This window comes from Cannabis sativa, chromosome 4 (assembly GCF_029168945.1).
Source record: "Cannabis sativa cultivar Pink pepper isolate KNU-18-1 chromosome 4, ASM2916894v1, whole genome shotgun sequence".
Taxonomy (NCBI): domain Eukaryota; kingdom Viridiplantae; phylum Streptophyta; class Magnoliopsida; order Rosales; family Cannabaceae; genus Cannabis; species Cannabis sativa.
In genome coordinates, this window is record NC_083604.1 from 13,944,587 (window position 1) to 14,016,675 (window position 72,089).

Genomic DNA, 72,089 nt, shown 5'->3' on the forward strand with positions numbered 1-72,089 from the left:
TGGATTAGATAACTTGGAAAGATTTGCTAAGTCTTTTTATGCCACCAGGAAGCGCTATTAGCATGGGTCCCGGAGGAGACATCCGGAGTACAAGGTACTCCAGGAAGCTAGTATAGCATGAAGGCTCTCCGGGATGTGTCAGGTCTCTCCCGAGAGATCAAGTCGCATTTAATGCTGCATGGGAGGAAGCGTGTTAGGACTGTAACACGCAATAAAGTCTGACGACACAACCCCCGAACAGCAGCGCTACAGTAATGATCATTTAAGTCTAGCGACGGCTACTCTGCGAAGAGTCACGTCAATCACAAGACAAAAAGGACATTCTCCATAAAGACCCTACAGCACCTAGGGATTTGACCATGCATCACCCATGGTATATTCATCGGAAATGCCCAACTTTATGGATACTTACAGACGCATGTGTAAGAACAATTCTAGGGATTACCCCACCAAAACACTATAAATACCCCCTCAAAGCTCATTCAATGGGGTCGGAGAATCTTGGTTGCAAAAGAGTAAGAAGAGAAAAAACTCACCAAGAACATTCTCTGTATTTAAGAGAAAAACATTCTCTCAAGTGTAGAATCTGTATTAAATACATCCATTAATAGCAGTGGCTCGTGGACTAAGGCTCATTAACGCCCCAACCACGTAAAAAGTCTTCATCTCACTTTCTTACAGCTCCTTATTATAATTATATTTTAATAGTTGCCGAAAACCTTGGTCAACATTTTGGTGCTTTCATTGAGAGCCGAGGAAAGCTGCTTCACAACAAGCATTTAACTTCACGACAATGGTGGAGACAAGAGCTACACGTCATCCTCGCCCTCTAGAAGACGCTCAAGATCCCAATGAGGAAGATGTAGCCTCAAGGGCAGCAGAGGAGTCCGAGGAAGAAGAAGTAGAAATAGTTCCCGATGAAAACTACGAGGAACACCTCGGCGAGTATGCCGATGACGGAGGAAGCTACCAAGAGCTGGTGCTCCTCAGACAAAAAGCTATCGATCATGAAGCTGAGATCGAAGCTCAGAAAGTGCAAAATCAAAAAATGCAGGAAGTGATGCTAGCCATGCAGAAAGCCATGGAGGCAGCTGGTATTCACGTGCATCCCAAGGCGATGGCTGCTGGACTCGACGGGGAGCCAGCAACGTCTTCGCCTAATTCCCAGCAGCAAAGGCCTAGGGAACCTAGCCCTATAAGGCACCCTGCTGAGGAAAACCAAACAAAAAACCCTACTTCTGCCCCTGGTCGAAAGAAAAAGGCGCAGGATCCGCGAAAGGTCCGCTCGGATTTCCCTAAAGGGAAAGGTCCGCAGAGGGGCAAGCCCCAAAGAGGGAGTCTTGGCCCTCAGGATCGAGGGGACTGGAAAAGCGTTTCCGTGCACCAGGAACCAGGGGGTAGAGGAAGAGGAGGACAGAGATGTCCACCCATTGATCTGAGGAATCAAATCAATGGGAATCAAGGTGACCTCCGAGATCACCTTGACCAAAAAAGATACAGGCCCGTAGCCTCCTCGGGTACTGTAAACGAAGGGATTATGGCAGAACTTGCCATACTTCAAAAAGATATTGCCCGAGTCTCTTGGAGGCAGAAGGGAGATGACTCCGACTCGGACAGTGAGGATCGGGAGCCTTGTGCCAAACATATCCTGGAGGCGGAGCTCCCTAAAAACTTCAAAATGCCCGAAATGGCAGCATATACTGGGAACTCCGACCCCAGTAATCACTTGTCACGGTTCAACCGGGTCATGACAGTCATGCGGGTCAGCAATGACGCCAAATGCTTATGCTTCCCCCTCACTCTGAGCGGATCAGCAGAGGAATGGTTCAAGAAATTGGAACCAGGATCGCCGGGGTTCTTTGGAACAAACTCCAAACCAACTTCCGGAGACAGTTTGTCGCTGCCAGGAAGGTCAACTTGGAGGTTAGTGCCTTGACCAACATCAAGCAACTGCCCACCGAGACCTTGAAGAATTACATCAAGAGGTTCCGAGAGGAAGCCTCGAAGACCAAGAAGGTTGACGACGGACAACAGCTTGCGCTTTTCCAAGCAGGAATCCGCACTGGGACTCCCTTCTGGAACGAATTACAGCAAGAAGGCACTGCCAGCCTTCAGGACTTCCAGAAGCGAGTCCAAAAATATATTAACCTCGAAGAAGCCCAAATCGTGGCTTACGGAGGCTATTATCCCACCGGGATAGCAGGATACATGCCAGGAGTATCGCCCCTGCATCGTCCCGACCGCGACCCCTCCGTAAGTGGCATACGAGTTCTGCTACTCCGGATACGCCGGGGCCAAGCTTTGGCCCCGGCATCTTCCCATTACGGCAACCCGTCCGGGGTGAATGGACGGACCCCTTGACAGCCGCCCCGATCGCTAGCTTAACAGTGCCCTACCTGTGGGTCGAGGAGCAAAAGGTCCTCCAAGGGCAGCACCCGAACGGGAGAGAAGCGCCAAAAGAAGGGGTACACACCCCAATACACCCAGTACACAGAGCTCACGGACTCTCAGGAACGTGTATATTTTGCCACAAGGCAGAATACGCACTACCGGAGACCACAACCATTATACAGAGACAGCTCCCGGAGAGATCCGAGTAAAAGGTGCGAGTACCACAACGACATTGGTCACAGCACCAATGAGTGTAAAAATATCAAAGACGAGATTGAGAATTTGATCCGTTTGGGCCACCTCTATGAGTGGATCAAAAATAGGTTGCCCCACCTTAATCCAGGGCAGGTGGCAGGGGGTATGCCTCCGGAACACCGTGGGGTACGGCAGAGTATTGCCTCCTGCTCCCGCAGGTGATACCCAGCATATACCCGGACTACCGCCCCGGCCTAATGGACGGGTAGCCATGATCTCCGGAGGTCCCCACATCGGAGGAAACACTCGCAAGGAGCGAAAGAGATATGCCGAGGCCGCAAGACACAGTGAGGTGTGGGAGGTCACTCAACTCCCGGCTCAAAGGCCTCGGCTAATGGACCAACCCATAACGTTCACGGAAGAAGACACCAAGACGGTGCGTTTTCCTCACCACGACCCGCTGGTCATAGAGACCCCCATCGCAAATAAAGTGGTGGCTAGGGTCCTGATTGACAATGGGAGTTCCGTGAACTTGCTCTTCAAAGAAGCCTTCATTGCGATAGGGTTGACCGACCGGGACCTCTCTCCTAGTGGATCGCAGCTCACAGGGTTTAACGGGACGACGCTAATCCCGATGGGAAAAGTCAGACTCCCAGTTACCCTGTGCCCGGATACCCCCCAAAGCACATTCAAGTATTGCACCTTCGTGGTGGTAGACTGTCCAACAGCCTACAACGCAATCTTAGGCCGACCGGCCCTCGTCGACTTTGGTGCAATTACTTCAATCCGATACCTAGGCCTAAAATTCCCTACCCAGGAAGCCGGAGTCGGAACGGTGAGGGGAAATCAAGGAGAGGCCAGGCAATGTTACAATGTTGCCACCCACTTGCCAGTACTCATGGTCCGGGGGCCCCCTGAGATAGAGAAGGCTGAAGAGGACGAGTTGGATCCTCGCATAGGGTCCGAAAGGGTCGTAGAACCAATGGAGGACGTCGAAGAAGTACCAGTGTGCGACGACGACTCCACCAAAGTACTCCGGATAGGGAGAAGCCTGGATCCGGAGGAAAAAGATAAAATAATAAAAACACTGAAGGGCGCCATCGACATTTTTGCATGGCGCCAAGAAGACATGACCGGCATCAGCCCTCATGTCATCACCCATGTACTCAATGTCAACCCGGACATGCCCCCTGTACAGCAAAAGAGACGCCCGCTCGACTCGGTGAAAGCCGAGGCCTTAGAGAAAGAGGTGGATAAACTTTTGTCCAATGGCATGATCCGTGATGTATACTATCCGGAATGGCTGGCCAATCCGGTCTTGGTGCCCAAGCCGAACGGGACCTGGCGGGTTTGTATAGATTTCACAGATCTAAATAAAGCTTGCCCAAAGGACTGCTTTCCGCTGCCCAGGATCGACCAGATGGTGGACGCCACGTCCGGATTTAAGCTACTGTCTTTCATGGATGCCTATGCTGGGTACAACCAAATAAAAATGCATACGGCAGACCAGGAGTGTACTAGCTTCAGGACCGATAAGGGGGTATACTGTTACCTAGTCATGCCTTTCGGACTGAAAAACGCCGGAGCAACCTATCAAAGAATGGTTAACCGGATGTTTAAAAGCCTCCTGGGACGAAACATGGAGGTATATGTAGACGACATGCTCGTCAAATCCAAAGCGTGCAAAAGCCATGCAAACGACTTAGAGGAATGCTTCGAAGTCGTCCGGAGATACGGCATGAAGCTCAATCCGAAAAAATGCACCTTCGGGGTCAAGTCGGGAAAATTCCTGGGCTTCATAGTCAGCCAAAGGGGGATCGAGGCGAACCCGGAGAAAATCAAAGCTCTCCTGGACATGCCATCCCCCAAGAAACATAAGGACGTGCAGAGTTTGACCGGAAAGGTAGCCGCACTGAGCCGCTTTATCTCACGGTCCACGGACAAGTGCATACCCTTATTCAACATACTGAAGAAATGCCAAAAGTTCGAATGGACAGATGAATGCGAGGAGGCATTCAAAAGGTTAAAAGACCACATGGCCAAACCTCCTATCCTATCAAAACCCGTCCTTGGAGAAGACTTGTTCCTTTACTTGGCCGTCTCCGAGCATGCGGTCAGTGCTGCACTGGTCCGGGAGGAAGAAAAAATTCAGCACCCCGTATACTATGTTAGTAAGCGCATGGTAGGGGCCGAGACAAGGTACCCGGTTATTGAAAAATTAGTATTCTGCCTCCTGATGGCATCAAGGAAGTTAAGACCATACTTCCAAGCCCATCCGATCAGAATCTTGACCAATCATCCACTCCGGCAAGTTCTCCAGAAGCCTGAAGCATCCGGAAGGCTCCTCAAGTGGGCGATGGAGCTGACTCGCCCGACTTACATTACGTGCCCGGATTTCCATAAAAGGCCAAGCCTTGGCGGACTTCATCACCGAATGTAATGAAGCCGAGGCAACAGCCAATACACCGAGCCACCCATCCCCACTTGGAGAGTATTTGTGGATGGAGCTTCTAATGAGAACGGCTTCAGAGCCGGAGTGGCTATGATATCACCTATCGGATTGCGGCTCCAGGCAGCACTCCGATTCAACTTCACAGCTTCGAATAATGAAGCCGAATATGAGGCCCTGATAGCAGGGCTAAAATTGGCTAAAGCTGTAGGAGCCAAGAGGGTGGAAGTCTACAGCGATTCTCAGCTGGTCGTAAACAAAGTTTCCGGAGAATACCAAACTCGCGGCGAAAGGATGGCCGCGTACGTAACAATAGTCCGAGAACTACTCCACGAGTTCACGGACTATAAAGTAGAAAGAATCCCCCGAGAAAAGAACGCTCACGCGGACTGTCTGGCTAAGTTAGCCTCGGACAGCGAAATCGAAGAGCTGGGGGTAGTACTAGTGGAACGCTTGGCAGAGCCAAGCATCAAAATAAAAGAGACCACACAAACGGTTGGGCAAGAACCCAGCTGGATGGTCCCCATCATAAAGTACATAACCACAGGTGAGTTGCCCCAAGAAAGGGCACTATCTCGAAAGATTCAGTATCAGGCTCATCGTTATGTAATGATGGATCAAATTCTCTACCGGAGAGGACTCAGCATGCCTTATTTAAGGTGTGTATCGGACCCTGAAGCTAGACAAATCATGCTGGAGGTCCATGAAGGGTTCTGTGGAGATCATACGGGAGGACCCAGCCTCTCAAAGAAAATATTGAGGCAGGGGTACTTCTGGCCAACAATGAAAAAAGATTGTATAGACTATGTCCAAAAGTGTGACTCGTGCCAAAGGTACGCGAACATACCGAGAGCTCCTCCAAATGAGATCACTTTGATGACCAGCCCCTGGCCCTTCGCGGTCTGGGGAATAGATCTCATCGGGTCTCTACCTACGGGAAAAGGAGGGGTAAAGTATGCAATAGTAGCAGGAGACTACTTCACCAAGTGGACAGAGGCTGAGCCTATGAAGACAATAACTGCTAAGAAGGCGTTGGACTTTGTTATCAAAAACATAGTGTGTCGATACGGCTTGCCTCACAAGATAGTCTCAGACAATGGAAAGCAATTTGATTGCGAGGAATTTACTGACTTTTGCAACCAACACGGAGTGGTAAAAAGCTTCTCCGCGGTAGCCCGGCCTCAAACAAGTGGCCAGACGGAAGCAGTCAATAAAATCCTAAAGGTCACCTTGAAAAAGAAGCTGCTGGCCTGTAAAAATAACTGGCCTGAAGAATTGCCAAGGGTATTGTGGGCCTACCGGACGACCCCGTAACCACAACCGGTCACTCGCCGTTCTCAATGGCGTACGGTTGTGAAGCAATGGTCCCGGTGGAAACATTATTCCCATCCCACAGGAGGACGACTTATGATCCGGCCACCAATCAGGCTCTGCTACAAGAGGCTCTGGATCAAGTCGAAGAACTCCGGGATGAGTCCCAAATACGGATGGCTGCTTATCAAAAGAAGGTGACCAAATATTTTAACTCCAAGGTTAAAAATAGAAAATTCGCTATTGGGGATATGGTCCTAAGAAGGGTTTTCCCAGCCACCCAAGAACCCGGAGTGGGGGTACTTGGACCGAATTGGGAAGGACCATATGAAATCGAGGACGAAATCGGTTCTGGCACTTACAAACTGAAAAGAATGGACGGAACTACTATCCCAAGAGCCTGGAATGCCGATCACCTCAGAAAATATTACCAGTAGCGAATTAAACTTAGATTTTGTTCAAAGGGTTTGTACCGTCCAAATGTATGCCTCCTCTATATTAAATAAAACTGAGTGCCTTAAAAACAAAGTTTCTATGCCACTCAGGGGGGTACTAGGGTATACCGCACGGACAAACAAAAAACAAACTAAGTAAAATATCCTGACCCAAAGGGCAGGTCAATCTAAGTAAAATATCCTGACCCAAAGGGCAGGTCAAAAAATATGCGCAAAAATAAAGAGCATAAGTATAAAAACCCTGAGCCAAAGGACAGGTTAAAATACCTAAGTGTGACAAATAAAGATCGCATATATATAAGAAAAAAAATATCCTAGCCCGAAGGGTAGGTCATACACATGTAAATGGCCCGGGGACAGGCCTTAAGATATAATTGTCTCCCCTTCAAATAAAAGCTGCCGCCTATATGTAAATTGTTCTAAGGCAGCAGCAAATATGTACAAATAAAAAAAAAAAGAGTTATAAGAAGAACGGGTAGAATCTGGGTCAATAATACGGCAGCTCAGTCAGCCCGCGGAGGAAGACGAGGTCCAATCCGTGCCTCAAGCGCAGCATCAAGCTTCTTCTTCTTTTCCCGGAATTTGGCAATCATGTCCTCGGGTTTGGGATAGAAAGTAAGCTTGATACTCTGATCATTGGTGGCCCAAGCCATGTAGACACCATCATCGAAGCGCTTCGGGCACCGGGCGCAGGAAACAGGAGAAAGGAGCTCGGCCCTCTTGGCCTTCCTGGTAGACTGATCTTTGTAATCCCTAAGCTCCTTCAACTCCACAGCTAGAGCGGCCTTGGATTCGATATCCGACTGATGAGTCTCCTCTAGAGACCTCACCTTGGCGGCCATTTCATCCAAAGCCTCCCTGGCCTCCCGAAGATCTCGCCTGGCCTTCTCGACAGCCTCGGTTTGAGCCCTTAGTTCCTCCTGATGATGGGCCTCCATCCTGTCTCTCCGCTAGGCCTCGGCCTGGATCATGGCCTCCGCCTGAGCCTCCCTCCGGGTGGCCTCCTCTTCCTTGGCCTTGGCCTTCTCTTCCTTAGCCTTGGCCGCTGCCTCCTGGCGCTCGGCAGCCTCCTGGTAGATCTGCCTCTCCGCTGTGAGGTCTTGGAGGACCTTCCTGATGTCGTTCATGTCCCCAAAGTCGGACAGAGCGAAGCCATGGTTTATGATGTTCCTGGAGAGGCGACTGGCCTCACAGCAAGCTGAACCATAACGAGGTATAAGGAAAAATTTCTCAAAGGAAGAAAACAAAATACAAACAACAAAAAGGAAACGCAAAAAATTGCAAAGTACTTACCACTGTGAGGGAATGGCTGAGGTCCTGGACCTGGAAGACAGAGTTCAGGGAAGCACAAGTGGCAAACCGCTTGGGCGCACAACGTGTAAGCTGAGAAGCGAACTCACCGGTCATCTCCGCGGCAAAGGGAGCCAAAGTGGGCCCTAGGAGGGGACGGAACCAGTCCGTTAAGGGGTCCAGGTTGAGGTTCCACGGATCATGATAGTCCGGGTGGTTGATGCTCGCCTCAACCTCAGCTCGCAGAATCCTCCTAAGGGCCTCCACCTCGGCATACCCCCGGGAGTACTCGTCCATAGCATAGTTGTGTTTGGCTATGCGAAGCTCCTGCCTCACCTCATCCCCCGGAATCGGGGTAAGATCAATGTGAGGAGGAGCAGGATTTTCCTCCATCGGGGAAACCCCGCCGTCTAGGCCATGAGCAGGAGTGTCGGCCCTCCGAGGCCTCTTCGGCTCGTCCTGGGCAATCATCTTGCCCTTACGCTTGCGAATCAGAGCCACTTCAGGCTCCTCCTCGTCCTCCTCTGCTACCACTGGAGGGGCTTCGAGGCTCTCCAAGACCCCTCAACGGCTTCCTCCGAGAAGTCCCACCCTTTCCCTTGGCCTTCTTCCGGAAGCACCTCCTCGTCATCCACTAAGTCAATGGTTTCGGGGGGAGCGCCGGAAGGAACCTTCAAGGAAAAAAGCCGGGGGAGAGGGGGTGAAAGCCGGAGGAGCCACGGGAGTATGAACCCCGGCAAGCTGGTCCAGGATGGCATCCATGGAGGTACCTGTTCCAATCAAATAAGCAAGTGTTAGAAGTTCGTGAGGAACCGCTTATAAAAGATGCAGCAAATAAACTACTCCTACCCGAACTTCCTAATTCGGCCCTAGCAAAGTCCCGAACTTTAATGCTGGGCAAGATCATCTCCAAGATAACTGTCCGAGGGCCGAAACCAGCTGGACGCTATGTAAGCCGACGGACCTAAGGGAATAGGTTCCGGAGGGCCGGAGCCCATCCGGGACCGACCTAGGTAATCTCCTAAGTTCGTAAAATAAAATTCCTTCAAATGATCCCCCCACCGGGTCGACGGCATCTTAAACCTACGGAGACGCTCGTCGAACCCTATGGGCCTATGATTGGTATATTCATCAACGGAAGGAACATAGCGAATTATCAAGGGAGACTTACCACCGGCACCGGAAGTGCTAGCACCGGGAGCACCCGAGTTTGGTTCGGGGGCTGAAGGCTGAGGCCGGGAAGTCTGATTCTCAGAAGAACCTTCAAGACGAAGGGGCCTCCCGGCGGAAGGACCCCCAATCTCTTCTTGAAGTATATTGTCAAAAAATTTAGCTTCGGACTTCCCGCCAATGGCTTGGCTCCTTCGCACCACCGGACTCCCCACGCGAAGCCCTCTCCTAGAGGCAGCCTGGGCCTTAGAATACGCCTTCTCCTGGGCCTTCCGGTAGAGATAATCTTGGTACTTCTTCTCTGCCGTAGCAATGAGCTCATCCCGGAAGGCCTTCTCCGCAACCGGCGCCCTCACATTGGGGCAGATGACCTTGGAGAGGTTGGAGTCATCCACGGATTGATGAGAAAGGATAAGTTTAGCCTTCCTACAATTCTCCGTGGTGACCAGGCCCCCGACATCAAGATCGGCATGGTCGTAGGAGGCGAAGGCTTGGGCCCTTCGAAGGAAAGCCTGAGTGGGAAGCGTCCGCTGGTAAGGTGGGATCCGCACCCACTCCGTGAGAAGCTCCGGGTGGTCCACGGCTCTGAACCCGGACGAGAAGAAAAAGCGGTGGCGGTACTCCTTAACATGAGTCTGCCTATTATATGGAACCATCCCCTCGTTAGCAGGGTCGATCCGGAACCCATAAAAACCATCCTTAAGTTTGTCCCCTTTCTTGGGGACGGATACAAGTTCATAAAAATATAAAATTTCCGCCGGGCTGGGAGACCCCCAGCCACGGGCGGTGTAAAAAATGAATAAGCCTGAGAGCAGGCGGTAAGCTTGAGGAATAAGTTGGTATGGCGCAAGGCCGACAAATACAAGAAAATTCACAAAGTAATCTTGGAGCGGGAGCATGGCACCGGCCATCAAATGGGTCTGACTCCAAGCCCCGAAGCCGTCATAGTTGTGATTAGGCGTCTCCGAGTCACGAGGAGGCCGGTGGAAGGTCCCTGAGGTAGAGGGTTTGATCCCTGCCACGTTAATAATGTTCTCCAGCTGGTGAGGACAAGTCAGGGTCGACCGAAGCTTGGCCGCTTCCCAGCCAGTTGCACGGGACTTGTACCCCTCCTGGGCAACGGGTCCTAGAGAAACCTCCTCCAGGGTGGCCATGTTTTTCCCTTTCTTCTTCGAAGATTTCGAGCCAGAAGCAGACATTTTATGTTCTGAGAAAAACAAAAGAAAAAAAAAAGGAAAAACCCAGCAGTTAGGTCCCATACCAAACCCTAAATCAAGAAAAAGGGAGTGGGGGTCCCCTAACCGCTGGAAAGAGGCCCCCTCCGGACATGTGTCACCTGGGAAACTCTGGAGAGAATCCCTGAACAAGTGTCGGGTGCAGTAAAATCACAGAAAGTGGTTTTGCAAAAGGAAAAAGAAAAAAGAAAAGCCTTCTTATGCCCTAAGCAACTGTTAAACGAAGAACACATGGCCTTCTTCAAACAAAGCTGTATGCCTACAACAGGGGCGTGATAATGGCGATTCTACAACTAACACAGTAAACACTCACACACCCAGAAGCCTCTAAGTACGAACCCAGAAAACGAGCAATGTAAATATAAGCATGTTATTATCTAAAGATGCAAGAAACTTACAGTAGATCGTCGAACTGGGGGTATTGAATGAGGATGAGTGAAAGTTGAGAAGAACTGGCGAAGTCAAACGCTGGAAGGCTGAAAGAAGTGTTTAAGTATTAAAGCAGTTTGTGCTACTTTGAGGAATTTTCTCTCTGGGAAATTCGAGCAGAAATGGCAAGGAATGGAAAGTAACCGAAATGAAGGAAAGGTGGTGGCTTTTATAGGCAAAAACGCATGAGGAACAGGCGTCATAACCTACCAATCGCACGGTGGGGGAGACGCACGATTCGAATTCCTGAAAAATCAACGGATCAGATCGATCTACCATTAAGGCGGTGGAAACGTTTGAGTATCCGTCTGACACCATCAATGCGCCGCATCAATCATGGGGCGTGAAACGAATCGACCTCTGCAAAAGCGAATCGTTGCATTTAATGCCATTATCAGACACACCTCCACGCGCCCCCAAGTCATATCAGAAGGCCGAGGAGGCGGCTGGAAACATTCCTGCAAAAAGCATACCGCTGCATTAAATGACATCGTTTAATTTGCCCCCACGCGCTCGAGACTCGAGCTAGGGAAACGAGGGGTCAACCGGAGACACTTGAACAAGCCTTGGTTTATTTTTACTAAGTAAACAAGGCTTGGGGGATAAATGTTGCTCCAAAATTCGCCCAAAATACGTGGACCAGTCGAGAGGGGACACGTGGATTAGATAACTTGGAAAGATTTGCTAAGTCTTTTTATGCCACCAGGAAGCGCTATTAGCATGGGTCCCGGAGGAGACATCCGGAGTACAAGGTACTCCAGGAAGCTAGTATAGCATGAAGGCTCTCCGGGATGTGTCAGGTCTCTCCCGAGAGATCAAGTCGCATTTAATGCTGCATGGGAGGAAGCGTGTTGGGACTGTAACACGCAATAAAGTCTGACGGCACAACCCCCGAACAGCAGCGCTACAGTAATGATCATTTAAGTCTAGCGACGGCTACTCTGCGAAGAGTCACGTCAATCACAAGACAAAAAGGACATTCTCCATAAAGACCCTACAGCACCTAGGGATTTGACCATGCATCACCCATGGTATATTCATCGGAAATGCCCAACTTTATGGATACTTACAGACGCATGTGTAAGAACAATTCTAGGGATTACCCCACCAAAACACTATAAATACCCCCTCAAAGCTCATTCAATGGGGTCGGAGAATCTTGGTTGCAAAAGAGTAAGAAGAGAAAAAACTCACCAAGAACATTCTCTGTATTTAAGAGAAAAACATTCTCTCAAGTGTAGAATCTGTATTAAATACATCCATTAATAGCAGTGGCTCGTGGACTAAGGCTTATTAACGCCCCAACCACGTAAAAAGTCTTCATCTCACTTTCTTACAGCTCCTTATTATAATTATATTTTAATAGTTGCCGAAAACCTCGGTCAACATAATAAATTACCAAATTAAAACAAATTTCCACTTTCAATTTATACTAAATAACATATTAATTCCGAATATATGTATTAAATAAAAATAGAAAATTGAATAAATACAATTTATTGACTAAATTGACAAAAAATAGGAAAATAATTAATATTCCAAATAAATAAAAAAATTTATGAAAATTCGGAATTTTCCTTTTTTTTTTTTTTTGAAAATGACATTGCTAGAAACAACATGTCACATACGGAAAAAACAACACGTCGTTTTCAAATGAAGGCTACCTCACACATAGAAAAACGACACGTCGTTTTGGATCGTCTTCTTCAGCCAACCAGGTCGTTTTGACCCATTTTTCTGCACGCGAGTCCTTGTGGACTCGACCCGAACCCGATCGGAACTGTCCATTCTGACGACCAAAAAGACCTAAATCTATTCCAAATGAATTTAAATGTAAAAATTAAGACATCCATATAGATTTCATGCATTGAAAACAAGTAAAACAAAGACTTTAAAATCACCAAAAAAATTTAGGGTCCGAAGAAATTTTTTTTAGATTTCTTTGTTTTTTTAAATGAGTTTTCATGCTTAGAACAATCTATATTACTATATGAATGTATTGATGTATAAAATATTTAAAATAAAAATCGAAAGTGAAGACGAAAAATTTACAAGGCACGAACCGAAAAACTAAAATTTTCATTTTTATATATATACACATATAATGTATATATAACATAAAAATATTATAAATATATGAAAGAGAGAATTATAAATATTATTATACAATAAAATCATATATTCAACGTATAATATATAAGAACATGAAATATATAAATATACAACAATACATATATATAAACCAATAATATAATATTATGGGTAAATGACGGCAAAACTCCTAAAACTTTTATTTTAGTTTCACTTAACCTCCAAAACCCAAATTTGGGCGGTAAAACCCCAAATACTCGTATTCTGTTAGCAATTTACCATTTTCGTTCATTTTAAGTGTTAAGTGTCATGTTAGACTAGACATAGTGTACACGTGGCACAATTTTATTGGTCCACGTAAAAAATTATTTAAAAATTAAAAAATTAAAATAAAATTAATTTAAAATTAAAAAAAAAATTATAAATAAAAAAATAACTTTCTTTTTTTCTTCCTTTTTCTTTATTTTTTTTTTCTTTTCTTTCTTTTATCGTCTTCTTAGTCGATATGACCATCAAGCTAAAGCACGAGCTTATAATCAACAGCTTCAAGACCATCGACGGTCGTGGCGCCAATGTCCACATCGTCGAAAACGGTTGCATAACCCTCTAGTCGGTCTCCAATGTCATCATCCATAACATCCATATCCACCACTGCAAACCCTCAGGACACGCAGACATTGCCTCGAGTCCCACCCACGTCGGATGGAGAGGTGTATCCGACGGTGATGGTATCTCCATCTACAGCGCACGCAAAATCTGGATCGACCACTACACGCTGTCTTACTGTATGGACAGTTTGATCGACGCAATAATGGGTTCAACGGGGATTACGACCACTGCACTGCTGTTGAGTACTACAGTGGATGAAAATCCCATCTTCGCAGACCCAAAATCACACAACTTCACATTCAGATTATGGTCTAGAAGGACATTGTAAGATTTTTAGGATTTAAGGATCTATAACCGAGTGGCTGCCCAAGGGTTTTGAAAATCCTAAATCAGGACTAAAGGGAGAGAGAGAGAGAGAGAGAGAGAGAGAGAGAGAGAGAGAGAGAGAGAGAGAGAGAGAGAGAGAGAGAGAGAGAGAGAGAGAGAGAGAGAGAGAGAGAGAGAGAGAGAGAGAGAGAGAGAGAGAGAGAGAGAGACTTAGGGTGGTTAGAAAACTGCTGGGGTGAAAACCCTAGATTGGGACTGAGAGAGACCGAGAGAGGAGATCGAGAGAGAGAGAGAGAGAGAAGTTTCAGACAAAAAGAAAAAGAAAGAAAAGAGCAAAAAGAAAGAAAAAGAAAAAGAAAGAAAGGAAAATAAGAAAGAAAAAAAAAGGAAATTAATTTTTTATTTATAATTTTTTTAAATTTTAAATTAATTTTATTTTAATTTTTTAATTTTTTTTAAATAATTTTTTACGTGGACCAATAAAATTGTGCCACGTGTACAGTGTGTCCAGTCCAACATGGCACTTAATACCTAAAATGGACGAAAAGGGTAAATTGCTAATAGAATACGAGTATTGGGGGTTTTACCGCCCAAATTTGGGTTCCGGGGGTTAAGTGAAACTAAAATGAATGTTTTGGGGATTTTGTCGCCATTTACCCTAATATTATTAATCATAATATGAATATATATATGTGTATGGAACATTTTTATATGTAGATTAAATTAAATGTGTATATAATCGGAATTATAATGGGTATTACCTATTTATGGGTAATATTCTAAAAATTTGAGTTTTTATGCTTAGTTTTTCTATCTACTTAAAAAAAATCTCTTATTTTTATATTATATGAGTTGGGGTAGAAGAGAAAGCTGCAAAAGTGCAGCTGTTAATTTGTGAAAAACTCAGCTCAAGAAATGAGGCTGAGGGGTCCATTGATATTTATAGATAAGCAGTAGTACAAGAGGAAAAGGTTAGAGGGACACTCGTCACCTCATTACAAACATTTGGGACCACACCAGAAAACAAGGCATAACAGAAAAGAGAGAGAGTGATTGAGACTACACACTTAACACTAATTACATCATTAGCTAACTAATCATTTCTTAACACCACCCCTCAAGCGAGAGGGTGATTGTGTCACTCCGAGCTTGTCAACTAAAAATTGAAACCTTGAATGAGAGAGTCCTTTGGTCAGGCAGTCAGCGATTTGGTCTGAAGAGGGCACATATCTGATGTCGAGATGCTTTTGAAGAACCTTGTCTCTAACATAGTGAATGTCTAATTCTATATGTTTTGTTCTTGCGTGATAAACGGGAGTTCAGCCAAGGCACTCGCACTCATGTTGTCACACCACACAACTGAGATAGAGTTCAGAGGGAATTTCATTTCTTTGAGTAGAGACTCAAGCCAGGTTATCTCAGCTGTGACATGAGCTAAGGCTCTGTATTCTGATTCAGTACTCGAACGAGATACCACATATTGTTTCTTTGATGACCATGACACCAGTGTTTCCCCAAAGTAGACACAATAACCTCCAATTGATTTTCTGTCATCGGGGCAGCAAGCCCAATCAGCATCAGAAAATCCTGTCAAGCTTAAGTTGTCACTATGCTGAATATGAATACCATGATGTTGTGTCCCTTTCAAGTATCTCAGTATTCTCTTTGCACCACTGTAGTGAACTGTGGTAGGACTCTTGAGAAACTGACTTAATTTGTTAACAGAGAAGGCTATGTCAGGACAAGTATGAACCAGATATTAGAGAGCTCCAATAATACTTCTGTAGTGTGAAGGATTCTCAAGTGGTGTTCCATCATGTATGGACATTGGTTTCCCTGCAGTCATAGGTGTAGGACACGGCTTGATGTTCTTCATTTTCAGTTTGTCAAGAAGTTCAGCAATGTATTTCCCTTGTGTCAAGTACATCCCTGTTGAGTCTCTATGAACCTCAATTCCTAGGAAGTAGTTCAGTTGCCCCAGATCCTTAAGAGAGAAAACCTTGTTGAGTTTCGTAACAAAGGACTGAATTTCAGTGGCATTATTTCCAGTGATGATTATATCATCAACGTAGATGAGTGTCATGATGACGATGTTTGGATTCTGTAACATAAACAGAGAACTGTCTGCCTTGGATTGCAGTGTAATGCCCCGATATTTTGCCTTATTTTACAAAAATACTATTTTCATGCATAATTTGAAAAGATAAAAAAAAATAATTTAAATACAATAGTGGATTTTAAAAAAAATCAAAATGCAACAGAGAAGGATCCTTCATTTGTAAAACAAGATACAGTAAGTAAATAATTTTAAATAATGCATTTCCACTGTGTTAGATTTATCAACTGCTTAAAATAAAACTAAGGCACCACCGGCGTTCTAGATTGTTTGTCCGCCCGTAGCCGCTCACAGTATACGTACCAGAACTGACCCTGCTCACTATACATACTTCCCTGTCTAATACCTGTAGGGGGAAAGTAAGGGGGGTGAGCTAAAAGCTCAGTAAGGAAATGCTTATCAAACAATACCATATAATATCACACATACCATTAATTTATTTATTAAGTTTTAGCAATATCATACATGCTCTTTTATAACTATAACCAAATAACTGTACATATGGAAACCTTTATCATACAAGTCTATACTATTTGTTCACACCGTACACATATACAGAGATCATAACTCCAATATCATACTCATAACATAATCATATCAATACTATAAATAATAATAACATTATCACAACATTGGCATATCATAGCCATTACTTACATAACCCGGGCCTAGCCTGACCCTACAATATCCTGGGCCTAATCTGCCCATATAATAACATGGGCCTATGCAACCCTACCATTGTTATAGGATAGGGTATCTCTATATTCAACAGTAACATCACTGTATCATACCCACCATAACAATCTCATACACGACTCAGTAAAATGTAGGGTAGGGTATCTCTACATTCAACGGCCTTATCCTGTATCATACCCCACCATGGTCCCTCACTTTACCTGAGACGTTAGCATACAACATATAACATTCTACCCTCCTTAAAAAAATTTCGTCCTCGAAATTTAACATATAACAAATATATAAGATAATTATCCTCACACAATTAATATCCCAAGGAGAGAAAAAAAATTAAATACTATTTTAATCTGGATATTACATTCTACCCTCCTTAAAAAAATTTCGTCCTCGAAATTTAACTTACCAACACTCGGGGTGTTGAGTCTTCATGTCTTTCACCACTTACTGCATTACCTCATTATCTACCATATATATGGACCCAATAAACATGCATTTAACCTATGTCTTATCGGTCAATCCATAACACATAAAATATACACAACTTAATTAAGTATTATTATTTCTCTATACATTACTTAAATACCAAAATGTACTCTATTACAATAACGTACATATACATGCTTTAAATACATAAGTTTTGCAATAACTTGCTCGTAATTTTATAAAAATTTCTTCTCTTATGAACATCCTTACATGTCATTAAGAGTTAAACTATTTATTCTCTAATGAACATCCTTACATGCCATCAAGAGTAAAACTATTCATTCTCTCATGAACATCCTTACATGTCACTTGAGAACACATTATATAATACAAAAATAACAAACACAAAGAGTAGGGTAAAAGATCTTATGCAAACTTCTCTTTAATTATTCCCATTCTCTCATTGAATGTTATTATAGACTAAAATCTCTCTCTCTCTCTCTCTCTCTCTCTCTCTCTCTCTCTCTCTCTCTCTCTCTCTCTCTCTCTCTCTCTCTCTCTCTCTCTTTTTATTCCACTGTAAAGCTACGGTGTCATTCTTGCAGTTTCATAGTTGTTACTCATCGATAGACACTTTTTCCATGGCACTTGGAAATAAACATGGAATCTCTTTAAAAGGTCTTCTATGTATAAATATTTAACTATCTATCCGACTACCTTTTTGTCTAACGTTCACTTCTTAATTTCCTTTATCCATGCATTCGTTGCACTTGTCATGACTTCCCATTTTCTAAGATAATAGTCTTTGATTCCTTTTGTTGTCTGATTTTTGTATCACTCTATTGTATTTTCTTTGCTAATCTCTCTTATGTGCTTGGTCCTCCATTACTCCCTTCAATCAAGTTGACTTGATTATGAGATTAGCTAGTTTTCTATACTAACTTTTATCTACTTTGGTATTATCTTGCTATAGTGGTGAAGTTTGAATCTGTAATGCCGATAGATTCTGATAGTTATGTTTAATGATTGCTTCTTCTAATATACTAGCCATCTGAGGTATCACATAACTTCATACTTATCATAGCATTGATTATTCCAGCCATATTCATGCCCTCAATATTGTAGCCGTCTTTAATTCACCAAAAAAAATATCTCAACTTCTTAATTGTACTTCTAAAACTTTTTAATCTCTTAAACATACATTCCAATACTAATTATTTACTTAAGACTATACCATCTATGCATTAAAACATAGAAAGCACACTAATAACCCCTTTTAAAATAAGTTCAATCCTACCATAGCTTATCGTAGCCCAACTATTTATTATTTGTTGACTTTTAACAATAAGTCAACCATACCAATCTCATAATGTATTGATCATCCAAGTTATCAGGGTAAGGATACTATATATATAATTTGCAAACTATGCCGAACAGACCTTACTCTGTCCATCACTATTATACCTCCTATACCCCTACTTGTATTTGATTTATTACTGGAGACTCACTATTTATAATTCCTTAGTCAGGAATTTTTTATTCTTACTTCCCATACTACCTTTAAGCACAAGTCAATAATTCGTTCAAGCGTCTCATTTTACATCCAAACGCCACCAAATTATCAATACCTATCTTGTTTTTTTTTCTTCTTCTAACTTTGCACTTTCAATTGGACAAGACTTAGTAGTGTGCAATAAGTTAGTTATTGTCAGCTTGAGAGAGTCCTTCCAAAGATCTCTATTACTGGCTTTTTAGATTGAGAGATATTTTTCCTTTTTTTTTTTTTGCTCTTAACAATTTTAGCTTTTGACAAATCCATAGTCATTTTCTTCTCGGGCACTATAGGGCCTAGAAACACCATCTCTTTTCAGCAGGGCTGGACTTTGTGAGTTTTCCTCTTAGTTTCTCATTAGATGACACTCCAACATACTTATACTATTGCCCATAATATAAGTCGTAATTGGATTGTAGTATCCTTTGCTTACGTTGTGCCTTGAATTCCTTTATGTTGCATGAGTGTATTTTCTAATCCCAACACTTATCAAAAACTTGTATAGTCCTTGACATGCCATGACATTCTTCAATATATGTTACTTTGGTCCTAATTGTGTCTTACTTTTCTCCTGTCTCTAAGTGAGGCTTTCCTAACATTTTCTCATTGAGCTATACTCCACACCATTGTTGTTGTATCAGTGAGTATTTGGAATCTAGGGATGTCACCCTTGAATGCTAATTCCTCCTCTTTCTCAAGTTTTGAATTTGCGATCTACTCTCTATAGTTGTTTGTTGTACACCCGCCACAAAGCTGCATCCACAATCTCTTAGTTGTGTAGTTATGATCAATTCCGAGTAGTCACCCTCTTAGTTGTCTCTCATTCATGTTGTACCCAAATTGTTAGCCGTGCCTGGACCTTTTTTTTTGTCTTTCTCCTTTGAAAATGTCTCTGTCGAAACCATACACATTTTTCTCTATTATCTCCTCCACCAAGTAGATGACCTTGAGTTTAAAGTTTACAACTTTCCTTCGATAATCTAATATTTGTTGATGCTCTGCTTATCTCTTAGTGTTTAAGATACCTTCATAAGTTATTACCTCTAGTAATTTTATCATGTCTCTTTCTAACTTCTCATTTTGGATTCTATTCAGCACACTACACTCCTTTCTATATGATGGCATCGTCCTCTCCTGACTCATTTCTATAACATACTTATCTCCAATGTCTTTGCATACAGTACTCATACTTCTTACCATCTAACTTAGGAGTGTGTAACTTATAGAATATCCAACAAGATAGTACCTTCTCCTTAAAGATCTATTATTTCATCCTTCTTAATAAGTAGGTTTCGTAAATTATACTGTCCTGGCCCGGTATAACGTCTACTATTCTAAGTCATCCCTACTTCCTATATGTTGGGCTTCCATTCATGGCTAGGTGTAGAGACCGCTTCTTCAACCATTCATAGATAGGTGAAAATATATGCGTCGGTACTTAGTTGGCTATTGGTACATTTCATTATGTGCTTCAAGTTCCACTACTAGTGTTGGTGATATTTTGCTGAGCCTGTGAAAACTCTTCAACAAAATGTCTTAGTCATGCTCGTAGTCCTTCCAATACCTCTATTAGATCGTTAGCCTTAACTATTATTGGGTTTTCTAGAACATCAACCATCTGTGGGTCAGCAGAACACACATCCTTAGCCCCCACCTCTATTGGTCGTTCTTTTCACATTGATTCTAACTGATCTTCTAGTTTCATGTGTGAGCTCTTACAAGAAAGGTTAATTTAATAGAAACAAAAGAGTTCAATTATAGGGAGAGAAGATTCCATGAATATATCTAAACTTAATGTTGTCAAGCTTAACTAGCAATATTCTATTTATCAAACAAAGTCTTATGAATTCCTAATATAATTTATTCTAAATTTTCAAGAAAGGAACACTGTCCTTCCTAGTTTCAATTCAAGACAATAAAGAAAAATAAAACCTATTCATATTCTTCATAAAAAGTGTAATCAATCATAACAGGTAATATACTCTTAATTTCTCTAAGCGCCCACTACAGATGAGGCACTAATTCTAGGAAACATATTTTAACAAAAATCTATGTATCACATATAAAACTATTAATGGCAATACCAAGAAAATTAAAACTAACACTTACATAATAGTGAGAGGGATCTTTTTCGCCTTACGTATGTATACCGTGAGTATCCTTCGGGCTAACGGACGATCGGCTCTGATACCAACTGTAATGCCCCGATATTTTGCCTTATTTTACAAAAATACTATTTTCATGCATCATTTGAAAAGATAAAAAAAAATAATTTAAATACAACAGTGGATTTTAAAAAAAATCAAAATGCAACAGAGAAGGATCCTTCATTTGTAAAACAAGATACAGTAAGTAAATAATTTTAAATAATGCATTTCCACTGTGTTAGATTTATCAACTGCTTAAAATAAAACTAAGGCACCACCGGCGTTCTAGATCGTTTGTCCGCCCGTAGCCGCTCACAGTATACGTACCGAACCGACCTCGCTCACTATACATACTTCCCCGTCTAATACCTGTAGGGGGAAAGTAAGGGGGTGAGCTAAAAGCTCAGTAAGGAAATGCTTATCAAACAATACCATATAATATCACACATACCATTAATGTATTTATTAAGTTTTAGCAATATCATACATGCTCTTTTATAACTATAACCAAATAACTGTACATATGGAAACCTTTATCATACAAGTCTATACTATTTGTTCACATCGTACACATATACAGAGATCATAACTCCAATATCATACTCATAACATAATCATATCAATACTATAAATAATAATAACATTATCACAACATTGGCATATCATAGCCATTACTTACATAACCCGGGCCTAGCCTGACCCTACAATATCCTGGGCCTAATCTGCCCATATAATAACATGGGCCTATGCAGCCCTACCATTGTTATAGGATAGGGTATCTCTATATTCAACAGTAACATCACTGTATCATACCCACCATAACAATCTCATACACGACTCAGTAAAATGTAGGGTAGGGTATCTCTACATTCAACGGCCTTATCCCGTATCATACCCCACCATGGTCCCTCACTTTACCTGAGACGTTAGCATACAACATATAACATACAACATAAACCATACACCATACAACATAAAATACATAACATACAACATACAACATATACAAGTCATACAACCATAATCTATGTATCAATTCACAAACTCATATTGTGTCCATACCACACATTCTCAGTACCATATACATATTCATAAAAACAAATCATAAGTCATATTTCAATACATAAAGAATTTAAATTTATGCAGATAAAAAAACATACAAAACTATCTAATTTCCTTACCTCAAATCCCGCTGCTTAAGAGTTGTTATCTCGTCACTACTACCTATAATAAGACATGGGTCAAGGCCCTAATATTAAAATTCGTACTCTTACAGTACAGCAGAAAGATTACTATTTTTGACCAACAACTACACTAATTCAGTAAAAGTTGTCTTCATAAAAATTATAGAAAATTTCATTATCTTTCCAATGATATAAAGATCATTAAAAATGGATTAAAACTGAGAGAGTTATGATTGTTTTACTGAAACTATTTCTGAGAAGGAATATGGAGTAACGAATTATACGACTTAGCAAAAATACAAACTTTTTGCATTGAAAGGTTCAGAACTAGAAGATAACATCTTCATGAAAGTTTTAGGAAATTAAATTCCCTTTCCAATGATACCAAAATCTCTGAAATTGGAATTATATTCAAAGAGATATTACAATTTTACCAAAACAGTTTTGGAAGAACAAGATTCAAGAAACGAATTACATGATACGAAAACTAACTTTTCAACATAGTATAACTCCGAATTCACGAAATGTTTCTTCATGAAACTTATGGAAAATTGAATAAGCTTTGAAACCATATATAGATCATTAAAAATGGACAAGAATTGAGAGAGTTATGGTATTTTAAGTGAAAGTACTTTTTCTGGGAATATGAAAAAAAACGATTTACAATAATATCAGAAAGATGATAATTTTCGACATAGAATATCACCGAAATGGTGAATAGTTTCTTCATAAAAATTTTAGATCATCGAATAAGCTTTCTAACGATATAAAAATCGCTGGAAACGGATCAATATTGAGAGAGATATGACTATTTTACTAAGACAATAATTTTCAGAAAAAAAATAAAAAACGAGATTTCATAGTTTAACCTAAAAGTTCACAAAGTTTAACCTAAAAGTTCACAACAATAAGTGGAAGAACTCTCTTACCTCTTGGTGACTCTTCTTAATCAGTGCTAGATCTTGAAATCTCAAATTATTAGAATGGTGATGATGATCTCAATGTTATGTTGATGAAAATCATGAGTTGTTTGGCGAAGAGAATGAAACAAGAAGGAAAATTATAAATCTTTGATAGCTAGCGAGATGGATAACTTGTAGGGTATAGGATTTTATGAGTGTCTTCTCTAAGAATTGTATTCAGGCTGAAAGAAAGAGATTGAGATTGAGTTTTATTTTTCTCAGGGTTAGAGGCTCTGCATATTACGTATCAAGAATGTGATAGATTTAGGTTTTATAATCTAATTAAACCCATAAAAGAAAATAATAAAATAACCCCTGTAATCTAATACTAATTTAACTCTAAATAGAATAATTAAATAAAAATCTTATTTGTTAGATATAAGTTTTAAATTTGAATTTTAAAACTTAGGGTTTCTATACTAAACTTAACAGGTCGTCACTTTGTACCTTAATTTTGACCCCAATAAAGTTAAAATTACGATAAATCTATTTCTACATAATTGATAGATCTTTGAATTATCTTTCCAATGCCACTGAAATCACCTCAATCCGAGCTCTAGAACTCCAGATATGATCGTTTTAGTAAAACAGTTTTTAATCCTGCGAATTTATCCAAACCTACGAATTTTTAACATTAATTCTATAATAATGTTATTTAATATCACTTATACCATTAATTAAAATCCACTAAATAATTTATAAAACCCTAATAAACTTTCATATTGGGCTTTAATTAAATGATCACCTACCTTGTAAAAATACCATAATATTTTACTTTCGTAGTTAATATAACTTTAACTCTCTCTAGAAAATTGGTACAATAATCTAAGCAACAATCTCAACTCACTAACAACACAAATATATAAGATAATTATCCTCACACAATTAATATCCCAAGGAGAGAGAAAAAATTAAATACTATTTTAATCTGGATATTACATGCAGGAAACCCCAGCTTGTTAAAGTCTGTTTGAATCGATTAAACCAAGCTCGAGGAGCTTGCTTCAGGCCGTATAATGATTTTTCCAACTTGCACACGTGGTCTGGTCTGTCCTTGTCAACAAAACCCTCTGGTTGTGTCATGTACACTGCCTCTTCAAGCTATCCATTTAGGAAAGCATTATTAATGTTAAGTTGTCTAACTTCCCAACCTTTAGACACTGCAATTGTTAGCACTGCTCTGACTGTTGGAGCCTTTATAACTGGACTGAAAGTTTCTCCAAAGTCCAAACCTGGTCTTTGGTGGAAACCCTTGGCTACTAATCTTGCTTTGAGTCTTTAGAGGCTCCCATCTGCATTATACTTCTTTTTGTACACCCACTTGTTTCCAACAACATTATAATCTGGTGAAGGTGGAACCAGAACATAAGTTTTATTTCTGAGTAAGGCCAGGTGTTCAGTGGACATTGCTTTGTTCCATCCTTTATGTTTCAAAGCCTCAGCAACAGAGCTTGGTTCATCATCATTTTCTTCCCATTTTGTCTTGCTGAGATACATCTTAGGCTTGTAAACTCCAGCCTTTGAACGAGTAACCATAGGATGAGTTGATCTCGGTTCAATTGTTTGTCTGTTGTCTTCTGGTGTAGGTTGTTGTTGCTGTAAAGAACAACCTGGTGACTCAGTGGTAGGTGAACCATTTGAGTCAAAGTTCAGGTCCACAAATAAATGACCAGTCAGATCCATCTGAGGTTGTGAGAATTGATCATGAGACTTTTCTAATGGTGATGTTGCAGGTGAAACTTCATTTGGTTCTGTATCAACTGACTGGGTGCTGTTTGACTCTCTTTGAGGCACACTGGGAATGTTTTGTTCTTGATAAGTTGGTAAAGGAAACTAGGTGTTGGGTGTAGACACACTGACAGTTTGTTCAAGTTGGTGTGTGTTGAGAAAACCAAACTTGAATGGAAACTCTTTCTCATTAAAAACAACATTTCTGGATATATATAATCTTCCAGTGGAACTCAGGCATTTATAGCCTTCGTGGGATTCACTGTATCCTAGATTTACACATCTAGTTGAGTGAAACTGGAACTTGTGGTTCTGGTAGGGTCTCAGGCAAGGGTAACAGGTTGTGCCAAAGGTCTTTAGGAAGGTATAGTCTGGTTTTCTAGAGTACAAGACTTCACATGGTGTTTTTCCCTCTAAGACAGGTGTAGGCAGTCTGTTTATAAGATAAACAGCTGTCTGAAAAGCATCAACCCAATACTTGAGAGGCATTGAGGCTTGAGCTAAGAGAGTCAATCCCATCTCCACAATGTGTCTGTGCTTTCTCTCAGCACGACCATTCTGTGCAGAGGTGTGAGGACAGGGATGATCAAAGGCTATTCCACATTCTTTGACAAGTGTGGAAAAGGCTTGGTACTCACCACCCCAGTCAGTTCTAAGACCTTTGATTTAGTGTCAAATTGATTTTCAACTAAGGTTTTAAATTGAGTGAAAGCATTAAGAGCATCAGCTTTGGATTTCAGTGGATAAATCCAAGTGTATCTGCTGAAATCATCAATAAAATGAATGTAGAATCTCAGATTTGTATTTGACATAATAGGGGCAGGACCCCATATGTCTGTATGAATCAATTCAAGTGGAGATTTAGCTCTAGAATCAGACAATTTAAAGGGTAAGGAATGAGACTTGCCAAACTGGCATGCTTCACAAAAATGCTGATGTTCATTCATTGAAATTTTTACATGTGCATTGTTCAACACTTGATTTAAAACCTTAGAAGAAGGATGGCCTAGTCTCCTATGCCATAGATCCTTTTCAGAAATACATAAACCAGAAGAGATAGGTTCAACAGTAGTAGTATTGACACTAGACACTAAATTAACACACTTAGAACTAGACTGAGATGAAGTGGCTGCGACACTGTAGGCTCTAGGAATGACAGAAGTGTTTGGTAATTGAAGTTGATACAGTCCATCTTTAAGTTTCCCCTGCAGCATTACCTGTTTTGTTTCCATATCCTTCACAAAACAAGAGTCAGAGAAGAATTCAACAAAGGCTTTATTATCAGAGGTAAGTTTGGAAACACTAATCAAGTTTTTTGTAATCTCAGGGACATGCAACAGATCTTTGAGAATTAAAGTACTCCCATTATGAGATTTCAAGCTTCCTGTACCAGTATGTGAAATAACAAGCTGTGTTCCATCACCAACAACAAGTTTTTCCTTACCTCCATAGCTGGATTTGTTGCTCAGGTTGTCAGAATCTGTGGTTATGTGGCTACTTGCTCCACTATCAGCATACCAACCTTCGTGATTAACAGTTTCTGGTGTAGCAACAAAAGCAGATGGATCCTTCTTTTCTTGATTTGTTCCTGACCCTGTAGTAGATCCAGGGGTTGTTCCCATGAAATTCTCATCATATCTGTTATAGCAATATGCTACAGAATGCCTATATCGACCACAGACTTAACATGTTGGTTTGCTATTTCTTCCTCCTCTGCCTCTGCCGCCTCTACCATTGTTGCCTCCTCTTGAGTTGAAACCTCTGCCACCAGAATTAGACGAGTAGTTGCCTCTGCCTCTACCTCCATTGTTGTTGTTGTTGTGATTCTGGTTTTGTTTGTGAGCAACATTAGCAGATGGCATTAAGTTGTTTCCTGAGTTTTGACCTATTTTGTTGCCAGGAATTAGACCACCAAGTCTTTCGAGTTTGCTGTCAAAACTCAGAAGAGTCTCTTGAAGTTCTTGCCAGGTGATTGGTGATATGTTGTTCTTTGCTTCAAGAAGAGCAACAATAGTGATGTACTCCACATCCAGACCACTGAGCACATTGGACACAAGATGTGGCTCAGGATATGGATCTCCAGCTAATGCAAGTTGATCAGACCAGGACCGTTTTTGTCTGAGATATTCAGACATTGGTGTAGATCCTTTTTGAGTTGTTTGAAGGAATGTCCTCAGATCATCCATCTTTGCTCTAGAATGAGCACCATACAGGTTTTCAAGAGAAACCCAAAGAGATCTAGCAGTAGTACAACCCATAACCTCAGTGGCTATGGCTTCTGTCATAGATCCATAGAGCCACCCCATGAGCAATTGGTCACAAACAACCCAATGCTCATATTCTGGGTTCATTTTCAGACCAAAACCAGGCAAGCCATCACCAGTTGCAACACCTGTAGGGATTAACTTTGGTGGAGCTTGCCTCACACCATTTATAAAACCATCTAGTCTATGACCACGTATTATAGTAGATACCATAGTTTTCCACAGTACATAATTGTTTCTATCAAGTTTTAAGGCAAAGGGCTGAGACAGAGTATTACCAAAAGGAGAACTCGAGAATCCACTAGATCCAATGGCAAAACCTGATGGGGAGCTGGTTTGTGCTTGATTCTGGTGTGGTGTTGTTCCCTTAACACCGACAGCATCTTCTTCTTGTTGTACTGCTCCTGTAGCCTGCTGAGCAGTGGAGTGATGGCTGGACCCATTGGACATTTTGCGTGAGCATAGTGGCTCTGATACCAAGAAGAGAAAGCTGCAAAAGTGCAGCTGTGAATTTGTGAAAAACTCAGCTCAAGAAATGAGGCTGAGGGGTCCATTGATATTTATAGATAAGCAGTAGTACAAGAGGAAAAGGTTAGAGGGACACTTGTCACCTCATTACAAACATTTGGGACCACACCAGAAAACAAGGCATAACAGAAAAGAGAGAGAGTGATTGAGACTACACACTTAACACTAATTACATCATTAGCTAACTAATCATTTCTTAACAGGGGTTATTCCATCAGCTGAAAAAAAAAATAAAGAAAAAAAGTTTTTCGACAAAAAAAAAATTTGAATTTGGCTTAACTATTTTGTATGTAAATATATTTTTGATATAGTGTAAAATTAGTGATATTTTCTTTTTTTTTTTAATAGCTAAATTAAGTATAGAAATTCAAATTTCTCTTTCATTATTTGTCATTGGATCAAAATCTAATAATTTAATATTTATAGTTAAATTGTTTAGTAACTATCAATTGATAACACCCATTCAGAAATGTATATAAAATATATAAACGAAAACACCGTGTGTATATTTATATATATAGAATAATTCTATGGTACATACCCTTATTTTGTTCTCATAGTATAGGAACATTTTTTTAATCATTGATATGTATGACTTTTGAGTGTGCACATTAATTAATATAGACTTACATATACCCAATAAAAATATTAAATTTTTAAAATAGTATTGAGCCTAGGGAAAAAATTCTTACACCTATAACCTATTATTTATAGGTATCTGATAATATATTTTAAAATAATGTTAAATCAATTAATATTAAACATATTGTATCTTTCTTTTTGTTTATTATATTTTATTTTTTTATTATATAAATACTAATTTATATGTAATTAATTAACTATAATTAAACTAAGAGAAAAAAAAAAATTTGTCCTTTTAAAATAGAAATAAATTTATAACATCATACTACTAATAAATTTTATATTTAATAATATAAATAAAAACTGAGATTTCTTTTTTTAAAAAAATACAACTAATAAGATTAATCAAATAATACAACTATTTCAAATAACAACTAATAATTAAGAGATTAGTATTATTATTTCAAAATAAGATAACCATTTTTTTTAATTCATTCAATTTTTTACTTATGAAATTCTCTTAAATAGATTTTTTTTTCACTAAATTCATTTAAAAAAATTAATTGAAAAAATAACTATCACTATTATTAAAGCTAAAATAAAATTCTAAAATATGATCTATAATAAACTACAAGAAAACATAGTCACGAACAATACAAAAAAATAAAAAAATGAGATTAAAAAACTATAGATTGTGTAGTTTTTCATTTCTTTTTAAAATTATCATATTTTATCTATTGATAAAATCCTGTCAAAGAACTTTGCATTTAAAAAAAGTCATTAAAACTTTGTCAAAGAAAATAGTTTCTTTTCTAATACTTTTTTTTAAAAAAAAAAAACTTTGCATTTAAAAAAAAAATCATTAAAACTCTGTCAAAGAAAATAGTTTTTTTTTTTTTTTTTTTTTCTAATTGCATTCCATATAGGGATCATAGAAGCTCTGAATCTCTTATACCTACCCTATTTTTTTATATATATTTTTCAGATGTAAATCATCTATATAGGATCTTTAATTATTGAGATTAAAACGATGGTTAAATTTTCATAGCGTATCTATATCGTGGAACATATAGAGCGTTCTATATAATTGAGAGTGCAATTCTAAATCTATAGTGGTGCAATAAGAAATTAATAAGTTAGGGAATTTACTTGATAAATTCTAGATCTGCTTATTGGAAGCTCGGTTATATAGGCTCATGGTCCCCATACTAGTTGAGACAATACTGCTTGTAAGACTCAGTTAATTGATTTTAATTAATCAATTATAATTCTAAAATTAGACTATGTCTTATTTATGAATTTTCACTAAGTTAGGGCTTAATTGTGAAGAAAAGAGATTTAAGGGTTTATTTGTTAATTAAGAGACTTTATTAAGTCTAATTAATAAATAAATTAAATGGTACGACGACACGAAAATTTTGCTACTTGTATTTGTGTGTTTATCATTTTTTTATGTTACGGGTCATGTTCATGTCTACCATCTAAAATAAATTTCAAAATTCAACATAACACGAACATGACATGATGACATTAAAATCAACAATTTAGTTTACAACCTGCCAACACATATGCGATTTTGTGGGTTCCACACGACATGAACTTATTCGAGTCGTGTTCGTGTCTGTGTTTTTTAATTTCTTCGTGTCACGTGTCGTGTTCGTGTCAGCAACTTTTAGTAAATTTAAGTCCTCAGCACAACACGAACACGACACACCAACACTAATGGCCACTCCAACTGTAAAGCATGACGAGCACAAGAAAGTTCAATCCCAATCCAAATGGCACATGTAACATTATTTACATTGCATGATTCGCTACAGTATGTGCTACTTGATTAGCATCCCTACAAATAAATTTCAAACCAATTACACAATCATGTGTAATATTAATTTATTTTAATATAGATTAAAAAGATGTTTATTAATTTATTTTTGAGTAATGTATAGCGTAAATACTTAAGTTTAACTCTTTATTGTAGATAAATACCTAAGTTTAATTTTTTACGGTAATAATACCTAAGTTATATTTTTAGAACTTTTCTAGTTACCTGTCCATTAAGTGTCAAGTTATTATACACGTGTTATTTTTTTATTGGTATATTTAAATTAATTTTTAAATAAAAAATAAAAATTAATGATCTAGACTAATTAGGGTTTGCCATGTGGCCATTAACTTAACACTTAATGGCCAGGTACCTAGGGAAGTTCCAGAATTTTAACTTAGGTACGTATTTTTACTGTCAAAAAGTAAACTTAAATATTTATTTGCAATCGAAAGTTAAACTTAGATATTTATACCGTAAATTACTCATTTATTTTAATATGAGTTACTTGATTATATACTTATTTAAATATATGTTGATGTATACATATTAATTTATATTTTATTATAAATTATTGTACTTATTAGATTTTTTTTATGAGCAAGAAAGTTGTATTGCTCAAAAACTGATTTTATTATAAAGAAAACAAATCTAAGAAATACATAAAATATAATTTTTAGAAAGTAAGTTTTAAAAAGAGTCATCAACAAGCTTATTAAAATTAATAATTTTTGAAAGTAACATATTAAAAAAATATTTTTAGAAGAATATAAAAAAAATAAAAAAAATACTAATTAAGTAATTTAAGTGTACTAAAAAATAAAATAAAATAACTATTAAATTAAGTTTTTTTAAAAAAATATATATATAAAAAAAAAAGAAGAAGAAGAAGAAAAAGACAATAGTGTAAAGACAAAAAAAAGTGTAAAAATACTATAAGGTATGTTCCATTATTACTATCATGTTTCCTTAACTTTATTACCATTAGATAATAATCAAGGGCTAGAAAAGTATCCCTACCATAGGGACAAAACCAAGGTCTCCACTATAGACATTTCCTATAAATATATATATATGTGAAAAACAAAATTTGAAAATTCAAGACAGAGATAAAAACTGCTCTCATACTAACTATTAGACTTTAATATAATATGAAAGATAAAGTATTTATAAACAATATGTGATATGGAATAAACTGTAAACATATCGAAAATGTTTATGTAATGAAAGGTTCGAAATACCTTCAGCCATTAATGTTTGAGCTTCAATCCCTGCGATATCTTCAGTATTGGATTTCGGGCTTCCTCGTTCTCTCAACTCTCTTTAGATGTGTTGCTCCAAAATTCGCCAAAAATACGTGGACCAGTCGAGAGGGGACACGTGGATCAGATAACTTGGAAAGATTTGCTAAGTCTTTTTATGCCACCAGGAAGCGCTATTAGCATGGGTCCCGGAGGAGACACCCGGAGTACAAGGTACTCCAGGAAGCTAGTATAGCATGAAGGCTCTCCGGGATGTGTCAGGTCTCTCCCGAGAAATCAAGTCGCATTTAATGCTGCATGGGAGGAAGCGTGTTGGGACTGTAACACGCAATAAAGTCTGACGGCACAACCCCCGAACAGCAGCGCTACAGTAATGATCATTTAAGTCTAGCGACGGCTACTCTGCGAAGAGTCACGTCAATCACAAGACAAAAATGACATTCTCCATAAAAACCCTACAGCACCTAGGGATTTGACCATGCATCACCCATGGTATATTCATCGGAAATGCCCAACTTTATGGATACTTACAGACACATGTGTAAGAACAATTCTAGGGATTACCCCGCCAAAACACTATAAATACCCCCTCAAAGCTCATTTAATGGGGTCGAGAGTCTTGGTTGCAAAAGAGCAAGAAGAGAAAAAACTCACCAAGAACATTCTCTGTATTTAAGAGAAAAACATTCTCTCAAGTGTAGAATCTGTATTAAATACATCCATTAATAGCAGTGGCTCGTGGACTAAGGCTCATTAACGCCCCAACCACGTAAAAAGTCTTCATCTCACTTTCTTACAGCTCCTTATTATAATTATATTTTAATAGTTGCCGAAAACCTCGGTCAACATTTTGGTGCTTTCATTGAGAGCTGAGGAAAGCTGCTTCACAACAAGCATTTAACTTCACGATAATGGTGGAGACAAGAGCTACACGTCATCCTCGCCCTCTAGAAGACGCTCAAGATCCCAATGAGGAAGATGTAGCCTCAAGGGCAGCAGAGGAGTCCGAGGAAGAAGAAGAAGAAATAGTTCCCGATGAAAACTACGAGGAACACCTCGACGAGTATGCCTATGACGGAGGAAGCTACTCGGAGCTGGTGCTCCTTAGACAAAAAGCTATCGATCATGAAGCTGAGATCGAAGCTCAGAAAGCGCAAAATCAAAAAATGCAGGAAGTGATGCTAGCCATGCAGAAAGCCATGGAGGCAGCTGGTATTCACGTGCATCCCAAGGCGATGGCCGCTGGACTCGACGGGGAGCCAGCAACGTCTTCGCCTAATTCCCAGCAGCAAAGGCCTAGGGAACCTAGCCCTATAAGGCACCCTGCTGAGGAAAACCAAACAAAAAACCCTACTTCTGCCCCTGGTCGAAAGAAAAAGGCGCAGGATCCGCGAAAGGTCCGCTCGGATTTCCCTAAAGGGAAAGGTTCGCAGAGGGGCAAGCCCCAAAGAGGGAGTCTTGGCCCTCAGGATCGAGGGGACCGGAAAAGCGTTTCCGTGCACAAGGAACCAGAGGGTAGAGGAAGAAGAGGACAGAGATGTCCACCCATTGATCTGAGAAATCAAATCAATGGGAATCAAGGTGACCTCCGGGATCACCTTGACCAAAAAAGATACAGGCCCGTAGTCTCCTCGGGTACTGTAAACGAAGGGATTATGGCAGAACTTGCCATACTTCGAAAAGATATTGCTCGAGTCTCCCGGAGGCAGAAGGGAGATGACTCCGACTCGGACAGTGAGGATCGGGAGCCTTGTGCCAAACATATCCTGGAGGCGGAGCTCCCTAAAAACTTCAAAATGCCCGAAATGGCAGCATATACTGGGAACTCCGACCCCAGTGATCACTTGTCACGGTTCAACCGGGTCATGACAGTCATGCGGGTCAGCAATGACGCCAAATGCTTATGCTTCCCCCTCACTCTGAGCGGATCGGCAGAGGAATGGTTCAAGAAATTGGAACCAGGATCGGTGGGTTGTTGGAACAAACTCCAAACCAACTTCCGGAGACAGTTTGTCGCTGCCAGGAAGGTCAACTTGGAGGTTAGTGCCTTGACCAACATCAAGCAACTGCCCACCGAGACCTTGAAGAATTACATCAAGAGGTTCCGAGAGGAAGCCTCGAAGACCAAGAAGGTCGACGACGGACAACAGCTTGCGCTTCTCCAAGCAGGAATCCGCACTGGGACTCCCTTCTGTAACGAATTACAGCAAGAAGGCGCTGCTAGCCTTCAGGACTTCCAGAAGCGAGTCCAAAAATATATTAACCTCGAAGAAGCCCAGATCGTGGCTTACGGAGGCTATTATCCCACCGGGATAGCGGGATACATGCCAGGAGTATCGCCCTCGGGTACTGTCCCGACCGCGACCCCTCCGGTAAGTGGCATACAGTTCTCTGCTACTCCCGGATACAACCAGGGCCAAGCTTTGGCCGCGGCATCTTCCCATTACGGCCACCCGTCCGGGGTGAATGGACGGACCCCTTCACAGGCTGCCCCGACTGCTAGCTTAACAGGCCCTACCCAGGGGTCGAGGAGCAAAAGGTCCTCCAAGGGCAGCACCCGAACGGGAGAGAAGCGCCAAAAGAAGGGGTACACACCCCAATACACCCAGTACACAGAGCTCACGGACTCTCAGGAACGTGTATATTTTGCCACAAGGCAGAATACGCACTACCGGAGACCACAGCCATTGTACAAAGACAGCTCCCGGAGAGATCCGAGTAAAAGGTGCGAGTACCATAACGACATTGGTCACAGCACCAATGAGTGTAAAAATCTCAAAGACGAGATTGAGAATTTGATCCGTTTGGGCCACCTCTATGAGTGGATCAAAAATAGGTTGCCCCACCTTAATCCAGGGCAGGTGGCAGGGGGTATGCCTCCGGGAACACCAGGGGGTACAGCAGGAGTATTGCCTCCAGCTGCTCCCGCAGGTGACACCCAGCATATACCCGGACTACCGCCCCGGCCTAATGGACGGGTAGCCATGATCTCCGGAGGTCCCCATATCGGAGGAAACACTCGCAAGGAGCGAAAGAGATATGCCGAGGCCGCAAGACACAGTGAGGTGTGGGAGGTCACTCAACTCCCGGCTCAAAGGCCTCGGCTAATGGACCAACCCATAACGTTCACGGAAGAAGACGCCAAGGCGGTGCGTTTTCCTCATCACGACCCGCTGGTCATAGAGACCCCCATCGCAAATAAGGTGGTGGCTAGGGTCCTGATTGACAACGGGAGTTCCGTGAACTTGCTCTTCAAAGAAGCCTTCACTGTGATAGGGTTGACCGACCGGGACCTCTCGCCTAGTGGATCGCAGCTCACAGGGTTTAACGGGACGACGCTAATCCCGATGGGAAAAGTCAGGCTCCCGGTTACCCTGTGCCCCGATACCCCCCAAAGCACATTCAAGTATTGCACCTTCGTGGTGGTAGACTGTCCAACAGCCTACAACGCAATCTTAGGCCGACCGGCCCTCGTCGACTTTGGTGCAATAACCTCAATCCGACATCTATGCCTAAAATTCCCTACCCAGGAAGCCGGAGTCGGAACGGTGAGGGGAAATCAAGGAGAGGCCAGGCAATGTTACAATGTTGCCACCCACTTGCCAATACTCATGGTCCGGGGGCCCCCTGAGATAGAGAAGGCTGAAGAGGACGAATTGGATCCTCGCATAGGGTCCGAAAGGGTCGTAGAACCAATAGAGGACGTCGAAGAAATACCATTGTGCGACGACGACTCCACCAAAGTACTCTGGATAGGGAGAAGCCTGGATCCGGAGGAAAAAGATAAAATAATAAAAACACTGAAGGGCGCCATCGACATTTTCGCATGGCGCCAAGAAGACATGACCGGCATCAGCCCTCATGTCATCACCCATGTACTCAACGTCAACCCGGACATGCCCCCTGTACAGCAAAAGAGACGCCCGCTCGACTCGGTGAAAGCCGAGGCCTTGGAGAAAGAGGTGGACAAACTTTTGTCCAATAGCATGATCCGCGACGTATACTATCCGGAATGGCTGGCCAATCCGGTCCTGGTGCCCAAGCCGAACGGGACTTGGCGGGTTTGTATAGATTTCACAGATCTAAACAAAGCCTGCCCAAAGGACTGCTTTCCGCTGCCCAGGATCGACCAGATGGTAGACGCCACGTCCGGATTTAAGCTGCTATCTTTCATGGATGCCTATGCTGGGTACAACCAAATAAAGATGCATACGGCAGACCAGGAGTGCACTAGCTTCAGGACCGATAAGGGGGTATACTGTTACCTAGTCATGCCTTTCGGTCTGAAAAACGCCGGAGCAACCTATCAAAGAATGGTTAACCGGATGTTTAAAAGCCTTCTGGGATGAAACATGGAGGTATATGTAGACGACATGCTCGTCAAATCCAAAGCATGCAACAGCCATGCAAACGACTTAGAGGAATGTTTCGAAGTCGTCCGGAGATACGGCATGAAGCTCAATCCGAAAAAATGCACCTTCGGGGTCAAGTCGGGAAAATTCCTGGGCTTCATAGTCAGCCAAAGGGGGATCGAGGCGAACCCGGAGAAAATCCAAGCTCTCCTGGACATGCCATCCCCCAAGAAACATAAGGACGTGCAGAGTTTGACCGGAAAGGTAGCCGCACTGAGCCGCTTTATCTCACGGTCCACGGACAAGTGTATACCCTTCTTCAACATACTAAAGAAATGCCAAAAGTTCGAATGGACAGATGAATGCGAGGAGGCATTCAAAAGGTTAAAAGACCACATGGCCAAACCTCCTATCCTATCAAAACCCGTCCTTGGAGAAGACTTGTTCCTTTACTTGGCCGTCTCCGAGCATGCGGTCAGTGCTGCACTGGTCCGGGAGGAAGAAAAAATTCAGCACCCCGTGTACTATGTTAGTAAGCGCATGGTAGGGGCCGAGACAAGGTACCCGGTTATTGAAAAATTAGTATTCTGCCTCCTGATGGCATCAAGGAAGTTAAGACCATACTTCCAAGCCCATCCGATCAGAATCTTGACCAATCATCCACTCTAGCAAGTTCTCCAGAAGCCTGAAGCATCCGGAAGGCTCCTCAAGTGGGCGATGGAGCTGAGTCAGTTCGACTTACATTACGTGCCCCGGATTTCCATAAAAGGCCAAGCCTTGGCGGACTTCATCACCGAATGTAATGAAGCCGAGGCAACAGCCAATACACCGGAGCCACCCATCCCCACTTGGAGAGTATTTGTGGATGGAGCTTCTAATGAGAATGGTTCAGGAGCCGGAGTGGCTATGATATCACCTACTGGATTGCGGCTCCAGGCAGCACTCCGATTCAACTTCACAGCTTCGAATAATGAAGCCGAATATGAGGCCCTGATAGCAGGGCTAAAATTGGCTAAAGCTGTAGGAGCCAAGAGGGTGGAAGTCTACAGCGATTCTCAGCTGGTCGTAAACCAAGTTTCTGGAGAATACCAAACTCGCGGCGAAAGGATGGCCGCGTACGTAACAATAGTCCGAGAACTACTCCACGAGTTCACGGACTATAAAATAGAAAGAATCCCCCGAGAAAAGAACGCTCACGCGGACTGTCTGGCTAAGTTAGCCTCGGACAGCGAAATCGAAGAGCTGGGGGTAGTACTGTTGGAACGCTTGGCGTAGCCAAGCATCAAAATAAAAGAGACCACACAAACGGTTGGGCAAGAACCCACTGGATGGTCCCCATCATAAAGTACATAACCACGGGTGAGTTGCCCCAAGAGAGGGCACCGTCTCGAAAGATTCAAGATCGTGGCTCATCGTTATGTAATGATGGATCAAATTCTCTACGGAGAGGACTCGCATGCCTTATTTAAGGTGTGTATCGGACCACGAAGCTAGACAAATCATGCCGGAGGTCCATGAAGGGTTCCGTGGAGATCATACGGGAGGACCCACCTCTCAAAGAAAATATTGCGGCAGGGGTACTTCTGGCCAACAATGAAAAAAGATTGTATAGACTATGTCCAAAAGTGTGACTCGTGCCAAAGGTACGCGAACATACCGAGAGCTCCTCCAAATGAGATCACTTTGATGACCAGCCCCCGGCCCTTCGCGGTCCTGGGGAATAGATCTCATCGGGTCTCTACCTACGGGAAAAGGAGGGGTAAAGTATGCAATAGTAGCAGTGGACTTCTTCACCAAGTGGACAAGAGGCCGAGCCTATGAAGACAATAAGCTAAGAAGGCGTTGGACTTTGTTATCAAAAACATAGTGTGTCGATACGGCTTGCCTCACAAGATAGTCTCGTACAATGGAAAGCAATTTGATTGCGAGGAATTTACCGACTTTTGCAACCAACACGGAGTGGTAAAAAGCTTCTCCGCGGTAGCCGGCCTCAAACAAACGGCCGGGCGGAAGCGGTCAATAAAATCCTAAAGGTCACCTTGAAAAAGAAGCCGCCGTCCGTAAAAATAACTGGCTCGAAGAATTGCCAAGGGTATTGTGGGCCTACGGACGACCCCCGTAACCACAACCGGTCACTCGTCGTTCTCAATGGCGTACGGTTGTGAAGCAATGGTCCCGTGAAAACATTATTCCCATCCCACGGGAGGACGACTTATGATCCGCCACCAATCGTGCCCCGCTCCAAGAAGCTGCGGATCAAGTCGAAGAACTCCGGGATGAGTCCCAAATACGGATGGCCGCTTATCAAAAGAAGGTGACCAAGTATTTTAACTCCAAGGTTAAAAATAGAAAATTCGCTATTGGGGATATGGTCCTAAGAAGGGTTTTCCCAGCCACCCAAGAACCCGGAGTGGGGGTACTTGGACCAAATTGGGAAGGACCATATGAAATCGAGGACGAAATCGGTTCTGGCACTTACAAACTGAAAAGAATGGACGGAACTACTGTCCCAAGAGCCTGGAATGCCGATCACCTCAGAAAATATTACCAGTAGCGAATTAAACTTAGATTTTGTTCAAAGGGTTTGTACCGTCCAAATGTATGCCTCCTCTATATTAAATAAAACTGAGTGCCTTAAAAACAAAGTTTCTATGCCACTCAGGGGGGTACTAGGGTATACCGCACGGACAAACAAAAACAAACTAAGTAAAATATCCTGACCCAAAGGGCAGGTCAATCTAAGTAAAATATCCTGACCCAAAGGGCAGGTCAATCTAAGTAAAATATCCTGACCCAAAGGGCAGGTCAAAAAATATGCGCAAAAATAAAGAGCATAAGTATAAAAACCCTGAGCCAAAGGACAGGTTAAAATACCTAAGTGTGACAAATAAAGATCGCATATATATAAGAAAAAATATCCTAGCCCGAAGGGTAGGTCGTACACATGTAAATGGCCCGGGGACAGGCCTTAAGATATAATTGTCTCCCCTTCAAATAAAAGCTGCCGCCTATATATAAATTGTTCTAAGGCAGCAGCAAATATGTACAAACAAAAAAAAAAAAAGAGTTATAAGAAGAACGGGTAGAATCTGGGTCTCGGCCCGGATCATGGCCTCCGCCTGAGCCTCCCTCCGGGTGGCCTCCTCTTCCTTGGCCTTGGCCGCTGCCTCCTGGCGCTCGGCAGCCTCCTGGTAGATTTGCCTTTCCGCTGTGAGGTCTTGGAGGACCTTCCTGACGTCGTTCATGTCCCCAAAGTCGGACAGAGCGAAGCCATGGTTTATGATATTCCTGGAGAGGCGACCAGCCTCAGCAGCAAGCTGAACCATAACGAGGTATAAGGAAAAATTTCTCAAAGGAAGAAAACAAAATACAAACAACAAAAAGGAAACGCAAAAAATTGCAAAGTACTTACCACTGTGAGGGAATGGCTGAGGTCCTGGACCTGGAAGATAGAGTTCAGGGAAGCACAAGTGGCAAACCGCTTGGGCGCACAACGTGTAAGCTGAGAAGCGAACTCACCGGTCATCTCCGCGGCAAAGGGAGCCAAAGTGGGCCCTAGGAGGGGACGGAACCAGTCCGTTAAGGGGTCCAGATTGAGGTTCCACGGATCATGATAGTCCGGGTGGTTGATGCTCGCCTCAACCTCAGCTCGCAGAATCCTCCTAAGGGCCTCCACCTCGGCATACCCCCGGGAGTACTCGTCCATAGCATAGTTGTGTTTGGCTATGCGAAGCTCCTGCCTCACCTCATCCCCCGGAATCGGGGTAAGATCAATGTGGGGAGGAGCAGGATTTTCCTCCATCGGGGAAGCCCCGCCGTCTAGGCCATGAGCAGGAGTGTCGGCCCTCCGAGGCCTCTTCGGCTCGTCCTGGGCAATCATCTTGCCCTTACGCTTGCGAACCAGAGCCACTTCAGGCTCCTCCTCGTCCTCCTCTGCTACCACTGGAGGGGCTTGAGGCTCTCCAGTACCCTCAACGGCTTCCTCCGAGAAGTCCCACCCTTTCCCTTGGCCTTCTCCCGGAAGCACCTCCTCGTCATCCACTAAGTCAATGGTTTCGGGGGGAGCGCCGGAAGGAACCTTCAAGGAAGGAGCCGGGGGAGAGGGGGTGAAAGCCGGAGGAGCCACGGGAGTATGAACCCCGGCAAGCTGTTCCAGGATGGCATCCATGGAGGTACCTGTTCCAATAAAATAAGCAAGTGTTAGAAGTTCGTGAGGAACCGCTTATAAAAGATGCAGCAAATAAGCTACTCCTACCCGAACTTCCTAATTCGGCCCTAGCAAAGTCCCGAACTTTAATGCTGGAAGCATCATCTCCAAGATAACTGTCCGAGGGCCGAAACCAGCTGGACGCTATGTAAGCCGACGGACCTAAGGGAATAGGTTCCGGAGGGCCGGAGCCCATCCGGGACCGACCTAGGTAATCTCCTAAGTTCGTAAAATAAAATTCTTTCAAATGATCCCCCCACCGGGTCGACGGCATCTTAAACCTACGGAGACGCTCGTCAAACCCTATGGGCCTATGACTGGTATATTCATCAACGGAAGGAACATAGCGAATTATCAAGGGAGACTTACCACTGGCACCGGAAGTGCTAGCACCGGGAGCACCCGAGTTTGGTTCGGGGGCTGAAGGCTGAGGCCGGGAAGTCTGATTCTCAGAAGAACCTTCAAGACGAAGGGGCCTCCCGGCGGAAGGACCCCCAATCTCTTCTTGAAGTATCTTGTCAAAAAATTTAGCCTCGGACTTCTCGCCAATGGCTTGGCTCCTTCGCACCACCGGACTCCCCACGCGAAGCCCTCTCCCAGAGGCAGCCTGGGCCTTAGAATACGCCTTCTCCTGGGCCTTCCGGTAGAGATAATCTTGGTACTTCTTCTCTGCCGTAGCAATAAGCTCATCCCGGAAGGCCTTCTCCGCAACCGGCGCCCTCACATTGGGGCAGGTGACCCGTGAGAGGTTGGAGTCATCCACGGATTGATGAGAAAGGATAAGTTTGGCCTTCCTACAATTCTCCGTGGTGACCAGACCCCCGACATCAAGATCGGCTTGGTCGTAGGAGGCAAAGGCTTGGGCCCTTCGAAGGAAAGCCTGAGTGGGAAGCGTCCGCTGGTAAGGTGGGATCCGCACCCACTCCGTGAGAAGCTCCGGATGGTCCACGGCCCTGAACCCGGACGAGAAGAAAAAGCGGTGGCGGTACTCCTTAACATGAGTCTGCCTATTATATGGAACCACCCCCTCGTTAGCAGGGTGGATCCGGAACCCATAAAAACCATCCTTAAGTTTGTCCCCTTTCTTGGGGACGGATACAAGTTCATAAAAATATAAAATTTCCGCCGGGCTGGGAGACCCCCAGCCACGGGCGGTATAAAAAATGAATAAGCCTGAGAGCAGGCGGTAAGCTTGAGGAATAAGTTGGTATGGCGCAAGGCCGACAAATACAAGAAAATTCACAAAGTAATCTTGGAGCGGGAGCATGGCACCGGTCATCAAATGGGTCTGACTCCAAGCCCCGAAGCCCTCATAGTTGTGGTTAGGCGTCTCCGAGTCGCGAGGAGGCCGGTGGAAGGTCCCCGAGGTGGAGGGTTTGATCCCAGCCACATTAATAATGTTCTCCAGCTGGTGAGGACAAGTCAGGGTCGATCGAAGCTCGGCCGCTTCCCAACCAGTTGCACGGGACTTGTACCCCTCCTGGGCAACGGGTCCCAGAGAAACCTCCTCCAGGGTGGCCATGTTTTTCCCTTTCTTCTTCGAAGATTTCGAGCCAGAAGCAGACATTTTATGTTCTGAGAAAAACAAAAGGAAAAAAGAAAAAACCCAGCAGTTAGGTCCCATACCAAACCCTAAATCAAGAAAAAGGGAGTGGGGGTCCCCTAACCGCTGGAAAGAGGCCCCCTCCGGACACGTGTCACCTGGGAAACTCTGGAGAGAATCCCTGAACAAGTGTCGGGTGCAGTGAAATCGCAGAAAGTGGTTTTGCAAAAAGAAAAAGAAAAGAGAAAAGCCTTCCTATGCCCTAAGCAACTGTTAAACGAAGAACACATGGCCTTCTTCAAACAAAGCTGTATGCCTACAACAGGGGCATGATAATGGCGATTCTACAACTAACACAGTAAACATAAAGCAGAACTCGAAGAACTTAAACACTCACACACCCAGAAGCCTCTAAGTACGAACCCAGAAAACGAACGAAGTAAATATAAGCATGTTATTATCTAAGGATGCAAGAAACTTACAGTAGATCGTTGAACTGGGGGTACTGAATGTGGATGAGTGAAAGTTGAGAAGAACTGGCGAAGTCAAACGCTGGAAGGCTGAAAGAAGTGTTTAAGTATTAAAGCAGTTTGTGCTACTTTGGGGAATTTTCTCTCTGGGAAATTCGAGCAGAAATGGCAAGGAATGGAAAGTAACCGAAATGAAGGAAAGGTGGTGGCTTTTATAGGCAAAAACGCATGAGGAACAGGCGTCATCACCTACCAATCGCACGGTGGGGGAGACGCACGATTCGAATTCCTGAAAATCAACGGATCAGATCAATCTACCATTAAGGCGGTGGAAACGTTTGAGTATCCGTCTGACACCATCAATGCGCCGCATCAATCATGGGGCGTGAAACGAATCGACCTCTGCAAAAGCGAATCGCTGCATTTAATGCCATTATCAGACACCTCCACGCGCCCCCAAGTCGTATCAGAAGACCGAGGAGGCGGCTGGAAACATTCCTGCAAAAAGCATATCGCTGCATTAAATGACATCATTTAATTTGCCTCCACGCGCTCGAGGCTCGAGCTAGGAAAACGAGGGGTCAACCGGAGACACTTGAACAAGCCTTGGTTTATTTTTACTAAGTAAACAAGGCTTGGGGGGTAAATGTTGCTCCAAAATTCACCAAAAATACGTGGACCAGTCGAGAGGGGACACGTGGATCAGATAACTTGGAAAGATTTGCTAAGTCTTTTTATGCCACCAGGAAGCGCTATTAGCATGGGTCCCGGAGGAGACACCCGGAGTACAAGGTACTCCAGGAAGCTAGTATAGCATGAAGGCTCTCCGGGATGTGTCAGGTCTCTCCCGAGAAATCAAGTCGCATTTAATGCTGCATGGGAGGAAGCGTGTTGGGACTGTAACACGCAATAAAGTCTGACGGCACAACCCCCGAACAAAGAAGGCGCTACAAGAATGATCATTTAAGTCTAGCGACGGCTACTCTGCGAAGAGTCACGTCAATCACAAGACAAAAAGGACATTCTCCATAAAAACCCTACAGCACCTAGGGATTTGACCATGCATCACCCATGGTATATTCATCGGAAATGCCCAACTTTATGGATACTTACAGACACATGTGTAAGAACAATTCTAGGGATTACCCCGCCAAAACACTATAAATACCCCCTCAAAGCTCATTTAATGGGGTCGAGAGTCTTGGTTGCAAAAGAGCAAGAAGAGAAAAAACTCACCAAGAACATTCTCTGTATTTAAGAGAAAAACATTCTCTCAAGTGTAGAATCTGTATTAAATACATCCATTAATAGCAGTGGCTCGTGGACTAAGGCTCATTAACGCCCCAACCACGTAAAAAGTCTTCATCTCACTTTCTTACAGCTCCTTATTATAATTATATTTTAATAGTTGCCGAAAACCTCGGTCAACAAGATGGAATTTTGTTGTTTTGAACAAAATGAGTGAAGAACTCAGGGACTGAGACCTTATATTTATAGGTGAGATACTCTATCAGTATCGGTGCTATATTAATTGTCAGGATTAGGGATGCACATTTTTCTCATGGGGATGGTGCCCCGCGGGGACCCGCCCCTAATGGTTGGGGATGCCCCGTCTAAACGGGAAACGGGGCGAGGACGAGATCAAATTTTGTCCCCGAATGTTAAACGGGGCGGGGACAGGGATGACACTCCCCGCCCCGACGGGGAGCCGTTTAATTTATTAATTATTTTTTATTAATATTTTATATCTTATAAATGTATTTGTATTTTTTTTAGTATATTAATATTATTTTTACAATTTTTGAAGTTGTGTTTTTGTATAATAATTACTGTATATTGAATAGTAAATAATATATAACATTTTATTTTTTATGTAATTTAATAATTTTATACATTTAATTTTTTCAAATAAATTTTATTTTTACAATAGGGGATTCCCCGCCCCGTCCCCGCCCTATTAGGGGATTCCCCATCCCGTTCCCGATGGGGAATAAGTGGGGATGGGGATTAAAATTCTTAACGGGGATGGGAACAGGGAGAGCACTCCCCGCGAATTCCCTGCCCCGTGTGCATCCCTAGTCAGGATATTTTGACAATTAATTTAAGAAATTTAATCAGGTAATAAATATTAAAATCTGATCATATATAGAATATTACGTAATTAATTTTGTCCATATTCAATGAATATAAAATATTCATTTATTACAAAATCAATTCTTTATTTTATTCTAAATTAGAAATATTCTGATAAGTAGGGTCGGTCCTGGGTATAGGCGAGCTAGGCCCGCGCCTAAAACCCACTTATTTTAGGAGCCTAAATAAAAAAATTATCTTTTAAAAAATATACATATTTTTTAATAATTTTTAAAAATACTATTTATCTTTATAGTAAAGACTAAAAATATTTTTTTTTACTTATAGCCCATTTAAACTCAAAGCCACCCTGCTAATAGGTAACCCTTAAAATGCAGCCTAACTGACCGACCTATACCCTATAGGTGAAGTATTCCTCGGGACATCTCCCCCATCCTCCTCATCTGGTTATTTTCTCTTACGTATATAATATCTAATTTTTTGAGACACCAGTTTTGCTGGAGATGAACTTCGAACAGAAATATAAAAATCTCAGAACGACACACGTGTCTCCCCACACAGAGCAGGCACCAGCTTTCAAAATCGCACGCCACGCGTCGTACGCACCCTCGTCCACTACTTCCAGCTCATAAACCCACGTGTCACTTAGTTTTCTTACTAGCCAAACAGATTAGCACAAAACGGAAAAAAAAAAAAAAAAAGAACGAATATCTTTCTAGTTTCTACCCTATATATGAAACAAACCCTCCCACAAATTTCTCCATTATACAATCATTGTCGTTTTCCCTCTCAGTCGATATGGATTCACAAAACCTCAAACAGCGAACTACAACCCCAACCGCCATTGACAGCGGTGATACCAAGAAACCCAATAAACGCGACACTCGGAGAAGTTCAATGGCCAAACGCGGCCTTAGGTCTCTAGCCATTGGGATTATGATCCCCGTTTCTCTAACCCTCTTGGTGATCTACTTGGTCTCCGGTAAAGGGTATCGGACTAAAACGGTGCCGTTTTGGTTCCCACCTCTTTGGGTCCTGCACTCTACTTCCGTGGCTTCCAGCTCCTTGATGGGTGTCTCAGCTTGGCTAGTTTGGGCCGAAGGTGGGTTCCACAGAAGATCAGACGTTGTTTATCATTACTGGGCTCAGCTGGGCTTAAGCCTGCTTTGGGATCTGTTTGTGTTCTGGGCTGGGCTAAGTTGGCCCGGATTGGTTTTGGTCATGGCAATGTTTGGGTCTCAGGTGGGCTGTTACAAGGCCTTTAAGGAGGTTAATCCAGTAGCTAGTCAAGTGTTAAAACCGTGTCTTGTGTGGACTGCTTTTTTAACAATACTGAATCTGAAGTTAGTGTTCCTTTGAAGTTTTACTTTAAGACACTTATGGTTCGTTACATATTGTGTTTTTTTGTATAAATAGTAAATCATACCATGTTTTTTTTTTTTTGGTTTGGATTGCAATGCATTGTAAAGAAGAAAAAAAAAAACAAATATACAGAGAGGTAATAGTAGATTTTGTTTGTTTATATTTACTCACTTGAGCTATCCCATAAGTTGTAAAATAAAGAGGAAGTGCTCTTGAAACAAAACAAGTTTTAAGCTAACGAATACGTCTCCATGCTTGATGCATAATATCATCTTCTATAAAAGGGCGTAGAGACCACATTAGGGAGTAACTTTCTAGTTCCTCTGAAGAGGATTTCAGGCTTAGAGCTGAAATAATTTTTTCCTGCACAAGTTGGATGACACTTCAGTTCTTAGCATTGAATAGTTCTACATGTAATGTTTTGCTCCCAAATGACTGAAATAATAAGAAAGAAAGTAGGTGATTAGACTAACCTGCATTGAGTATTCTTGCTTAAACATGCTGAGGATTATAGCCATGAGGACAGCCAAGTCAGTGTCTTCGAGTTTTCTAGACAATGCAATTCCCTGAAATTAAAATAATTTGTTCAGCCCCAAATCCAAAATTTGGTTCAAGCCACAAATTTATCGAGTAGGAAGGGAAATCAATACATGATAAGAAAAAAGCATGAGGAAACGATATTGGCATACATAATATAAACATATAATGGATAGAAACTGCCACTTGTCCATAAAGCGTGGAGATTTGAATGAGACATAAGAATATTAACGTTCGAAAGGTAGTTACAAATAAGAACAAAGTATTCATTAGAAAAGGATGAATGCAAGAAAATACTTGCCTCATTATCCTTGGTCGCTTCTTCTTCAGCCCCATTAGCCAAAGCCAGAGTATTATCCCAATTGGGTTGCAAGTTTCCACCAGTAGTTTCCAATACACAAATAGCATCCTTCATGAGTTCATCTAGCTGAATAAGTATGTTTTCCCCTGTTGTTTCCATTATATAAAAGATCAATACAATGTCTTAAACTAATACTTGCAAGCACACATACGAAATGAACACCAAACATCAGGGAACAGAGATACAAAAAGAGAAGTTACTACTCTTGTGCCTATCACCATCCACACTAGTTCTTTTTGATAGAGATAGTATTAAAGTAACTGTAAAGGTTAAAGAAAATGTTACCTTCACTTGTATAGCCGTGAAGCTCAACATGGAGACTATGCACTTCTGCATGCAAATTTTCGCAATATAGTCAGCCGAAGGTAGTTAGAGCAGCGATAACACAAGGACAAACAAAAAGCAGAGTAAAGATACCAAAATGGAAATGACTTCAAGAGAATTGTAGACAAATTAAGCCCCAAAAAGCACATCATGTAAAATGGAGAAATATCTGTAAGTGTTACAATTTTAATTTTTAGAAGAAAAAAGAGAGCCTGACAAAAAAAAAAAAGAAGAAGAAGAAGAAGAAAGAAGAGAGGAAAAGAAACAGAGCATGTATAATATACTAACATAAACGTGGACAAGAAATCCACACCAAAAACAAGATTATAGCAAAAAAACTCCAATCCGTGTTAAGAAAACAAGAGACTGATTGTCTTTGCTATTCTCAAATATTTTCTTGTTCGTACAAGAAGTCCTACAGCCCTTTGCAAAAAGTTGGGATTGTTTGGAATGGGAATATAAATTATTAAGTTAAGCAACCAAGAATTATAAGGACAAAAAGAGTTTTGCACTTACACTTGCTAATATTTTGAAATCCATCAAATGTTTTTACGCATCCAGCTTCAAGGTATGACTGCAACCTCTTTGTTTCATCAATATTAATTATGTTTTTAACCAACTCTGATGTCCTGCCAAATGGGGGCCGTCGAAGAAACTCTATCAAAGACGGCGTAAAAAAAAGGACTGTTACTCAAACATGGCAAAAAATTTCATCGTAAAACAAGTATCCACACATGATAGACATAATCTTACCCAGTTCTTGTTGAAAGTCTTTTAATAATCTGCTTCCAACATCCACTAGTTCCTCAAACTCTGTGATCCTACAAAGAGGTTATGTAAAAAATGTGAACAAGTTATCCAATAAGTAGTTGTTTTGTATCTCAAATACAATATTTCAGTTTTCCAAATTCAAGTAGACATGGCTGACACAAATACACGATAGCATAATTCATAACCAGCATATTTGACATATCATACTTCTTCACAATATTCCATTTTTATTTTATTTTTGGTCCTTTTGCTTAATGAATTTGCTTTAATGGCATAACTCTACCTCTTTGCAACAAATTTAATTCAAACTTTAAGTGAAAAATTATATGGTTTTTATGAGTCGTTTCCTCAAAATCTTAAAGCTTCAGCGTCCATGATTTAATTTATTTTTTTTAAAAAAAGATCATTTGAATTCTAAACAAACACCTTATGAGATTACAGCAACGATTAGGAAAGTGATGATCGTTGATTAAGATGGTGTTATACAAAATTATGCCGAATTCCCAATGAAAAATCAGCAAATTTGATAATTAAGGACAAACATGAAAATGCATGGGAATGCTGTAACAAACAAACTCCACCATTAAAGTTCAAGTCTCCCAGCAAACTTGAAAAGCACAAACATTGAGAAAATAAATATGGTTAGATCAAAGTACCTAGTCATAAAATCCTTGAAAATATTGAACAATTTGTCGTTCATTTCAGTATTCAATTTGCCCTCTGCATTTTCCATTCTGTGAAATACCACAGGCAAAAGCAACATAAGTAAGAATAAAAGAGGAGCCTAAAAACAGCAACAAAAAGTAAACCAGCTCCAATAGCATCCATAATAACACAAGCAAACAAGCCACTAGGTTGGTCTAGTGTTGAGGGGGTGAGACCCAGGTTCCAACCTGGGAATCTCTTGATCTTGAGGCTAATTAGCCACTAATGATCAAAATAATAATACAATCCAAATATAATGACAATTTTTTTAAAAAGTATCTTTCTTTGAAGCAGTTCTTCAAGTGGTATTCACAGAATTCGCACAGCCAGACATAGACCAACACATTAACAATCATCACTTTGTTGTTTGATAAAATAAATCGATGTAGAGATAATTCTTTACAATGCTCTATAAATTCACATCTTTTATTTTTTATAGTTTTAAGAAAATGCCCAACAATTCATAATCTTGGAAGCAAATATAATTGTCGCTTGATAACAAATAAATAATATTACCATTCATCATGAAAGCAACATTTGGGAAACCATATGGAGTTCTCCTAGAGAGAATTCTAACCAAGATTTCACTTTCACTTGTTACAGTCTAAGCTCACTGCATTTCTAAATTTCTGGGAACCATCCAGATTAGAACAAAATCTCATATGATTACTAACACATATTCATATTATAACGTTTCAAATGGTAATAATATACACAATTTCAAAAACATAGAACTAAATATTATTAACTAAATATGACAAACCTAATTATACTTAAAAAGAAGAAAAAAGGAAAAGAAAAGAGAACTGGATAATAGCTAAATTATATCCATGTAGAATGCCGAAGTAGAACTCTATACCAAGATAGAATCACTTGAGAAAACTCAAACAAGCAGAAAAAGTTTCAATCGTCTCTTTGAATTTAATCCTCATTAGTAGCCTCAAAACCGTAAGTACCGTACCTGTTGTGAGTGAAATAATTGATTATCCGGCCAATGAGTCAAACGGAATTCATTCCCTCAGATCTCCGACGAGGATAGCGCAGGAAGTTGATAATATTTCTAGGGTAGCACTGATCTGTTAATGAGTGAACCGAATAAAGTCCAACAGGCCCATTGTCATTGAGTGTAAGTTAAAAAATACCCTTTTAATATTTTAATATGGGAAATTATAGTAAATGGCCACAAATCATAAGAGTATGTTAGTTTATGTTCTCATTTTAAAAAAATATAGCAAATGACCCTAAATCATAAGACTATGTTAGTAAATGTCCTCATTTTAATTTTTTTTTTATTTTAGAATTAGAAGCAAATTATTTAAACATTATAGTATATCTATATTAGTTTTGTTAAAATCTTTTTTATTTATTTTTTGATTGTGGAATTCATTGAAAACAAACACCAACGGCCCAACAGCCAGAGGAACCCTGGAAGACAGGGTAGAAAAACAACCAACAACACTAACGTCCAACTACACCAGGAAAAAAACTGCAACAAGCAAGAAACAAGCTACAAACTAAGGAAAAACAGACTACTACACCTACAAAAAAACAGAAACAGACAGTCCTAGGACCGAGTATGACCATCTGCAACAATCAACTGCAGGAAATCATCAAAATTGGCCAAATCCAAAACTCCAAACATGTTGTTTCGGTTTGCCCATCGAGCCACAGAGTGGGCCACACCATTACACGAACGAGGGGTCCAGATGACCTCGTGAAGGTTGAATTTCGCCGAGAGATCGATGAACTTCTTTACCTTGTCTTGAATGTTGAAGTGCAACTTTTGGACATCAGAATCCCTGCTTTTCATTGCGCTGACTGCATTCAGCAAATCACTCTGGAAGATGACATTTCTAAAGCCGAAGTTTATGGCTGCTGCCGCACCTTCGCAGATAGCATCGACCTCCCCTGGCAGCGGGTCACTGAAGTGAGATTTGAACGTTGAGATGCCGAGGATAGTTCCATACGCGTCTCTAAATACAACTGCCCCCGTAGACTGAGATTGACCAATGGCCACATCCGAGTTACAAGCAATCCACCCTTCCGGAGGTGGATTCCACTCAGTATTAAGAGGGTCGGTGCACTCCTGAATAGAGTCCAACTCACACAGCCTACTATTTATATGGTCAATTCGCACCTTCAAGGGGATAGGTTGTTTTCCGTGAAGGATTGAATTTCTCTCCTTCCAAATACTTTCAAAGATAAGGGCAGCCCCTCCTAGGAAACGATTGAGATTCATAGCATATGGTCTGTTATCTCGCTCAATAAACCATTGCATCCACTCCTCCCAATTTGAAAGGAAAGGAATAGATGTTCTAATGTTCCAGGAACAACCAAACCATATAGCTCTAGCCAGGGTACACTCCCAAAATAGGTGGAAACTACTTTCCTCAGAGGATGAACAATTCGCACAAGTTATATCAGTGATGGGAAAAAAGGATCCAATCTTACCTTTGGTGGGAAGGCAATTGGATAAGATTCTCCACCACAGAAATTTCAATCGGTTGTGAATTTTCGCACCCCATATAATTCTCCATTTCCTGTCCAAGTTTGCATTCGAATTATGATTCGATATCAGTCTACAGGCGGACTTAATGGAGAACTGATCGTTCTGTTCCGGAAGCCAAAGCCAGGAATCGTTGGTCGAGCTTTCAGGCAGGGATATGTTGAGAATTCTTTTAGCATCATCCCTTGTGAACCATTTCCGAACTAGCTCCTCGTTCCATTGTTGGTTCGAGATAAAGTTACTTACCAAACTCACTCCTTCAGAGGCATCAAGTCGGGGCATTGGTTGTCTATTCTCGCCTGGAACCCACGGATCGAACCATATGGAGGTTGCATTCCCATTTCCAATTTTCCGACAAATTCCTTTTTGGAAGTCACCACGGATGCGAAGAATGGCCTTCCAAAGTGTTGTATCGGAGGCCTTAATCTCCATGTCAAAGAAGCCTTCGTTCTTCATATATTTGTCGTTCATAAGTTGGCTCCACAAGGATCGGTCTGAGTTCAGAATTTTCCAAGCCCACTTCATAAGGAACGCCTTGTTCATATTCTCCGTTGTTCGAAACCCCAATCCCCCATTAGTTTTTGGTTTGCAAAGACGCTCCCAGGCTATCGTGTGAAGTTTACGCTTGTCTTCTGTGTCGCCCCACCAAAAGTCTCTCAAAAGTTTGTCGATCTTGTTGGCGGTAGTTGCGGGAATAACATCAGATGAAGCCACATAATTTGCCAAACTCGAACCTACTGCCTTGATCAAACAACTCTTGCCAGCATTTGATAGAAGCTTTACTTTCCATCCTTGTATTCTTTGAATCACACGATCAACCAAATGTTTAGTATCCTCTGTCCTCTTAGTTGACCGGAATAGAGGGAGTCCCAAGTAGGTGGCCGATCGGTTCATTCTCCTCACACCCAGAATCGTTGCAATTGACTGAGCTTTTCTGGCCGAGACACCTTTGGAGAAGCAAACAGAGGACTTCAAGAAGTTGATTTTCTGACCCGAGCTATGACAATAAGATTCAAGGCAATCTAGGAGGGATCTAGCTTCACGTGCAGACGCCTCGCCAAAAAGTATGATGTCGTCAGCAAACATCAAATGTGTTATTGGAGTTCCATTTCTAGCGAGTTTGAAGCCTTTGAGCCCACCTTCATTTTCCTTTTTGATGAGAAGGTGAGAAAGGGCTTCAGCTGCCATTATGTAAAGGGATGGCGATAACGGATCCCCTTGCCGGAGTCCTCTCTCCGGACTAAATTTACCAACAACTGAGCCATTTAACAGAAGTTTGATTTCAGCTACGGAGATGCAAGCTTTGATCCAATCTATGAAAGGACTTCCGAAACCAATTTGATGAAGCACCGAAATGAGAAAATCCCAATCCAGTTTGTCGTATGCCTTTTCCAAATCTAGTTTCAAAAGCATGTATCCTCGTTTGCCTCGTCTTTTATTCATAGAATGCACCACTTCCCTTGCGATCATTGTATTTTCAGCAATGTGCCTTCCTCGAACAAATGCCGCTTGATTTGGAGATATGATCCTCGGTAGTATGTTTCTCAATCTTGTAGCAATAATCTTGGAGATTATTTTGTACGCTACATTGCAAAGCGCGATGGGTCGGTAGTCATTGATTGTGGATGGAGAGTCTTTTTTTGGGACTAGGACTAGAGAAGTGTCATTAATAAAGTGTGGGAGTTCAAGATGGGTGAAAAAATGAACCACCATCTCGGTGAGATCTTCATTTACTGTTTCCCAGTGGTGGATGTAGAAGCTTGGGGGATAGCCGTCGGGGCCAGGGGCTTTGTCCTTTCCCATATCATTAATGGCTCTCTTCACTTCATCTTCACTTGGAATTTCATTCAAGAAGGTGTTGTCTTGATCAGTCTAGACTTTCTGAAACAGAGCTGGACTCAACTGAACGGGGCTTGGGTGGTCTTTTGTGAATGTCTCCTTAAATCGGTTAAGAAAGCAGCGAGCAATTTTGTCCTGATCTCGTATCCAGTCGCCATCCGAATTTTCTTTGATACATTGGATATAGTTCCTTCTACGCCTTATAACCGTCGAAGCCATAAAAAACTTAGAGCACATGTCCCCTTCTTTTAGCCATTGAACTCTAGATTTTTGCCTCCAATGGATTTCTTCCCTAAGGAGAGCTTCTGAGAGCTGTTGTTTTGCATTTTTGAGGTCAGCCACATTGGTTATGTTCTTTTCTGCCTCTTCGAGTTGGGACTTAGCCTTGTGAACTTGCTGAGATAAGTGTTTAAATTGCGTCTTATTCCAACTCAAGAGCTTTCGACTAGTGGCTTTCCCTTTCTTGTGAAAGTTAATCATGGGATTGGGGTGCCTTCTATGTTTCCAAGCTTCCTTCACCACCCAAAAACTCTGAGGGTCGCGCGCCCACATATTTTCATACTTGAACTGCCGTCCCTTGCAATTGGCACCTCCCATTGTATCGAGCAGCAGGGGCCTGTGGTCCGACTTAGAGGCAGCGAGGTGGTTGATGATCGCTTGAGGGAATAGGATTCTCCATTCCGAAGAGGCAAGCCCACGATCAAGTCTAGCTCTTTTCATGGCTACCCCTACTGACGGGTTTGTACTCCCTTTAACCCAAGTGAAGGCCAGGCCTAGGAAACCCAAGTCAATCAATCCCGCTCTATCCACCATACGCCTGAAGTCGAACGAGTATCTAGACACACTCCCGTGGTAATGAAAGCATTCACTATCCTTCAGAGTTCCATTCATGTCCCCTAAGAAGAGGATCAGATGAGTAGTTTTGAGGGCATAGTCACCCATCTTAAACCAAAAGAGCTCTTTATCCACACTATTGGGAGGCCCGTAGGTGCCCACTAAGATCCATGGAATTCCCGGGGGGTCCGAGGAAATCTCTCCAATGATCGAGTATCTAGAAGAGACTTGAATATTGCAGCTAACCCCTTTCATCCAACACATGCCTAATCCTCCCGAGAGTCCCACCGAAGGCACATAGTGCGAGTCAATGAAATGAAGCTTAGAACAAACTCTATTGAATTTCTCAGGTGGCAACCGAATTTCAGAAAGGACCAATAAGTCGGGTTGATGATGGCGCACAAGATGCGCCAATTGCCGAACTGTCGCGGTATTCCCGAGCCCACGACAGTTCCATGCTAGGATTTTCATGGCGTCCTCGGAGACTTTTCTGGGCAAGTCTCCATAGCCCCAAAGTGAAAATCCTGATGGTGAATCCTCTTAGTCTCTTGTCTGTCTTCATCAACCTCCGTAATTGTGACACCGCTGTTCGGTTTTGCCTTTTGCTTCTTTTCAATAATAACAAAATGATTATCCAAATTTACCTTGAGGTCAAATGTTCGATCGTGCCATTGAGTACCAGATGTTGTTTTCCTTCCCGTTGAGCCCTTAGCCTTTCTTCCACCTTTGAACGACTTTGGTGTGGCAGCTAGAGGGGGTTGAGTTTTGGGGGGTCTTCCTCTTCGTATATGGGTTGATGTAAATTTTTTATTTTAAAGTTATGTAAATTTTTTTAATTTTTTATGAGTTGTTTTGGGTTGTTAGTATATAGATTTTGTTGTATGGTATATTTCTATTTTGTTGTATGGTAAATTATTATTCTTAGATGATATTTATTTTTTATTATGATATGTATAATAGTGGTATATAATTTTATTAGCATAATAAAAATATTTTAATGTATGTATATAATTTTATTGCCATACTACATATATTTAATTATTATTTTATATTTTTTGATTGTGTGATTATTTATTTTAAATAATATTTAATTAGTTTTTATTTTATTATATACAATGGTCATGGTATATATATTTTAATTGTGGTATATAATTTAGTTAGTATAGTATACATATATATATGTATTAGTAATTTATATTTTTATTATTATTATTATTTGTATATATATTTTGGTGTATGGTATATGTATTTGTTATACGGTATATATTTTTTTAAATAATATTTAAGTTTTATTTTCTATTGTACTTTTGTTGACATGATATATAATTTTATTAGCATCCTATATATTTTTATTTTTATTGTTGTTATTATTATATATATTTTTATTGTAAGGTATATATTTTATGTTATGTGGTATATAAGTTTTATTGTATAGTATATCATTTTATTTTAGATAATGCATGTTTAGTTTTTATTTTAGTATACATAAAGGTGATATATAATTTTGTTAATATATATGATATATATAATTTTTTTTAATAATATTATATTATTTTGTTTTATTTTTTATTGTATGGTATATGATTTTTGTTGTCTATAATATATTATTTATTTAATATGATATTTAGTTTCTATTTTATTATATATAAATTTTTTTGTATGTATTCATATTTTAATGGTGGTATATATAATTTTGTTAGCATGATATATATATATTTTTTAAGTATTAATTTAGTGTTGACCGAGATTTTCGGCAACTATTAAAATATGATTAGTAAAGAGCTGTAAGAAAGCGAGATGAGGATTTTTTACGTGGTTGGGGCGTTAATGAGCCTTAGTCCACGAGTCTTTGTTATTAATGGATGTGTTTAATACAGATTCCACTCTTGAGAGAATGTTTTTCTCATAAATACAGAGAATGTTCTTGGTGAGTATTTTCTCTTCTTGCTCTTATGCAACCCAAGATTCTCGACCCCATTAAATGAGCTTTGAGGGGGTATTTATAGTGTTTTGGTGGGGTGATCCCTAGGATTGTTCTTACACACGTATCTGCAAATATCCATAAAGTTGGGCATTTCCAACGAATATACCATGGGTGATGCATGGTCAAATCCCTAGGTGCTGTAGGGTTTTCATGAGGAATGTCCTTTTTGCCTTGTGATTGACGTGACTCTTCGCAGAGTAGCCGTCGCTAGACTTGAATGATCATTACTGTAGCGCTGCTGTTTGGGGGTTGTGCCGTCAGACTTTATTGCGTGTTACAGTCCCAACACGTTTCCTCCCATGCGGCATTAAATGCGACTTGATTGTTCAGGAGCGGCCTGACACATCCCGGAGAGGCTTCATGCTATGCGAGCTTCCGGGAGCACCTTACACTCCGGGTGCCTCCTCCGGGACCTATTCCCAGGGTGCTTCCTTATGGCATACAAAGACTTATCAAATATTTACAAGTTATCTGATCCACGTGTCCCTTTTCGACTGGTCCACGTATATTGGGCGAATTCAGGGGCAACATTTACCCCCCAAGCCTTGTTTACTTGGGAAAATAAACCAAGGCTTGCTTAAGTGCCTCCGGTTGACTCCTTGTTTCCCTGGCTCAAGCCCAGAGCGCGTGAGGGCACATTTAATGATGGTATTTAATGCAGCGATTCGCTTTTTTACAGGGACGTCTCCGGCCGCCTCCTTGGTTTCTCGACGCGAGCTTGGGGCGCGTGAAAGTGTGCCTAATGTTGGCATTAAATGCAGCGATTCGTTTTTTGCAGAGGTCGATTCGTTTCACGCCCTTTGATTGATGCGGCGCATTAATGATGTCAGACGGATACTCAAACGTTTCCACCGCCTTTATGGCAGCTTGATCTGATCCGTTGATTTTCGGGAATTCGAATCGTGCATCTCCCCCACCGTATGATTGGTAGGTGGTGACGCCTGTTCCTCATGCACTTTTGCCTATAAAAGCCACCATCTTTCCTTCAGTTTGGTTACTTTCCATTCCTTGCCATTTTTGCTCGAATTTCCTAGAGAGAAAAATCTTCAAAACATCACGAACCATCTTAGCACTTAGACATTTCTTCCAGTTTTCCAGTGTCTGTTTTCACCAGTTCTTCTCAACTTTACTCGACCACATTCAGGACCCTCAGTTCAACAACTTACTGTAAGTCTTTTGCATCCTTTGATTATGACATGCTTTTACTTGCTTTGTTTGTTTCTCTGGGTTCGTATTCTGAGATTTCTGGGTATGCGAGTGTTGAGGTTCGTCAAGTGTTCTGTTTTGTGTCTACTGCTTTAGTTGTAGGATCGCCATTATCACACCTTCGTTATAATCGTACAGCTTTGTTGAAGAGAGCCACGTGTTCTTCGTTCAACAGTTGCTTAGGGCATAGAATGGGGTTTTTTTTTTTTTAAACTACTTTCTGCGATTTCACTGCACCCGACACTTGTTCAGGGAATCTTTCTAGGGTTTCCCATGTGACACGTGTTCGGAGGGGGCCTCTTTCCAGCAGTTAGGGGACCCCCACTCCCTTTTTCTTGACTTAGGGTTTGGTATGGGACCTAACTGCTGGAATTTTCTTTTTCTCTTTTTGTCTTTCGTAGAACACAAAATGTCTGCTTCTGGTTCAAAATCTTCGAAGAAGAGTAGAAAAGACATGGCCACGTTGGAGGAGGTTTCCCTGGGGCCTGTTGCCCAGGAGGGGTACAAATCCCGTGCGACTGGGTGGGAAGCGGCTGAGCTTCGATCCACCCTGACTTGTCCTCACCAGCTGGAGAATATTATAGAAGTCGCTGGGATCAAACCCTCCACTTCAGGGACCTATCACCGGCCTCCTCGCGACTCGGAGACGCCTAATCACAACTATGATGGCTTCGGGGCTTGGAGTCAGACTCATTTGATGGCCGGTGCCATGCTCCCGCTTCAAGATTATTTTGTTAATTTCCTTGTATTTGTCGGCCTTGCGCCATACCAACTCATTCCTCAAGCTTACCGCCTGCTCTCAGGCTTATTTATTTTTTATACCGCCCGCGGATGGGGGTCTCCCAGCCCGGCGGAAATTTTGTATTTTTACGAACTTGTATCCGTCCCCAAGAAAGGGGACAAACTTAAGGACGGTTTTTATGGGTTCCGGATCCATCCTGCTAACGAGGGAGTGGTTCCGTATAATAGGCAGACTAACGTTAAGGAGTATCGCCATCGCTTTTTCTTCTCCTCCGGGTTCAGGGCTGTGGACCACCCGGAGCTCCTCACGGAGTGGGTGCGGATCCCACCTTACCAACGGACGCCCCCTACTCAGGCTTTCCTCCGAAGGGCCCAAGCCTTTGCTTCCTACGACCGCGCCGATCTCGACGTTGGGGGCTTAGTCACCACGGAGAATTGTAGGAAGGCCAAGCTTATCCTTTCTCACCAATCCGTGGATGACTCCAACCTCTCACGGGTCATCTGCCCCAATGTGAGGGCGCCGGTTGCAGAGAAGGCCTTCCAGGATGAGCTTATTGCCACAGCAGAGAAGAAGTACCAAGATTATCTCTACCGGAAGGCCCAGGAGAAAGCATACTCTAAGGCCCAGGCTGCCTCTAGGAGAGGACTTCGCGTGGGGAGTCCGGTGGTGCGACGGAGCCAAGCCATTGCTGGGAAGTCCGAGGCTAAATTTTTTGACAAGATTCTTCAAGAAGAGATTGGGGATCGTCCTGCCAGGAGGCCCCTTCGCATTGAAGATTCTTCCGAGAAGCAAACTTCCCGGCCACAGCCTTCGGCCCCCGAACCAAACTCGGGTGCTCCCGGTGCTAGCACCTCCGGTGCCGGCGGTAAGTCTCCCTTGATAATTCACTATGTTCCTTCCGTTGATGAATACACCAGTCATAGGCCCGTAGGGTTCGACGAGCGTCTTCGTAGATTTAAGATGCCGTTGACCCGGTGGGGGGATCGTTTGAAGGAATTTTATTTTTCGAACTTAGGAGATTACCTAGGTCGGTCCCGGATGAGCTCCGGCCCTCCGGAACCTATTCCCTTAGGTCCATCAGCTTACATAACGTCCAGCTGGTTTCGGCCCTCGGACAGTTATCTCGGAGATGACGCCGCCAGCATTAAAGTACAGGACTTTGCTAGGGCCGAATTAGGAAGTTCGGGTAGGAGTAGCTTATTTGTTATGTCTTGTATAAGCAGTTCCTCACGGTCTTCTAACACTTGCTTATTTTGTGAATCAGGTATCTCTATGGATGCCATCCTCGACCACTGGCCGGAGTTCATACTCCCGTGGCTCCTCCGCCTTTACCTCCTCTCCCCGCACCTTCATTGAAGGTTTCTTCCCGCCGCTCCCCCGACACTATTGACTTAGTGGATGATGAGGAGGTGCTTCCGGAGAAGGCCAAGGGAAAGGGTGGGACTTCTCGAGGAAGCCGCCGAGGGTGCGGTGAGAGCCTCAAGCCCTTCCGAAGGAAGCAGGAGGAGGACGAGGAGGAGCCCGAAGTGGCTCGATTCGTAAGCGCAAGGGCAAGATGATTGCCCAGGATGAGCCGAAGAGGCCTCGGAGAGCCGACACTCCTGCCCATGGTCTGGACGGCGGGGTCTCCCCGATGGAGGAAAATCCTGCTCCTCCTCACATCGAGCTTACCCCGATTCCGGGGGACGAGGTGAGGCAGGAGCTTCGCATAGCCAAACACAACTATGCTATGGACGAGTACTCCCGGGGGTATGCCGAAGTGGAGGCCCTTAGGAGGATTCTGCGAGCCGAGGTTGAGGCGAGCATCAACCACCCGGAATACCAGGATCCGTGGGACCTTAATCTGGACCCCTTATCGGACTGGTTCCGTCGCTTCCTAGGGCCCACATTGGCTCCTTTTGCCGCGGAGATGACCTATGAGTTCGCTTCTCAGCTCACCCGTTGTGCGCCTAAGCGGTTTGCCACTTGCGCTTCCCTGAACTCCATCTTCCAGGTCCAGGACCTTAGCCATTCTCTCACGGTGGTAAGTGCTTTGCAATTTTTGCGTTTCCTTTTATTATTTGTATTTTGCTTTCTCCTTTGAGAAATTCCTCCTTATACTTGCGTTATTGGTTCGCCCGCCGCCGAGGCCGGCCGCCTCTCGAAGAACATCATAAACCATGGCTTCACTCGTCCGACTTTGGGGACATGAATGATGTCGTGAAGGTCCTCCAGACCTCACGGCGAGAGTGCGGATCTACCAGAGGCCGCCGAGCGCCAGAGGCCGCGGCCAAGGCCAAGGAAGAGGAGGCCAAACGGAGGAGGCCCAGGCCGAGGCCATGATCCGGGACGAGGCCCAGCGGAGGGACAGGATGGAGGCCCATCACCAGGAGGAACTAAGGGCTCAAACCGAGGCTGCTGAGAAGGCCAGGCGAGACCTCCGGGAGGCCAGGGAGGCTTTGGACGAAATGGTCGCCAAGGTGAGATCTTTAGAGGAAACTCACCAGTCGGACATTGAGTCCAAGGCCGCTCTAGCTGCGGAGTTGAAGGAGCTTAGGGATTTCAAAGAACAATCCACCAGAAGGCCAAGAGGGCCGAGCTCCTCTCTCCCGTTTCCTCGCGCCGGTGCCCGAAGCGCTTCGACGATGGTGTCTACATGGCTTAGGCCACCAATGATCAGAGTATCAAGCTTACTTTTTATCCCAAACCCGAGGAGATGATTGCCAGATTTCGGGAAAAGAAGAAGAAGCTTGATGCCGCGCTAGAGGCGCGTATTGGACCTCGCCTTCCTCCGCGGGCCGACTGAGCTGTCGTATTATTGACCCAGATTCTACCCATTTCTTTTATAACTCTCTTTTTTTTTTGTACATATTTGCTGCTGCCTTAGAACAATTTACATATAGGTAGCAGCTTTCATTTGAAGGGGAGACAATTACATTTTAAGGCCTGTCCCCGGGCCGTTTATATGTATATGACCTGCCCTTTGGGCTAGGATATTTTTCTTTTATGCGATCTTTTCTTTTGTCACACTTATATCTTTTAACCCGTCCTTTGGATCGGGGTTTTTATACTTATGCTTCTTATTTTTGTGCATACTTTTTGACTCGCCCTTTGGGTCGGGATATTTTACTTAGTTTGTTTTTTTTTTGTCCGTGCGGTATACCCTAGTACCCCCGAGTGGCATAGAAACTTTGTTTTTAAGGCACTCAGTTTTATTTAATATAGAGGAGGTATACATTTGGACGGTACAAACCCTTTGAACAAAATCTAAGTTTTATTTCGCTACTGGTAATATTTTCTGAGGTGATCGGCATTCCAGGCTCTTGGGACGGTGGTTCCATCCATTCTTTTTAGTTTGTAAGTGCCGAACCGATCTCGTCCTCGATCTCATATGGTCCTTCCCAATTTGGTCCAAGTACCCCCACTCCGGGTTCTTGGGTGGCTGGAAAAACCCTTCTTAGGACCATATCTCGCAATAGCGAATTTTCTCGTTTTTAACCTTGGAGTTAAAATACTTTGTCACTTTCCTTTGATAAGCGGCCATCCGTATTTGAGACTCATCCCGGAGTTCTTCGACTTGATCCAAAGCCTCTTGGAGCAAAGGCTCGATTGGTGGCCGGATCGTAAGTCGTCCTCCCCGTGGGATGGGAATAATGTTTCTACCGGACCATTGCTTCACATCCGTACGCCATTGAGAAGGGCGAGTGACCGGTTTTGGTTCTGGGGGTCGTCCGGTAGGCCCACAATACCCTTGGCAATTCTTCAGCGGTTATTTTTACTGTGCCGCAGCTTCTTTTTCAAGGTGACCTTTAGGATTTTATTGACCGCTTCCGCCTGGCCATTTGTTTGAGGCCTGGCTACCGCGGAGAAGCTTTTCACTACTCCGTGTTGGTTGCAGAAGTCAGTAAATTCCTCGCAATCAAATTGCTTTCCATTGTCTGAGACTATTTTGTGAGGCAAGCCGTATCGACACACTATGTTTTTGATAACAAAGTCCAATGCCTTCTTGGCCGTTATTGTCTTCATAGGCTCAGCCTCTGTCCATTTGGTGAAGTAGTCCAATGCTACTATTGCATACTTTACCCCTCCTTTTCCCGTAGGTAGAGACCCGATGAGATCTATTCCCCAGACCGCGAAGGGCCAGGGGCTGGTCATCAGGGTTATCTCATTTGGAGGAGCTCTCGGTATGTTCGCGTACCTTTGACACGAGTCACACTTTTGGACATAGTCTATACAATCTTTTTTCATTGTTGGCCAGAAGTACCCTTGCCTCAATATTTTCTTTGAGAGGCTGGGTCCTCCCGTATGATCTCCACAGAACCCTTCATGGACCTCTAGCATGATTTGTCTAGCTTCAGGGTCCGATACACACCTTAAATAAGGCATGCTGAGTCCTCTCCGGTAGAGAATTTGATCCATCATTACGTAACGATGAGCCTGATACTGAATCTTTCGAGACAGTGCCCTCTCTTGGGGCAACTCACCTGTGGTTATGTATTTTATGATGGGGACCATCCAGCTGGGTTCTTGCCCAACCGTTAGCGTGGTCTCTTTTATTTTGATGCTTGGCTCTGCCAAGCGTTCTACTGGTACTACCCCCAGCTCTTCGATTTCGCTGTCCGAGGCTAACTTAGCCAGACAGTCCGCGTGAGCGTTCTTCTCTCGGGGGATTCTTTCTATTTTATAGTCCGTGAACTCGTGGAGTAGTTCTCGGACTATTGTTACGTACGCGGCCATCCGCTCGCCGCGAGTTTGGTATTCTCCGGACACCTGGTTTACGACCAGTTGAGAGTCACTGTAGACTTCCACTCTTTTGGCCCCTACAACTTTTGCCGATTTCAGCCCTGCTATCAAGGCTTCATATTCAGCCTCGTTGTTTGAAGCTGTGAAGTTAAATCGGAGTGCTGCCTGGAGCCGTAGTCCAGTTGGTGAGATCATAGCTACTCCGGCTCCCGAACCGTTCTCATTTGAAGCTCCGTCTACAAACACCCTCCAGGTGGGGATTGGTGGTGCGGTGTATTAGCTGTTGCCTCGGCTTCATTGCATTCGGTAATGAAGTCTGCCAAGGCTTGGCCTTTTATGGAGATCCGGGGTACGAAGTGTAAGTCGAATTGACTTAGCTCCATTGCCCACTTGAGGAGTCTTCCGGATGCTTCAGGCTTCTGGAGAACTTGCCGTAGCGGATGATTGGTTAAGATTTGGATCGGATGGGCCTGGAAGTATGGCCTCAGCTTCCTTGATGCCATCAGGAGGCAGAATGCTAATTTTTCAATGACCGGGTACCTTGTCTCGGCCCCTATCATGCGCTTACTGACATAGTACACGGGGTGCTGAATTTTTTCTTCCTCCCGGACCAGGGCAGCGCTAACTGCATGCTCGGAGACGGCCAAGTAAAGGAACAAGTCTTCTCCAAGGACGGGTTTTGATAGGATAGGAGGTTTCGCCATGTGGTCTTTTAACCTCTTGAATGCCTCCTCGCATTCATCCGACCATTCGAACTTTTGGCATTTCTTCAGTACGTTGAAGAAGGGTATGCACTTGTCCGTGGATCGTGAGATAAAGCGGCTCGTTGTTGCTACCTTCCGGTCAAGCTCTGCACGTCCTTATGTTTCTTGGGGGAAGGCATGTCTAGGAGAGCTTGGATTTTCTCCGGGTTTGCTTCGATTCCCCTTTGGCTGACTATGAAGCCCAGGAATTTTCCCGACTTGACCCCAAAAGTGCATTTTTTCGGGTTGAGCTTCATACCGTATCTCCGGACGACTTCGAAACATTCTTCTAAGTCGCTTGCATGGCTGTTGCATGCTTTGGATTTGACGAGCATGTCGTCTACATATACCTCCATGTTTCGTCCCAGGAGGCTTTTAAACATCCGGTTAACCATTCTTTGATAGGTTGCTCCGGCGTTTTTCAGTCCGAAAGGCATGACTAGGTAGCAGTATACCCCCTTATCGGTCCTGAAGCTAGTACATTCCTGGTCTGCCGTATGCATTTTTATTTGGTTGTACCCAACATAGGCATCCATGAAAGACAGCAGTTTAAATCCGGACGTGGCGTCTACCATCTGGTCGATCCTGGGTAGCGGGAAGCAGTCCTTTGGGCATGTGCTTTGTTTAGATCCGTGAAATCTATACAAACTCGCCAAGTCCCGTTCGGCTTGGTACTGTGACCAGATTGGCCAGCCATTCCGGATAGTACACGTCGCGGATCATGCCACTGGACAAAAGTTTGTCCACCTCTTTCTCTAAGGCCTCGGCTTTCACCGAGTCGAGCGGGCGTCTCTTTGTCGTACAGGGGGGCATGTCCGGATTGACATTGAGTACATGGGTGATGACATGAGGGCTTATGCCGGTCATGTCTTCTTGGCGCCATGCAAAGATGTCGATGGCGCCCTTCAGTGTTTTTATTATTTTGTCTTTTTCCTCTGGATCCAGGCTCTTCCCTATCCGGAGTACTTTAGTGGAGTCGTCGTCGCACACTGGTATTTCTTCGACGTCCTCCATTGGTTCCACGACCCTTTCGGATCCTATGCGAGGATCCAACTCATCCTCTTCAGCCTTCTCTATTTCAGGGGACTCCCGGACCATGAGTACAGGTAGGTGGGTGGCAACATTGTAACATTGCCTGGCCTCTCCCTGATTTCCCCTCACAGTTCCGACTCCGGCTTCCTGGGTAGGGAATTTTAGGCATAGATTTCGGATTGAAGTAATTGCACCAAAGTCCACTAGGGCCGGCCGGCCAAGGATCGCGTTGTAGGCTGTTGGATAGTCTACCACCACAAAGGTGCAATATTTAAATGTGCTCTGGGGGGTATCCGGGCACAGGGTAAACGGGAGCCTTACTTTTCCCATCGGGATGAGCGTCGTCCCGTTAAATCCCGTGAGCTGTGACCCACTAGGCGAGAGGTCCCGGTCGGTCAATCCTATCGCCGTGAAGGCTTCTTTGAAGAGCAGGTTCACGGAACTCCCATTGTCAATCAAGACCATAGCCACCACTTTATTTGCGATGGGGGTCTCTATGACCAGTGGGTCGTGGTGAGGGAAACGCACCGTCTTGGCGTCTTCTTCCGTGAACGTTATGGGTTGGTCCATTACCCGAGGCCTTTGAGCTGGGAGTTGAGTAACCTCCCACACCTCATTGTGTTTCGCGGCCTCGCATATCTTTTCCGCTCCTTGCGAGTGTTTCCTCCGATATGGGGACCTCCGGAGATCATGGCTACCCGTCCATTAGGCCGAGGCGGTAGCCCGGGAATATGCTGGGTATCACCCGCGGGAGCAGCTGGAGGCAAGGCTCCTGCTGTACCCCCGGCGTTCCCGGAGGCATACCCCCGCCACCCGTCCCGGGTTAAGGTGGGGCAACCTATTTTTGATCCACTCGTAGAGGTGGCCCAAGCGGATTAGATTCTCAATCTCGTCTTTGAGATTCTTACATTCATTGGTGCTATGACCAATGTCGTTGTGATACTCGCATCTTTATTCGGATCTCTCCGGAGCTATCTTTGTACAATGGCCGGGGTCTCCGTAGTGCGTATTTTGCCTAGTGGTGAAATACACACGTTCCCGAGAGTCCGTGAGCTCCGTGTACCGAGTGTATTGGGGTGTGTACCCCTTTTTCTCGGCGCTTCTCTCCCGTTCGGGTGCCGCCCTTGGAGGACCTTTGCTCCTCGACCCCCGGGTAGGGCCTCGTTAAGCTAGCGGTCGGGGCCGCCTCGTGAAGGAGCTCGTCCATTCACCCCGGACGGGTTGCCGTAATGGGAAGATGCCGGTGCCAAAGCTTGGCCTCGTCGTATCCGGGAGTAGCAGAGAATTGTATGCCGCTTATTTGTGGAGTCGCGGTCGAGACAGGCCCGAAGGGCGACACTGTGCATGTACCCCTGCTATCCCGGTGGGATAATAGCCTCCGTAAGCCACGATCTGGGCTTCTTCGAGGTTAATATATTTTTGGACTCTCTTCTGGAAGTCCTGAAGGCTAGCAGCGCCTTCTTGCTGCAACTCGTTCCAGAAGGGAGTCCCAGTGCGGATTCCTGCTTGGAGAAGCGCAAGCTGTTGTCCGTCATCGACCTTCTTGGTCTTTGAGGCTTCCTCTCGGAACCTCTTGATGTAATTCTTCAAGGTCTTGGTGGGTAGTTGCTTAATGTTGGTCAAGGCACTAACCTCCATGTTAACCTTTCTGGCGGCGACAAACTGTCTCCGGAAGTTGGTTTGGAGTTTGTTCCAACAACCCACGGATCCTGGTTCCAGCTTTTTGAACCATTCCTCCGCTAATCCGCTCAGAGTGAGGGGGAAGCACAAGCATTTGGCGTCATTGCTGACCCGCATGACTGTCATAACACGGTTGAACCGTGACAAGTGATCACTGGGGTCGGAGTTCCCAGTATATGCTGCCATTTCGGGCATCTTGAAGTTTTTAGGGAGCTCTGCCTCCAGGATATGCTTGGCGCATGGCTCCCGATCCTCACTGTCCGAGTCAGAGTCGTCTCCCTTCGGCCTCCGAGAGACTCGAGCAATATCTTTTCGAAGTATGGCAAGTTCCGCCATAATCCCTTCGTTTACAGTACCCGAAGAAACCACGGCTCCGTATCTTTTTTGGTCAAGATGATCCCGGAGGTCACCTTGGTTCCCATTGATTTGATTTCTCAGATCAATGGGAGGACATCTCTGTCCTCTTCTTCCTCTACCCCCTGGTTCCTGGTGCACAGAAACGCTTTTCCGGTCCCCTCGATCCTGAGGGCCAAGACTCCCTTTTTGGAGCTTGCCCCTTTGCGGACCTTTCCCTTTAGGGAAATCTGAGCGGACCCTTCGCGAATCCTGCACCTTTTTCTTTCGCCCAGGGGTAGAAGTAGGGTTTTTTGTTTGATTTTCCTCAGCAGGGTGCCTTATAGGGCTAGGTTCCCTAGGTCTTTGCTGCTGGGAATTAGGCGAGGACGTCGCTGGTTCCCCGTCGAGCCCGCCGGCCATTGCCTTGGGATGCACGTGAATACCGCCAGCCTCCATGGCTTTCTCGCATGGCTAGCATCACTTCCTGCATTTTTTGGTTTTGCGCTTTCTGAGCTTCGATCTCGACTTCATGATCGATAGCTTTTTGTCTGAGGAGCACCAGCTCTGAGTAACTTCCTCCATCGTAGGCATACTCGTCGAGGTTTTCCTCGTAGTTCTCGTCGGGGACTATTTCTTCTTCTTCTTCCTCGGACTCCTCTGCCGCTCTTGAGGCCACATCTTCCTCATTTGGATCTTGAGCATCTTCCAGAGGACGAGGATGACGTGTACTTCGTGTCTCCACCATTCTTGTGAAGTCAAATGCTTGTTATGTAGCAGCTTTCCTCAGCTCTCAATGAAAGCACCAAAATGTTGACCGAGATTTTCGGCAACTATTAAAATATGATTAGTAAAGAGCTGTAAGAAAGCGAGATGAGGATTTTTTACGTGGTTGGGGCGTTAATGAGCCTTAGTCCACGAGTCTTTGTTATTAATGGATGTGTTTAATACAGATTCCACTCTTGAGAGAATGTTTTTCTCATAAATATAGAGAATGTTCTTGGTGAGTATTTTCTCTTCTTGCTCTTATGCAACCCAAGATTCTCGACCCCATTAAATGAGCTTTGAGGGGGTATTTATAGTGTTTTGGTGGGGTGATCCCTAGGATTGTTCTTACACACGTATCTGCAAATATCCATAAAGTTGGGCATTTCCAACGAATATACCATGGGTGATGCATGGTCAAATCCCTAGGTGCTGTAGGGTTTTCATGAGGAATGTCTTTTTTGCCTTGTGATTGACGTGACTCTTCGCATGGTAGCCGTCGCTAGACTTGAATGATCATTACTGTAGCGCTGCTGTTTGGGGGTTGTGCCGTCAGACTTTATTGCGTGTTACAGTCCCAACACGCTTCCTCCCATGCGGCATTAAATGCGACTTGATTGCTCAGGAGCGGCCTGACACATCCCGGAGAGGCTTCATGCTATGCGAGCTTCCGGGAGCACCTTAAAGTCCGGGTGCCTCCTCCGGGACCTATGCCCAGGGTGCTTCCTTGTGGCGCACAAAGACTTAACAAATATTTACAAGTTATCTGATCCACGTGTCCCCTCTCGACTGATCCACGTATTTTGGGCGAATTCAGGAGCAACAATATATATGATATATATAATTTTTTTTAATAATATTATATTATTTTGTTTTATTTTTTATTGTATGGTATATGATTTTTGTTGTCTATAATATATTATTTATTTAATATGATATTTAGTTTCTATTTTATTATATATAAATTTTTTTGTATGTATTCATATTTTAATGGTGGTATATATAATTTTGTTAGCATGATATATATATATATTTTTTGAGTATTAATTTAGTATTGTTATAATTTCTTTGTGGTATATAATTTTATTACTACGGTATATTAATTTTCTATACTACGATATATCTAATACTGCTGTATATATTTAAGTGATCTAATATATTTATTTATTTTTGTTACAATATCCAATACTAAAAAAAATTATGTAACTTAATTTTGTTATAATATATATTTTTTTTAAAAAAAATATGTGATAAATCTAATTTTATAATTTTTATTATCTAATTTATTAGATTTGGCCATTTTCTTATTTTTTTTTAAAAATGGACATTTACTAACTTAGTTACCAAATTGAGGATAATTTTGCATCTCAACCCTTTTATTAATTAATTAATTTAATTTATCTTTAATTTTATATTTATTTGAAACATACATCTTTTCATATGTATTGTACCCAAAATACCCTAACATAAGAGAGTCACATGGAGAGTATCTTGAAGTGACAGGGATAAAATTGGTACAATGTTAAAAAAAAAGGTAAAAATGATAGACTTTAAAAAAGAGGGTAAAAATAAAAGAAGACAATATAAAAAGGGTATAGAATGTAAAGAAAATTACATTCTATAAGCATTTTGGCACCATTTTTTTTTTTTTTTTGTAAAATATTTACACTTTTACGTTTAAAGAATATTTTTTTTACATTTTTATAGTTTTTCAAAAAATAACAAGAAAAAAATATAAAATCAACAAAAAAAACTACATAAAAGTAACATGAAAATAACATAAAAATAACAACAAAAAATAACATACAAATAACAAAAAATCAACAACAAATTAACAAGATTATAACATAAAAAGACCGTATTTTCTGTAAATAAAATTAAAAAAACCGTAAAATATTTAAAATTCCATAAAACCGTATTTTTGTAATTTTTTTATTGTTTTTTTATTTTTTTAATCTATTTTAAATTTTATTTTTCTTTTATTACTCTTTAATTTATTTTTTAAGAAAAAACTATTATTATAAATCAAAGAGAATCATTTACAACAATAAAAAAAATAACAAAAAGAATTTTTTTCAAACCACATACAATCATTATTCAACAATAAAACTTATTTAGCCAAGCCATTAACATATTAGTTAACCAGTATAACGCCCTATCCTATAAATGTGTATATTTTTATAAACTAGTGTAGTACTAATAAAATATTTAATTATGAAAATTTATGATAATATAAAATTTTTCACTAAAATAAAACACTAGAAACGAACATCATAACAGAATTGTGTTCCGAGAATCCATGTTGTAAAAGTTTTTTAAATATACTAAATACGACAACAAGACAAAATACTAAATCAAAATACATGACAGATACGGCCCAAAAACAACTCCTAGCAACTCGGTATGCAGGGGGGCAGGGTTAATATGTACATTGCTGAAGAAGAATATCACCTCATGGTTGAACTAGCTTTTCTTTGCATTTACCTGCACCACTTAGCACCCACGAGCCACAAGGACTCAACAAGAAAAGTAATAACAACAATCATATAATTTATTATTCAAATATTATTATTTATACTCAAAGAATCAAAATCAAACGATCACACATTAATCATAAGATGAGATCCAAATCACTACTCACATTTGTCACAATTAAACGTCAGTATAAATATTTGGCAATATAAAATAATTATACTAATAACAGAAGTCATATTTATTTAATAATATAAACTTTATACACGTTACCTCATAAAGTAACCATCTTTATTATATTGCATTGCCTAATTAGGAAAGTCTATGCTTTAATATGATAATCGTGTATTGTATTGTCTAATCAGGCAAGCCCGTGCCATAGCCTGACACCCATGTTATATATTTGTTATTTAACAAATATATAATGAAGATTAAAAAGTGGCATATTATATATTAATATAAGATTAATATATGTTATGTGTTGGAGGTTATATTATATCATTATAGTATAATAATACACATAAATTGTAACAAATGAGGAGTTACAAAATCTGAAATAGATTGTAACCTAAGGATCAAACATTGATAAATATGTAATTATGTGAGTTGTTACATATGGGAGTTATGGAATTAATGGGATATGTTTCTAGCTGTTAGAAACTGTTACAATACTCAATTATATCATTTAAATGGGTATTGGGACGTTGGGAAATGATTTAACTCGGAGAGGAGTTACATTTTGAGTTCTCAGGAAACAGTTGTTTAATAGTTGTTTGTATGTTGTTTTATGGTTGTTTTCGAACATCTGGAACCAGATTTTTGAAAACGTTCATAAACGTATACAAATTAATTGAGCATGTTTCCAACTCTCCTGTCCAACGTTTTTATCCCATTAAACACAAATTAATGTGTTGGTAACAACCATGTGATGAAGGAATTTGATTTTCAAATGTGATCCTCAAAACACTATAAATAGAGGGCTTTGGTTCACTTGTAGACAACAACAATTTTCTATCTTCTAAACACTAAGCTAGAAAATATTGAGAGACTTGTTTATTCCTAAAAGCATTTCCATTCTATTCCCTAAGTGTTTTTTATAGGGGGAAATAAGCTTTTTGGATAAAGGTGTTTAAACCTTGTTCAAGCCTTTGGTGATCCCCCATTGCTTACTTGAGTTCTTCTTCATCTTCTTTTTCCTATTTATTTTCTGCCTCTTCTTCTCTTTATTATATATACATATATTATATCTCTTCTATATTCACTAATATATACATACTATATATCTACTATATATCATTCATATATATCTCTTTATTATATATATATATATATTCTCTTTTTGCTTTTACATTTATGTGTATATATTTGCATTGAGTTGTATCTTTGTCCTTATCTTTTCTTTCTCTTTATTTGTATTTTGTGCTTTGGGATTGTAACTTTTATTTAATCTATAGTCCTTGTAATTTTATTGCATAGAGTTGTAATTTTCTTGATCTTTTTATTCATCTTATTGTTATTCTTCTATTGATATCTCATATTTTCCTAACAATCAAAAAGCTTATTGTTTTCAATAGAAGGAGAAACAATCAAGATGATGAACCAAGACTTGGTAAGATTGGACCGTTTTGATGGTACTAATTTTACTAGGTGGCAAGACAAGGTGAGGTTCCTCCTAACCACACTCAAGATTGCCTACATTCTTGAGTCCACCTTAGAGCCCTTACCCGTGCCTACCGACAAGGATACCGATGAGGTCAAGGCACAAAGGAAGAAGAGAGAAGATGACAATCTTCTATGTAGAGGACACATCCTCAACTCACTCTCGGATAGGCTTTATGACCTATACACCGACACTAAAGATGCCAAAGAAATTTGGGATGACCTTGAATATAAATTCAAGGCTGAGGAGGAAGGTACAAAGAAATTTTTAATTTCTCAATATTTTGATTTAAAATTTCTTGATGGTAAACCTCTATTACCTCAAATTCATGAGTTGCAAGTTATTGTTAATAAATTGAAAGTGCTCAAAATTGAACTTCCCGAGGCATTCCAAGTTGGTGCAATAGTGGCAAAATTGCCACCATCTTGGAAGAATTATAGGAAGAGAATCCTTCATAAAAATGAGGATTACTCTTTGGAAGAAATCCAAAAACATATTCGAATCGAGGAGGAATCGATATGTAGGGATAAGCTTGTAGAGGGTTCTAATGATGAGACTTCCAAAGCAAATGCAACTTCCAAAGTTCCTAATAAGAATAAGGGAAATACCAAAAAGGGTAATACCTTGGGTCCAAAGTCTAATCCAAACCAATTCAAAGGTGGAAAAGGTCCATGTTTTGTGTGTGGCAAACTTGGACACTATGCTAAGGATTGTAAGCATAGAAAAGACTTTAAGGGACCCAAAGTAAATGCTATCGAGGAGGATATCATTGCTACCCTTAGTGAGGTGAATTCCGTGCAAGGGAAAGTGAAGGGATGGTGGTATGATACATGTGCCACCATTCATGTCACATATGACAAATCATTGTTCAAAACCTTTGAAGAGTCAAAGGGTAACCATGAGATCCAAATGGGCAATGAGGTCAAATCAAAGGTACTTGGCAAAGGTACAATTGATGTGTTTTTCACCTCCGGTGAAAAAGTCACATTGGTGAATGTGCTTTATGTGCCCGATATGAATAGAAACTTGATTAGTGGGGACTTACTTGGAAAACCCGGCATTAAGGTCATTTATGAATCCGGTAAGCTCATACTTACCAAGTCTAATGTATTTTTGGGCAAGGGGTACTCTTGTGAGGGAATAGTGAAATTGTGCACCAATGATGTAACTTTCTGTTGGAATTTATTTTACCAGGATCTTAGATCTACTCACAAGTATGTTGTTTAACACCCTAAATATGAACTTTCTAAAACGATAATTAAACACATATAAAGTTAAGAAAACCTTACATTGATGCAGCGGAATAATGTCTCCTTCCACTCAATTCTCTAACCCTTGTACCCTTTCTGTCGCAGAGTATTATCAAGATCTGAGCCCGAATGTCCTTCTCTTTGTGTGTGATCCTTCACAGTCTTCCAATCTATGATTGAGGTACCACTTGCTGTGTGTGGGCACTACTCTATCACTAAGGCTTGAAATTGAGAAGAGGAAAAGAGAGAGGGATAGGGTCGGCTATAGAGAGAGAAGTGGAAGGCTCAGTTTTTCTGAAGAAAAAAAAAACAATTTTTTGACAGAAGGCTTGAAAAACTTATTATTTGACTGAGCCATCACTTTCTATTTATAGGCA

General features: G+C 42.0%; 4 protein-coding genes across 4 annotated transcripts; 1 reads left to right on the forward strand and 3 right to left on the reverse strand.

Annotated features, from left to right (window-relative positions):
• Positions 1-44,536: 44,536 nt before the first annotated feature.
• On the forward strand, positions 44,537-45,274 carry LOC115712709 (translocator protein homolog). The gene has a single exon (XM_030641045.2). The coding sequence runs from the start codon at positions 44,683-44,685 to the stop codon at positions 45,241-45,243; it is 561 nt and encodes a 186-aa protein (XP_030496905.1). The 5' UTR covers positions 44,537-44,682; the 3' UTR covers positions 45,244-45,274.
• A 103-nt stretch (positions 45,275-45,377) lies between these two features.
• Positions 45,378-49,068, reverse strand: LOC115712708 (uncharacterized). Its single transcript, XM_030641044.2, has 8 exons — positions 48,906-49,068; positions 47,896-47,973; positions 47,222-47,289; positions 46,985-47,125; positions 46,430-46,471; positions 46,085-46,230; positions 45,720-45,812; positions 45,378-45,609 (listed from the first exon to the last, which is right to left on the reverse strand). Exons 2-8 carry the CDS (start codon positions 47,970-47,972, stop codon positions 45,481-45,483), a joined length of 696 nt encoding a protein of 231 aa, XP_030496904.1. The 5' UTR covers position 47,973; positions 48,906-49,068; the 3' UTR covers positions 45,378-45,480.
• Positions 49,069-49,508: 440 nt separating this feature from the next.
• On the reverse strand, positions 49,509-52,253 carry LOC133036798 (uncharacterized). The gene has a single exon (XM_061113541.1). It carries the CDS (start codon positions 52,251-52,253, stop codon positions 49,509-49,511), a length of 2,745 nt encoding a protein of 914 aa, XP_060969524.1.
• Positions 52,254-52,322: 69 nt separating this feature from the next.
• LOC133036799 (uncharacterized) lies at positions 52,323-53,594 on the reverse strand. Its single transcript, XM_061113542.1, has one exon. It carries the CDS (start codon positions 53,592-53,594, stop codon positions 52,323-52,325), a length of 1,272 nt encoding a protein of 423 aa, XP_060969525.1.
• Positions 53,595-72,089: the final 18,495 nt, after the last annotated feature.

What these genes read in the sequence shown, in the direction of transcription:
- LOC133036798 (XM_061113541.1), bottom strand. Translation starts at nt 52,253, where the DNA reads ATGGGAAAGGACAAAGCCCCTGGCCCCGACGGCTATCCCCCAAGCTTC.
- LOC115712708 (XM_030641044.2), bottom strand. Translation starts at nt 47,972, where the DNA reads ATGGAAAATGCAGAGGGCAAATTGAATACTGAAATGAACGACAAATTG. An exon ending in TTCAAGGATTTTATGACTAG is followed by an intron (nt 47,290 to 47,895) that starts GTACTTTGATCT and finishes ACCTCTTTGTAG; the next exon opens with GATCACAGAGTTTGAGGAAC. An exon ending in AGCAAGAATACTCAATGCAG is followed by an intron (nt 45,610 to 45,719) that starts GTTAGTCTAATC and finishes CAACTTGTGCAG; the next exon opens with GAAAAAATTATTTCAGCTCT.
- LOC133036799 (XM_061113542.1), bottom strand. Translation starts at nt 53,594, where the DNA reads ATGAAAATCCTAGCATGGAACTGTCGTGGGCTCGGGAATACCGCGACA.
- LOC115712709 (XM_030641045.2), top strand. Translation starts at nt 44,683, where the DNA reads ATGGATTCACAAAACCTCAAACAGCGAACTACAACCCCAACCGCCATT.